The 60,948-nt window shown below is 34.1% G+C and overlaps 1 protein-coding gene across 1 annotated transcript; it reads right to left on the reverse strand.

The window, feature by feature from the left end:
• Positions 1-34,031: 34,031 nt before the first annotated feature.
• Positions 34,032-56,094, reverse strand: LOC150093436 (uncharacterized). Its single transcript, XM_090414094.1, has 3 exons — positions 55,959-56,094; positions 37,571-37,886; positions 34,032-37,485 (listed from the first exon to the last, which is right to left on the reverse strand). The coding sequence occupies exons 1-3, from the start codon at positions 56,092-56,094 to the stop codon at positions 36,252-36,254; spliced, it is 1,686 nt and encodes a 561-aa protein (XP_090270220.1). The 3' UTR covers positions 34,032-36,251.
• Positions 56,095-60,948: the final 4,854 nt, after the last annotated feature.

Raw genomic sequence — 60,948 nt, forward strand, 5'->3', positions numbered from 1 at the left:
AAAATAATAATAATTTCACTTGTCTGAATTCCATACTCTAACAGCAATCGGAATTCGAAACCGGAAATAACACTTACCCTAAACAAAACGGCACATAGACTTTCCACCAAGGTGGGCACCTGTGGGAAAGATTAATACAGAGAACCAAACGGATACTAAAGTAAATTAAGTAGTCTACTAGCTTTTCTGGTTATTTACAGAAATATCTATCAACTCCTATGTTTTGTGTGTTTTGTGGTGTGAATATATGTTAGGCACAGTAACCTATAATGAAAAGTCTTTTCAGATTTGTGTTTGTGTTCTGTGAATATATGTTAATCAACAATTTGGAATATTCAGAAAACCTAGATAGTACCATGATGTTCCCATTCTGGAAAGAAATGTAAGTTTTTTTTTTTTCAAAGAAATGTTACGCCAAGAAAAACACCATTTGCATTGGTGATATATGTAAATTCAATTCCTATTTCTTGCATATTGCAATGTAAATAATATCTGTGAAATAAATATGTAAACTTAAAAGAACAAACAGTGTCTTTGATATGTTATGTATGTTTAAGAAAGAACACTTTTGAAACAACCGTGAATACACACACGATTTGTTTATTTATTTATTGAATTTTAAGATCTTACTTTTAGACAAATCAAAATATCCGGATGAATTATCAATAAAATATGAACTTGATTAGAATATGAATATAGAAGAAAATACATATGAGGTATGGAAAAAAAAAAACTATGTTTGAGTGACATAGTATATAATTAATTATTCAGAAAACCTCGAATAGCTTATTACACTGCCGCCATCGCGACTTACTCTAAGAATCCCACCGTTTAACAGGAAAGAAATACCTCAAAATGTATTGGAAAATTAGTACAACCATATATAGAAAAAAAAATAATAATAAAATAAAAAAAAAATAAATAAAATAAAACTGTATGTTTGAGTGACATAGCATATAATTAAATTATTCAGAAAACCTCGAAACTGTGAATTTCCAAACACATAACGTCACGATTCTTATCTCTAAATATCACCCACAAGGCAAAAAACGAACCAAAAACATCACGTGATATTTCTGACAGACAAGGGCCACAGCGAAATTCCAAAATCAATAACAACAAACTTTCACGTCACGATTCCTTATCTTATCTTGATCTTGATCTTGTCAGAAGTGTCCACCAATGACAACACCATTACTTATACACTAATATATCTCCCTTTCCATTCAAAACAATAACGTCACTTATTTACAACTAACAAATGACGTCACTTATCTACATCTCATAACAACAAACATTCACGTCACGATTCCTTATCTTATCTTGATCTTCATCTTGTCACTAGTGCACCACCAATAACAACACGAATCATCATCTCTAATATATCTCCCTTTTCCATTCAAAACAACAACGTCACTTATTTACAAATAACAAATGACGACATTTATTTACAAATAACAAATGACGTCACTTATTTACACCTGATAACAACACCCACCCACCACACGATCCTTTATCTTATCTTGATCTTCATCTTGTCACTAGTGCACCACCAATCACAACCCGAATCCTTATCTCTACCATCACCCATAATCCCATACGCGAACCAAAACACAAGAACTGAAGCCAGTGACACAGTTGCCCACAGGGAAATTCCAAACATTCCACACCCTTGAAGCCATGCACACAATGACGTCATCAACCAATCACGTCACGATTCCTTATCTTATCTTGATCTTGATCTTGTCACTACCGTCACCCATACTACTACTTATGCAGATTGAAACTTTTTTCAATTCAATGGGCATAACTCTACCTTTTGATACATTAAAAAAACACTTGCCCACAATGTCAGCTTATTCAAGTAATCAAGAACAATTTTTATGCCTGTTTTATTCGTCAGCATTACTATAACTGAGTATCTCTGACTGTGGTATCTCCGCTATTATTGGACACACCACTGGTGCAGCTTAATATTTGATGTACACTATTCTTTGATTTCAAACAAAAATTGATCACCATTTTCTTCAGTTTACTTAACATATTAACATTCGATACCCTACCAAATGCTTGGGCAAAGTCCCCCAGTACTGTAGTTTATGATTTCTCTTTTATCTAACTTGCCCGTCACTTCTGAACAAGCCATGCTCGTCATACATAAAGTATCACATCCTTATGAGCCCATTTCGAATTCTGATTTAACCAACTTATTCTAAAACCATAATCACTACAACAGTATTAGCACTCCGTTACTTTCACTTTTTTAGGCTGAAGTTAAACAGAGTGAACGAAATTAAGAATATCTTTCTTGCATATTCATACAATATACGCCCCCAAATCCATGAAATTTCCTATTGTGATTTTCAACACTACAAGCAACTTAATTTTATCTACCTCATAGTGACGTCCATGCCTGCCACATGAGGTTCTGATTTACCTGCAGCTTCATGAAGAACATTGGAAAAATAATCACTCACTAATTTAATTCTTTCTTTAAGTTTTTTATACCAACTTACCAGCACAATTTTTAACATCTATTTTTCATTAGAGACTTTCTTCTTACTCTGGCTTTATGGCGATAGAATGGTTTGGGGTTTTCATTCATCCGTGCAGCTGATTTCATCTCATAGTTCGTATTTACTTTCCTTAACACGTATTAAGAAATTTGTTTTCTTCAAATGCCAACTGATTATTTTCTTTTCATTGCCAGCATCTTTCTTTAGTAGGGAAATGAAGTAATTGCATACTAAGAACTGATTGTGCTACAGATCCAACAAGATAAAATTCCTTTTCAAGAAGAATTTTATTTAACATATTAAATGAAAGACAAATAAAAATAATATTCTAAAAGCTATCATAAGTATATATGAAAATAATCCAATACAAATAAGATTAAATCATGAGCTATAATATACAAGAGAGATAAACCAAGAGGTCCAACAGGGATATCCCTCTCAGCAACTCTTTTTAATAATTACCTAAATCAAATAATAATAAAATGGAATAAAAATTTCCATCAAGGTTTTGAAATTTCTCCTACTGTGAACTAAAACACTCTCCTCTTTGCCAACGATCAAATAATAATACAAATTCTGAAGATAACTTACAGAAAGCTATTTTAGATCTAAATGAGATAGCCAAAAGATTATGATATGATAATATCAATAGAAAAAACGATAACTATGGCCTTTAAAGGACAAGATCCAGCAAGAATTACGTTATTAATAGACATCTTAGAACAGGTGAATTCATTTAACTACCTAGGATGTATGATCACATATGAAAATGAAAAAGATATAAATGTAAAAATTGCAAAAGATTTAAAAATAACTGGGGTAATTGACTCTATATTTAAACCAAACCTAGTTCAAAAAGAAACCAGACTAAAAGTATACAATACATTAGCCTTACCGGTCTTAATGTATGGAAGCGAAATCTGGACAATAAAACAAAAAGACAAACAAAGATTAACAACAGCAGAAATGAAGTTTATGAGAAAAAACTGCAAAGTATACTCACTCCATTTGATCACAAAAGAAACGAAGAAATTATGAAAGAATTAAACCAAGAATCAGTAACAGAAAACATTAAAAAATATAAACATAAATGAATGGAACTTATTCAAGGAATGAAAAGAGAAAGATTAGCAAAACAAGCCTTCAAGTACAAGGCATTAAGTAAAAGAAAACCAGGACGTCTTCTTAAAAGATTCAACGATGACTTCGAAGGCTGGAACAGTCCACGCTAGGCCTAAATCCTTGATATGCATGATGATGAAGTATCAGCGTATTAAAGCCGTGTCCTTTTCATTTCAGAATCGCATGTCGTCTTTTAGAGAGCTGAAGGAGGAATCATCTGTTATTGTTAAAATTACAATAATACGAATAAATTTTCTCACCTAGTGAAGAATGAATTTAATAGAATGAACTTGACTCATTTTTTGTAGATCAAACTTTATTTGCATAACAGTTTTCTTTCTTTTTTTTACGCTGTGTTTGACTTTGCATATTTTACTTCTTAAAAAAAAAGAGAAAAAAAAGAAAAAAAGAAATTGCACACCCCGTAACAGTTCAGTACAATGGAAAATAAAAATTCCCTGCGACTAACGTCTTCTTAAAAATATAATTTGTTAAGTCCGATGGAAAATTCTTTCTCCAAAGATGTTCATCCAGAAATGAGAATGTAACTGCTTCTGATTTATTTTCATCCACCAAACCTTTTTGTCTATCGATCGCTTCTCCAGACATCGGAACAAAAATGTTTATTATTGCAGTAGTAGCCTTCTAATGTTAAAGAAGATTTTCTCTTAAAATTTTATTCTTACACGTCTTAGTTATCCAATATTAAAAAGATATTTTTAGTTTCTCAGAGCAAATCGGATTCCCAGTATCATCAGAGGAGTAATTGTGGGCATTCGATGAAATGTTGACTTCTCTCCACATTCCTTCTTGTGGACAAATAGAACATTCCCAAATTTCAACTGAATCAAGTTCTTTCTCTTATTGACTGAAACACAACACAAAAATTGAGCCCCAATTCTTTCACGAAAGAAAGCGCATATTTAAATATTATTAATACTTGTATCCCAGGAAAAAATAATATTATCGAAGAGAATAATTTACTTTAGAACAGTATGCATTCAAATTTCATTATTCAGGGAGTTGAATAAAAGGGGGGGGGGGCAAAGTATGCAGGTTCTATTGAAGATGTCGAACACGTGCTTGGATTCGAAAGGCACTGATTGGGAGCCCCATAATTCGATCTTTAGCATGATATTTAGTAAATAAAAATAATAGACATCGGATCTGCATACCACTTTCTAATATATTTTCTCAATTCGGTTCATTCATAAATAGTATCGCACTTTTTTGAGGGAATTCTAACTTTCCGTGTGGGATTGAAGATAAACAGTGTATAAATAATCAAGGTTGTCGTTATTTATTAACAAGGTATCTTTTGGAATCTTCCAGATGAATTATTTTCTATTTTTTTAACAAAATTTCGCACCAATATTTTGAAAATTATTATTATTATTATAATATAATAATAATAATATAGTAATAAAAATAAATATTCATCTAATTCCTGTTTTTAATTTAAAAGTTGCAGAGAGATTCTACTTGTCACGCTGGATAATTGATATATAAATCATCGAAAGCTGTTAAGCAGAATCCAAATTTCGAATGCTGTAAATTAAACACAATGTGGGCCGTGTTCATCAACGAGCGAAGAACAAAGTTCTGCCATCTCTACAATTGCCTGAGGGAAGAAAGCTGGGCCATGTGCAACAAGTGAAGTCTGACGGAAGTCATATAACCTGTAGGAAATGCCTTAGGAATCTTCACTTTACAAGTTCGTCTCTTTCCGAAACAACCTGGCAAAGTAAATTTAATAGAAGACGCGAGGAATGGAAGTGCCTATACTGTTGGGAGAACAAATCAATGCTGCCAAACACGCTTCAGCCGATTATATCACAGGAAGAAACAAACCATAAAGTGAACAGTCAAAAAAATATGAGTCCTTTAATTTGAATTCTTTAAATATACTAATAGAAAACGGTCTAGAGACTATAAAAGCCAGCTTTAGATCTTGTCCAAGAACTCTTTGATAATCAGAAGGAACAAATACCAAAAAAAAATTAGCGAATATGAGGATTTAGGTAAATAAAATAATTTAGCAGTTAAAGTGTCCTACAAATGGTAAAATACATCGAAATTAGTGTTAACCTAATGATAGGCAACGTAATTTGATGAGAGACATCCGAACTCTGTCAAGAACTGAATTCCCTAAAACAACAATACGAACTTTTAAATCAGCAACAATAAAGATCTTGTTATACAAGTGTTCCTGAAACTGCACCTACAGAAAACTTCAGAGACGTAGTTATCAAATTAGGTCATGCAATTGACATCCCTCTCCAGCATCATTCTTTAACCTTTTACATCTGCGGACCGGGGAAAATAGGAGAAATATTTCGCGGACAGGCTGGCGGCTAAGACAGAAACATAAACCAATGTAGATAGTATTTTATTTATTAAATCCAATGTTATAAAATTACAATTTTTATCTTCCAAGAAGGGATTATTAATAATGTGGATCCTCATAGAGGTTACCTCTATGAGGATCCACTTTTTCAGGGAAATAATCATTAAAGTTTTCATCTAACACCCTTAAATGTTGATTTATTATGTTGATTATGACTTTCTTGTTGACATCAACAGCAATCAAAAATTCTTCCAAAAGAATTTTTGATTGCCAAAAGTGAAAACATTTCTATATCTTATTCTTGTACGCGATTATCCCAAAGAGCCAGCTTCTTTTTAAACGCATCCATTTTATTTCTCAGTGTAAAAATATTTGTACAAGACCCCTGAAGAGAAATATTAAGTTTGGTAAGAAGGCTAAATATGTCTACCATTTAGGCAAGCTTAGCCACTCATTCAACAAAGGCTCTACTAGATCACATTTTCACTCTCGCAGAAACTGCTTTACTTCTTCCCTCAGTTCGAAAAGGCGTGCAGAACCCTTCCTCTCGGTAATCACCTCACTTCTGCATTCAGAAGGACATATTGAGAGGTGTGAGTCCATACCCTCACACCGTGTCGTGAACAGCCTGGAGTTCATATCTCGACTACAAATTTCATTAATGATCTTCACCGCGTCATTCATCACAGTGTTTAGTTCAGTAGAAATCTACTTTGCAACTAGGTGCGCCTGGTGAATCATGCAGTGAGTAGACAAAACTTCTGGTGCGCAATTTCTTTTATTTTCGCAACTACTCCTGAGCGACGTCCAGTTATGCTCGCAGCAGCATCCGTGCACACTCCAATGCATTTGCTCGCTTCTAAGCCCTGCACTTGAAAATACCCGTCAAGAGCATTAAATATCTCTAGTGGTCCGTCCAGGTAGGTCAAGGCAAGAAAGAAGTTCCTCCCTTAATTCTTGCAAGAACTCAGTTGCTGGCTTTCACGCCAAAAATTATGCCGAACTGAATACCAAATTTACATAAACATTGTAAATGACAACAATAACAACACTGTACAATACCTAGATATGCTATCCAGTACAAGAGAAGTAATAGTGGAAATTATTCACTGCTTCTTGCTTAGATCCTATAAACACATTCAGGTATGGAAAAATAGTGCAGTAATCATAAAGTGCAAAGTAGCAGGCTATTATTTCACTATACCTCACAAAGCAAAGCAGGATAGAATGGGTTACTCATGTCAGTTGATTCATGAAGTTGAATTGTGAAACATCTCGATTTCTTTATCCCCTCTACAACTTGCTTTTCAATATTGGTGGCCATATCAATAATTCTGCTCTGAATGGTGGTGTTTGAAAGCGATATAGTTTTCAGTTCTTTAGTGGCTTGAGGACCCAAACTTTCTCATACGACATCTAAGATGCAAGGTGTTAGTAACTCCTCACGAATAGCAAATGGTTTTTTCGTTTTAGCTATTCGAAGAGCAACTAAATAAGACGCTCGAAGCAGAGCCTTCTCGCTAGTCGTCATCATTTTCATTTCACTTTTCTGACTTTTCATCTGGTCACGTAATCTTTGAAAAAAGTCCAGTGGCTTATCAACAAAATCTCAATGCTTCGAATGCAAATGACGAGCAAGTTTGGAAGGTTTCATAGTGTCATTTGACAGAATTTCGGAACACACCACACCCAAATGCCATGGCGATAGTTCACTGCCAGGGGCTACAATGAAACCAAGCTATAAATAGTCCTTGTCGAAACACCTAAGAAAGTTTGCTTTTCTTTTTTGGTTTTTATTGCACATTCCGAAGTATCAACATATTTCTTTTTCTTTGATTCTTCTAAACTTGAAGCACTAGTACACGGCATACTTTTTCAGTATCATCACTACTTTTCTCCTGAATATCGTCCTTGCCTCTATTAAACAATGTTAAAAGGTTATGCTGTTTGACTTTTTTTGTCTCCATTTTCTAGGGTTTCAAATTTTACTTAAGAAATAACTTGTTTTCCAAAATACCACAACAGAACATTAAAAAACAATACGGACGTGTGCAATAAAATAAGAATTTTTGAGACATGTCGTCGACAGGCAAGCTGGCGCAATACTGGCATTCAATGATCGTGCACTTCGCCTATATTTCGGGTACTACATTGACGCAAAATAAATATCCCACATATATTAATAGCAAAAGAAACTTCTTATTAGTTTCAGCATGCTGAAACGTTTGGCATCGAAATCATTAACGGCACCAACCGACAGCATCTCATAATACTAAATTCTCTTTACAGGCCACGAAACTTAAACGTGATAATATTCTTGCTCGAACTCAGTTGCTGGCTTTCATGCCAAGAATTATGCTGAACTGAATACCAAATGATAATAGATGATAAAACAAATATTGTAAACGTAAATAACAGCACTGTACAATACCTAGATAGAAACAGCGCTAGGGTCTTTGCCGCCAGCATGCAATTTCTATCTAAGCACCCCTGTAATTATCCGAGCATGTGTGGTTCTTTTACAATAATAAAAAATTTAAACTATTGAAATTTCTTAAATAAATTTTGACAGAACAGTCACACGTTAGTAGCTAAATCTAACAAACCGGGGGTGTTGACTAAGCAGTATAATCGTTAAAAATCTGAATATTCAAAAAATTCTCAAAAGTTAAAGCAAATTTTGATAAAGCCACTTCTCTTTAATCGTTGAGTATAATGATACTGTACAAGGATTATAGCCTTCTCGCCGACCCGAATCGTTAACAAAATCAATAAATTTTAATTCAAGTTAAAATTTATTTGAACTAAAGTTTAAATATTTCTTGCATTTTTAAAAATTTTTTAATAATTTTTATAAGTGAAACTATCTTTTAGGAAAATAAAAGAAACTCAAGATAGATGAAAAAATAAAAGAATTCAGAAATAATTAGAACATTTAATATAAGTAATTAAAAAATAACGTCATTACAGAAAATAAATTAAATTACATAAATATACTTGAAATTTTTTAAATTAAAATTTTAGGGTTTTTGATTTCATATTCACAAAATTAGAAATAATGGTCTTAACATCTAATTCCGCACATATATCATTTTCAATAGCCATTACCGCCAAACTAACAAGACTTTTTTTGTGACATACTTGTTCTTAAGTAGGTTTTAATCAATTTCAACTTGAAAAAGGAATGTTCACTGCTCGCTACACCAACAGTATTCGTAAAGCAATTGAAAAAATACAATAGTATTCTTAAAGCAATTGAAAAGTTAAGGAAAGATAAATTATTGGACACAATAAAATTAAGAATACCAAAGGGCTTTGAATATTTAAATTATCCTTCCGAAAAATATCCCAGAAAGCACATAATTCATCATATAGTTCTATTGCATTTACGTCTTTATTGTCGCCATCCTACAAGAGAATCTCTAAATCGTCACAATTTTTTCGTAAATCTTCGTTATTAATTTGTAGTAATCTATACAAGAAATTGAAATTATCATATGTTTTTATTTGTTCAAAACGTTCTATTAACGAACACATTGCCGCGTCTAGAAGTGTATAAAACACATTCACTCTAAATTTATCTTCTGGCGATTGTGGCGTTTCGTCATGATGCTCGTAGTCAAATTGACGGTCTTCTTTTATCGTCGAACTTCCGTACCAGTTCTAAATTCTTGTTCTCCATCCACCTCTTCACTCGGTTATTGCCTTTTTAGAACATCTTTAAAATTTGTATCTGATCTGATAGTCTTGTAAGAATATTTTTAAGTTTTCGATAGATTCTAAAGCAAGTGTAATGTTCATATTTTTGTCTTGACGCTTACTCACAGGATTTATTGTTAAGTAAATCACGCCAAGTTATAAGAGAGCAAATAAATTTGTAGTCTTTATTTTAGCACATAATGTTTGTGCTTCATGCTGAGTTTCTTTATTAAAATTTTCATTATTTAAAATTTCAAAAAGTGCATCGTAAATTTCTCCTAACTAATATCGTAGAGGGCGGATTGTATTAATTTTACTTTCCCATCGCGTTTCTGATAGCTGTTTCAAAGTTAAATTTTTTACGAACTTTAAAAGGATTGCCCAACGTTTTGAAAGGGAATGAAAAGAAATTGTGTATTTCTTGAATAATTGCAAAGAAACTAATTGTATCTGCATTCACTTTGGCTGAATCGTTAATGATTAAATTTAGAGTATGAGCAGCACATGGCACGTAAAACGCTCGAGGATTTTTGTTCCAAAGGACCCATATTTTTTCACTTTCATATTGGTTCCATTGTCATACCCTTGACCTCGCATGTCTTGAATGGGAATGTTCCATTTTTCCAGTTGTTCCATTATTGTTGCACATAAACCACGTCCCGTGGAAATCTGATATATCTGCAAAACCTAAAAAGTTTTCCCTGATCTTGACAATTCCATTGTCACAGGAAACAAAGCGAATAATAATGGTCATGTGTTCTGTTTTACTTGCATCAGGTGTGCAGTCTAAAATTATGGAATAATATTTATATTTTCCAATTGATAATAAAATTGTATCCCTGATTGCGTTACTTAAAGTTTCCAATATTTCATTTTGACTGTCTTTACTCAAATAGTGTACTCTATTGTTTCGTTGTAGGGCCCTTACAACATGATTTTCCATTACGGGATCAAACTTCGCAAACAGTTCGACTAATTTTAAAAAAATTGCAGTTATTTCTTTCATATAATTTATCAGATGATCCACGAAAAGCTAAATTTTGGCTAACAAAAAATTTTATAATTTCAATCAAGCGTTCTAAAACAATGTTTCTCGTCCAATGTTTCTTTTCCATTTCATACATGCTTTGAATCTGGCAATCAATAGCAGTTTTTTTTTTTTTTTAATTTTTATCAAGTTCCTTCCATTATAAGAAATTTTTCATGTGAGTTAAACTAGTCTCATATCTATGCAAAGTTGTACTTACATTTCTCCAATCGTTATAACCTTCTACAAGACTACTTGATTCAGTAAGTGCGAAAAGTTTGCAACAAAAGCAAAAAGAGAATTCAAAGATTTAGAATAAATTAGCCATGTTCTTGGCACGAGCTCCCAGTTTTTCATTTTACTATTATAATATGTGTCGCCAAATTTACGACCATATGTATCTCTGGGATATATTATATATTTCTTTTGAACAGGCCCCATTTCAATTAAAACAACTCTTAATTTTTCATCAATATTTCCCCATTCACCTCGATCTTCTAAATTTACAGAGACTAACAATGTGTTAGTTTAATGGTCAACTGCAACTAAATCTTCTCCTAACTGTTTTTCACTTAAATCCTGCGTCTTGTTATCTTGTTCAACAGTTGTAATGGTACTTTCATTCAAACTGGACGAAGTGCACGGTTCTTCAACTCTGATTTCGGATGTATCGAGTTGGTTTTACAATCTGCATCAGAATATTTTAAATTTATTAAGAGCCCTAGTTTGTTTCTTGATATCTGCTTCTTTCGCAGCATGAGGTTTACGATTTTGTGCACTGGATAACTTTTTTAATTTTTGATTCCATTTCTGTTTTATACCCACAAGGAATTATTACACAACACAACACGACACAGAGAGGAAATAATAGTCCACACTGCGCTACTGTCAGTAACTTACTGAGATGCATACCATATGACTGGTTAATTAGCAACAAATGCTTTGTATGAAAATTCGTTTCTGCAAATAAAAACCGTTCACCGTTTCACTTTAGATAGACTTCAGTAGACACAACATTCTGCAGGCAATCATTTAGCCTGCTCTAGCTGCAAAATTGTAATCAGCTGAGGAAATAATAGTCCACACTGCGCTACTGTCAGTAACTTACTGAGATGCATACCATATGACTGGTTAATTAGCAACAAATGCTTTGTATGAAAATTCGTTTCTGCAAATAAAAACCGTTCACCGTTTCACTTTAGATAGACTTCAGTAGACACAACATTCTGCAGGCAATCATTTAGCCTGCTCTAGCTGCAAAATTGTAATCAGCTGGCTGATCAAAGAAAAGGCAATATACATTTTTTTTTTAAATTTTTATTTGGTGTATCCAGCCTTATTTATTTTAATATTGATCATTCTAAGAATTTTTTGTTTTTATGATAAAAATTTTGTTTCTTAAAAATGAACTTATGAACCGTGCCCAGGCACCCAATTCATAGTGGCGCCCGCATGCTCTGTATACCCGCTTTAACTGACCGTGTACCTAGATACACTATCTAGTACAATGGAAGAAATAGTGGGAAATCAATCACTGCTTCTTGCTTAAATCATATAAACATTCGGGGACTGAAAAATAGTGCAGCAGCCATAAAGTGCAAACTAGCAGACCTTTATTCCCCTGCTCTAAACCTACACAATAAGACAAGATCCATGCAATGCTGCACACATGAAATGCAACACAAAACAGTAATAGACAAAGAAATAGTCAACGACGAAATAAGAAAAATCTACCCGGAACACACTGCATCACCAGATACTATATAAAACTCACACTGGAGAAAATATATAAGAAAACGGTAAAGAAAGCCAGAATTCGATCAAAAACAAGCCAAAATCCTTGGTTAATACAAAACATAATCCTAGATATGGAGGTAGCAGGGTTTTTTCTCCCGGAAACTCGGGTTTTTCATCCCGCATACATACAAATCGGCCCTTCAGAACACACGCAATTTACAGACAAAAATTACTAGTTGTGGTGGTGTTGGAGGTGGGCGATAGATGGCGTTGATTCGTAGTAGAGGTAAGGTGTAGTGACAGTTGAAGATGTCCTCCCGCGATGAGTCTTCGGACTCCTTGGAGGTATCAGGAATAATAATAATAATATACACAGAACAGATGTTCTACGGAAACAATTAAAGCAGTATCCAAATAACGCAGTTTTAAAAACCGAATACAGGATAAGAAGGAATCTCCTTACAACGCAAATCAGAAATGCAAAAAGAAGCTGCTGCTATAGAGAAGACAAGTTAACCTCTGCAGAAAATAACATGAAACAAACATGACATCTGATCAACGAGATACAAGATCATGCTCCTAATTCTACCACCTCTGAAACCATAAAAAAAAAAAAAAATAGATAATGAACCTATGGCATGCCCGAGAATTTTGCTGGGACATCATCGATTTACAGATGACATCATTTTGCATGCTTATAAATTATTCTACTTTTTTTTTTAATTGTTAAAATATGTACAAGTTAAATTTTGTTTTACACCAGAGAGCAGCTATGAAGATGTGCGTATGATTGGTGTGGTATTAACAAAAGGTCGCATGACCCAAAGACAAAGGCAAACTACAATTGTTGAGTTGAAATGCTAATTCTCTTGAACCGAATTCCATAACATGCGAAACTGTCATAATAACATTCACTATATATATATTTCTTAGTTTTAACACATTCACGCCAAGGGGGTGGTCGTTTATCATTCTGATGGAACGTCTTTTTATTGGTGGGCTCAACTCACACAACCTTTGATTGAATTTTATTGCAGCTTTGTTGGGTTTGAGCTGGCACAGGAACTCACATGCATTATATGGCATATTTCAATTCGTGGTAGAATTTTATTTGCAGTTAGCCTTTGTGATCTGTCATAATGACATCGAGAATTTCAAATGCAATAAAACAAACGCTTATTTTGTGTTATTGAAAAATTGGACAAGAGTTTTTAGTTAGATATTGTGTTTCTGGTGCAAACATATGGTTTGCTTGAGTCTATAGAGTGTAGTTTCTGTCAGAGAGGACATGTGATTCTTTAGTTAGCAGCGTTTTTAATCCAGCTGTCTTTAATTGCACTATTTGTTGAGAATTTTATTACACAGACTGCAAAAGCCTCTGTACCTTAATCAGTGATAGAATAAAACTACATGTTTTTCTTGCATCTCCAGTATAATGACTGTTAGGGAGGGTGTGCTGTTAACAGCAGGTAGCGAGTTACTATTGCCTCGACGGGAAAATGTTTAAACATTTTTCGTGTGGGAGGCCTATGCAACACTCTTTAATGTCATTTTTCATAAAGTAAACTCAGGGACACCAGTTATACGTGATGGTGAGTTATTTTTGAGCAAAGCTGGTAAGCCTTTCACCAAAAAGTTCATATCCTTCTGCTGCTTCCCTTGCTCAGCTAACTTCGATAGTGAGTTATTATGCATAAATATTTTTAACACTAGTGTTTTTTTTTCTTTTTCAAACCAACATAATGAAAATCGATTTAATAATAATACAGTAATCAATTTACACTGAATAACAAATTTATATATAAATAAATAAATTTATATCTAAATAAATATTGATATTTTATTTTATTAATAATATATATATATATATATATATATATATATATATATATATATAAATTTATATATTATATAATTATATAAATATATACAAATCTGAAAACAAACCCCAACTCAACATCACCAGAGTTAAAGATCGGTACTATCAACGTAAGAAGCCTGAATGGCAAAGAAATGGAGCTAGCTGAGGAATTAGATAAGTACCAGATCGACATAATAGGGGTGACTGAAACAAAAAAGACCAAAACTGGTGAGATCTTTCTGAGCAATAAATACAAAATGTTATAATCAGGCAATGACAATCAAGGAAAAGAAGGGGTAGCCATAGTATTCAACACAAAATACGAGGCTAATCTTCTTGAATGGCAGTCAGTCTCAAGTAGAGTATTGTGGGCAAATATGAGAATGGGAAACTGGACAATGAGACTTATTTGTGCCTATGGTCCCACAGAAGGTTCTACTAAGGTAGAAGTGGAGGAATTTTTTGAGGCTTTAGAAAATGCAACTGACGCAATGAAAAAGGAAAAGTTGGTCCTTGTTGGGGATCTAAATAGCAGAGTAGGAAATGATTGTGATACATACAAAAATATTTCGGGAAAATTTGGAGAAAAGAGCAAAGCTAATAATAATGGCAAATATCTGTTGGATTTCTGCTCAGGACATGGACTGGTTATTACGAACACCATGTTCCAACATAAAAATGTGCACAAATTCACATGGAGAGAAGAGGCTAGGAATAAGAAAAGTCTCATTGACTATGTTATTGTTGATAGTGATGTTTTCTCCCTGGTGCAGGATACCAGAGTGTACAGAGGATTTGAAATTAGAAGTGATCACTATTTAGTCTTGAGCAGGATAAAATTGAATTTCATATTGAAAAGAATAACATGTAAGAAAGTTTTAAAGCGAATAAAAGTTGAGCAGCTCTCAGATGTGAACTGTAGACTAAAATACACAAAGATTATTGAAAAGAAAATGAAAGAGTTTGAGAACAGGAATCAAGAATCATCAGGAATCAAGCCTTGGAGATTCAGTGGCAAACTCTGAAGAAAACATTGTTTGATTCTGCCAGAGAAGCATGTGGTGAGGTTGTGTGCAAGGATAAAAAAATCAGAACTCCCTAGTGGACACAGGACGTTAAAGAGGCAGTGAAGGAAAAGAAGAAAGCATATCAAAAGTTCCTGGCAAATAAGTCAGCTTTTACTCTTACAGAATACAGAGACAAATGTAAGAAAGCTAAACAGTGTGTAAAACTAGCTAAACAAAAGTCATGGGAGGACTTTGGCAAGAATATAGAAAATAAATATCAAGAAGGTGGCAAAATATTCTGGAAGTTGTTGAAGTAGCTTAGAAATGGGGGAAAGAGTGCTGTAAAAGGAGTTAGAGATGATAAAGGTGACATGAAAACAGGAGAACAAGATATCCTTGAAGTATGGAGTAATTACTTTGAAAAACTGCTAAATGAAACAAGCAGTGATGACAGCACAGTGGTAAAAAACACTGACCAGGCATGCAGTCAGGAATACATATCCATACTTGAAGTAGAAAAAGCCATCAAAGGCTTGAAATGTGGACAGGCAGTAGGAGTAGATGATATTCGACCAGAAATGCTGAAGTATGATGGTATAAAAGTCTTACAGTGGCTGCACTGCATAGTTCAGAAAGCCTGGACAGAGGGACGAATTCCCGATGATTGGAGTAGAGCTCTCATAGTACCCATATATAAAAAGGGAAATAAAACTGAATGTGAGAATTACAGAGGTATTTCCCTACTGAGTGTTCCTGGCAAGATCTATGCAAGTATACTTGAGAAACGGTTGAGAAGAATTGTGGAAGAAAAGCTTGGTGAAGAACAAGCTGGATTCAGGCCAAATAGAGGCTGTCAGGATCAGATCTTCACTTTACGACAAATAGTCGAGAAAGCATGGGAATATAACAAAGATCTGTATTTAAGTTTAGTCGATTTGGAAAAGGCATATGACAAGGTGCCAAGAGAGAAACTATTCAATACGCTGCAGTTATATGGTGTCAATGGGGCATTATATCAAGCAATACTTAGTCTTTATTTGAGTTGTAAGTCAGCAGTAAGAATTGAAGGAAGTACAGGAAGATGGTTTAATGTTAAATCTGGTGTGAGATAAGGATGTACATTATCTATATGGATCACATTATGAAGGAATGTGGTATTAAACCTGATATCAAAATTGGAGATGTTAATGTCAGCTCTTTGCTTTATGCGGATGATGTTATACTTCTAAATAAATCCGCTACAAGTCTGCAAGATTCTCTGACTAAATTGAATAGCTGTTGTAATAGATATGGTATGAAGGTCAGCAATAAAAAGACAAAAACAATGAAAATAGGCAGAATCATTGAAAATGTCAACTGTGTTGTGAATGGAGAACCTGTGGAACAAGTAAAACATTTCAGCTACTTAGGCACGATTTTTACTGAAGATGGTAAATTAAATATAGAAATAGACAACAGAATCAGCAAAGCTGGTATGGTGGGAAGTCAATTGAATAAATTCATATGGAATAAGAGAGAAATTAGTAGGAACACTAAATTAGCTGTATACAAGACAGTGTTCAAACCAGTTTTAACTTATGGATCTGAGAGCTGGGTCAGAAGTAAAACACTTGACCAAAGAGTAGAGACCGCAGATATGAGAGTCCTGAGAAAGATTAGAGGCGTGAACGTAGAAGATGGCATCAATGGCAATATCATATTAAAAATGAGGATATTTGGAAAGAACTTGACATTGTCAGCATCCAGGAATGCGTTAACAGAGCTAATCTCAGGTGGTATGGTTATTTAAACAGAATGGGCGAGGAAAGATTGGCAAAACAAGTGTTCTCTGCCAGGTTGGCAGGAAAACGACCCAGAGGAAGACCAAGATATAGGTGGATTGGTACGGTACAAAGTGCCTTAGACGATAGAAATATAAGATCTGATAATGTTGGAGTCTTGAAAAGTAACAGACTGATTTGGAGGAAAATTGTAGATAGGAAGTTAGTAATGATGTAATTTTTTTCATGTAGTACTATCATATCCTGTACATCCCTTGAGGGTACATGGCAGGAATTTGATGATGATGATATAAATTTATACGTAAATAAATATTGATATTTTATTTTAATAATACTGATTATTAATAAAATATAAATAAATATATATATTATAAATAAATTAAGTTAGATTAATTTTCTATTAATTTTTCCCCTATTATAAACTGCCTGGCACGTCTGTAACTCGATTTGTAAATTTTGGCACGCGCACATAAAATGGTTCGCCACCACTGCCATAAAACACAGCTTCATGACGACACTACTGTATACTCACAGATGAGAGACCCTACAACACATGGCAGAAAAATGAGAATCCATTCTGATAATAGGATAATCAATCCGTCTTGTGGGATCAGTTGTTTATTATTACACATCAGAAAATTACTTTCTTTTATGAACATTGCAGTTTTTAAAGTGGTAACTATTTTGCTGGTATAATAGTTGGAAAATGTTACGTATAAAGCACATGACTTTGCGTGTTGGTAACCAATTTGTACATCCTTTATTTCTTTCTTTCTTCCCTTCAGCATGAATCGATTCTTCTTGGCACCTTGCCACTAGGGTTCAGTATGTGATTAGAGAGTAAATCTATCCAATAAGTAGCAAATGGCTTTAACCAATACTTTGTAGACTCGATCCAAGTACTTGAAAGAAATATCCCACCAATTAGAAAATGCAATCCCCAGTTGTACTACAATCAAAACAGACATGGTTCCTAACAATAATAGAAGCAGAACTTCTCTCTAATACAACAAATCAATCCAAACAAAGGCGTGGAATTGATGGTATAAGACCTAACGATATCAAGCATCACGAAACTAGCTTAGGCCCCATCCTACTAAAATTAATAAATAAATAATTTAAAACAGGACAAATACCAAGTATGTGAAACACTGCCATAATTGTGCCCATATACAATATGGAAAAAGAAATATAATCAACAATTACAGATCCATAGCAACTATCAATTATCAATCACATTTTGGAGCAGAACGCATTTATGAAATTCCCAACATGTATAAGAGAACTTTCATATTATTCCAAAAGCCCAATACGGTTTTCAGAAAATTAAGGGAACACCATCTCGCTTGGAAGATATTATGAGTGTAATTAATACCTCCTTAGATAAAAACAAAATGGTCATGGAAGTCTTTAGCGATTCGACTAAAGCAAAATAGAAAACATATCACACTCATCGGGCAAACTGCAGTTGAGAGCTATTAGTAACCTCTGTTGCACCACAGGGAGCTGTTCACTCCCCAAATCTATTCATACCTCGCAAAGGCAAAATGTTCCTTTAGGCAGTAGATACAACTATAATATCCATCCATAATAATGCAAGCATATCACAAACAAGTATGCAGCATGACATAAATCTGCTCATTTATTAGCTCACCACAAATTGCATACATGCAAACTCTGACAAGAAAAATATTAATAATATTCAAAAATCCGCTGACTCAATTAGTTCATAATCCAACATCCACTCTCCAACATTTAAAAAAAAAAAAAAAAAAAAAAAAAACACTATAGTTCGCCCACCGATTAGAGATCCTTCGACACTTCTGCGCATCTCAGAAAAATGAGAATCCATTCCGATAATAGGGTAATCAGTCCATATAGTGGGATGAGTTGTTTATTATTACCGGTCGGAAAATTAACTTCTCTTTTATGATTATTGTAGTTAACTATGTTGCTTGTATAACAGTTGGAAAATTTTACCTATAAAGCACGTGATTTCGCGTGTTGGCGACCAATTCGGACGTCCTTCATTTCTTTCTCCCCTTCAGCATGAATTGACTATTCTTGGAAAGACTCGAAGCAGGGACCTACAAACGGTGGGTGAACTATACCATCACTCAGGTTGAAACAATAAGATACCTTCGAATTTACTTTGATGCGGATGTGAATGGACATTAACCGTCTACAACGCAAACTCCAAAAGAGTTTCCAAACACCTGACAACACTAATATACAAACCACTATGCCAAAATATACGAAGATACGCTATAACAACATATTCGTTCTGTGCACACTACAAACTAAAGAGATTAATATCATTTACAGCACAAAAGAATAAAACTGTTTTATGTACACTGCAATGTCACAACACAAAATACTAACAGCAAAACACTTATGTCACTATGCAGCTATGCAAAACATTATTTCGATGCCAACTACAACAGCCAGAAATATACACCATTTAAGAAGACTTCAGACGATTAATTATATCACCTATAAATATAATAATCACCAGAAAGGCAATGTGAAGCTTCTACTTCCCAGACATACGAATGTCTGGGAAGTAGAAGCATCGCATTGCCTTTCTGTAGTGATTATTATTATTATTATACTAAATAAACTACCTTTTGAATACACGAAGCTTGCAAACTGCAATAGTCTGAAAGAGCCTTGCGGACATACTATTGACAAGAAATACATACCTCACACACCTTACAAACTAAATGAAACACAGTACCGTATATTCCGGCGTACAAGTCGAATTTTTTGAGTTTTTATAGTATACTCGTCGTATAAGTCGACTCGAAAAAAAAAAATAAAATGCAATGGCTCCTTTGAAAATAATTAAATATGACGCGAATTTTAAGTGCAAAGTGATTAAATTTGCAAAAGAAAATACCAACTGTGTTGCTGTATGTCAGTTCGGAGTAAATGAAAAACTAGTTCGCGATTGGAGAAAAAATGAAACCTTAATAATAATGAAAATGTCAAAAAATAAGTGCGCATTACGGAAAGGAATTTGTAAGTGGCCTATTCTGGAAAATAATGTTGCGGATTGGGTTCGAGAAAATCGCCAAAATAGACTCATTATAACAAGAAATAATATTCGTTTATTTGCTTTGAAGTGGGGCAAAGCAAATAAAAGGACAGCGAAAACTTCAAAGCTATGATGAGTTGGTGTAGACGGTTCATGGAAAGGAAAAATTTTGTGCTTCGACTAAAAACGAAAATCGCACAGAAGCTGCCATAGGATTTGGATGATAAGTTATTAAGTTTTCAAACATTTATAATTGCTAAAAGAAAGCAAAGAAATTATTTATTGTCTCAAATCGGAAATATGGATGAAACTCCAGTTATGTCTGACATGATCGGGAATAGAACAGTAGAATTGAAAGGAAGTAAAACTATTTCATTAAAAACAACTGGACATGAAAAAAGCCTTTTCACAGTTGTACTCACTCAATTTCTTGCTTCCATCAGCCATACAAGCAAGTACAACCGTTTCACAGTTGTACTTGCTTGTATGGCTCATGGCACTAAATTAAAACCTATAATTTTTAAAAGAAAAACAATGCCAAAGGTCAAAATTCCAAGAAACGTTTTTGTCCATGTTCATGAGAATGGTTGGATGGACTAAGCAGGAGTTAAGCTGTGGATAAAAAATATTTGTAAACACACGACAAGGTACATTAAAAAATCTAAACAGTCTTTTGTGTGGGACATGTTCAAATCCCATTTAACGGAGAGCACAAAAACTTTATTAAGAGAGAATAATACCAATATGGCAGCGATTCCAAATTTGTAAACTTCACTAGTGCAACTGTTGGATGTTTGTATAAACAAGCCATTTAAAGACAGTTTACGAAAACAGTGGAATGCGTGGATGCAAGAAGGAGAGAAAAGTTACACAAAAGGAGGACAAATGTGACATGCATCTTTGGTGACTATGTGTGAATGGGTAGCGAAAGCATGGGATGAAATAAAACCAGATACAGTAATAAAATCTTTTAAAAAATGTGCTAGATCTAACAAATTAGATGGCTCGGAAGATAATTTTGTTTACAATGATGACGAAATTGATGCTAAAATCTGATGGAGAAAACGAATACAATTTATATGATGACATACCGGAAGAAATAACAGAACCAGAGTACAATGAACTTTTCAAACATTAAGACAGTGAAAATTAATTTTGAAAGTTTATTTTTCACTTGGTTAGACTATAATAAATTTAGTTTAATCCTTTATCCAAGTGTGAGCAAACAAAGTTTGCACCTGAAAGTATCTTCAGGACTGGGGTAAGGTGGTACAACACCGGACAACTCATGGCAAAGGTGGAGCAAGCTAACATCACTCCTATCTCAGTATCTCCCATAATGCAAAACACATCTCCTTGCGGATATGTATAATGTTATGCATTAAGAGAAGGGCCACTACCCAGACTAGTTTCGACCTTTATTGAGGTCTCTTCAGTGGGAGCCAGACCCAAGTGCAGATACCAAGGTAGAAGTATTAGCAAGGTGATCTCCTCCTATAGGAGCTGCCAAACGCTGTGCTAACTTTTTATTAAATTACTCTGGATTTAGAGAAAGATGTTGAAAGTTTATTTTTCACTTGGTTGGACTATAATAAATTTAGTTTAATTTTTTATCCAAGTGTGTTATTTATTATAGTCTAACCAAGTGAAAAATAAACTTTCAACATCTTTCTCTAAATCCAGAGTAATTTAATAAAAAGGTGGTACACCGTTTGGCAACTTCTATAGGTAGAGATGACCTTTGCTAATGCTTGGGCCTGGCTCCCACTGAAGAGACCACAATAAAGGTCGAAACTAGTCTGGTAGTGAAAATTTAATTTTCACTATAAATTTATAGTGAAAATTTAATTTTAATTATGTAGTAACCTACCTATTTTCTTTTGTAAATAAATAATTATATAACATGTAAATAATTTCTGTAAATAAATTTGATATAAGTTGAAATATTTTTTACTTATTTACCCTTTTTGTATATTGCTAATAAATTTAACACAGTATGATACGTACTAGTTTTTTCTTGGAAAGCAATCAATTTTTGACCCATGCGTATAAGTCGACCTAAAAAATTTAGCACTTTTTTTTTTTCAATGCTGAAAAGTCGACTTATACGCCGAAAATACGGTATATGAACTCAGGCTTCCCATCCTGACGAATGTCCTGACGCATCACTGTTCAGTGATGCGTCAGGACATTCCAAATTATTAGGTGTGTGTGTGCTTGCATACTTGAGTATGAATGAATTTCTCACCCTATGGATCAGACCTTTCAATCATCAGCCTGCGTCCATCACAACAGTCAAAGCAATAAATATTAACTCGATGTTGTCATCCTCAGATAAGTTTATTGAAAAGCTTCGAGGATGCAAATAGAGGCATCACATCACAAACAAGATCAACACAAAGAAAAAATCCACTTCTTACATTGTAGTGGTTTTTTTGCTTAAATACATTTAAGCAAAAATTTTAAAAAATATATATATAATTTATTGTTAATCTACAAATACTACAAAATGTAATGATTTCCAACTGCAACTATAAATTATGAACCACAGTAACTATTATTCATATATTATATAAAAAACGAAAAATTTGTATGAATGTCATTGAGAAAAAAAGAAAAAATCAAAAAATTTAGTAATAAAAATTATTGATTTTTTTTTATAGAAATGTAATGTGGAAAATGAACCATAATCTAAAACGCTTAGTTGCATTACTTTCTAAAATATCGCAATATCTATTATAACAATTCTTGAACTCATTGAAAGACAAAGCGCTCAAAACTAAGTCTGGGAAAACACTCCATTCATTCAGCAGTCTCTAAGAGAGGATACAGACCTCATATTATTGTGATCCACACTCTTACTTAATTTCCAGGGATGACCTCTGGTTCTCCAGCCACAATCCCACTTGTGAAATACTTCCCTCCATCACTCTTATAAAAACCTTTTGCAAGATCGATTTAGCAAAATATGTCAAAGAAATACTTTCTACCAGATCACTTCTTCTCCACTTATCAACTAATGTCAGTAATCCACAAACTCTTAATCTATCAATGTAGAGAGCATTCCTTACACCACACACCAAATTGCTCACTCCGCTCTGAAACTTTTCTTCCTCTTCCTCATCTGCAAGTAATTCAGGCTACCACATTTGAGTAGAGTAATCCATATGTGAACTTATCAATTCCTTATAAGGAGGAATAATAACCTCTCCATCTCTGCATGGTCATCAATAACCAAGTAATGCCATGAACTAGCTTGGACCCCTTAGCAATATGCCCTCTGATATACTAACACCCCAAAAGTCCATGTCAATCTCTTGGTGTACACTTCGATCAATTTTCTGCACAGCTTGTAATATTTTTTAAATACTTCTGCAACATCTGCACATCAGCTTGATTATTTAATGCCTTCCCCAACTTGTAATCATAATCAAACAACCGAGTATCTATCTTCAAATGATTTCTTATATCATTTATGTACAAATGGAACAATAATAGTCAAGCACAGAGATACGAAGCCTACAGCTTGTTACTTGCTTCATCGTGGACTGTGCATCTCCACAGACTACTTTTTGGTGTCAGTAGATGAGACATTCTCGTATCACCATCACTAGTTTAATATACATTTCAAGTTCCATGGGGTGTCCTATCAAAAACATTACCAAAATCCAGCAGGATCTCGTGTCATTTTCCTTCACCAACTTACCTGCTACTCCATAAAACAAAGTTAATAAATGTCAATCAGTCGAGTCTTTATTTTTAAGTGATTCATTTTAAACATATTCTTACATGTAGAGTTTGGAAAGAAAATCATAGAAACGGTTCTTCTCCCCACTAAAAGCCTGATTTCTTTATTCTGTGAGATGTCTCTCGTTGCTGTTGTAGAAAGGTATTCGGAGAACCTTCTCAGAAACCTTCATACTTATAGTGAAACTAGTTCTGTGGGGATGTTTAAGGTATGATATCAATAAAGATTAAAGCGATTGGTAGTCATGAAGACCAGTACATCTTTCTTATTTTATGTCTCTGGTTTCAAGCTTTTCAACACTTGTTATTCGTATCAAGCATTTATTTCTGTTGACTTTAAATTTTCGTCTCTTATCACGCAGAGTGTGTCCAACCGCCAAAACGTTTTCTGCTCATGCAAACAGTCAAGCATATCCCAACTGATTCTTCTTGAAATTCCATTTCCCTTTCTGTTTATACTCAACTCGAAATCTTTCCAATCAAATTATCAAGACATCTAAAACTTGATTTCAAAGAGCCAAAATGTGGGAGACTTTCAGTATGTCCAAATGGCAGTTTTCCTTTGCAGTCCAAGATGAACGTGCCTGAAACATTGATCAACATTCCTTACTTTTGTTTTGCACTCGAATGATCTATTGTATTATTACTCCAAAGGGCAAATTTATGCCTTTTTACTTTTCGACCTGTTTTCGTGAGAATGTTTTTATCTTATTGCAGTAAACCTACAGTACGAGTCTCTAAATAAGTGAAACGCATTTCATTTCTCTTAACATATAAAGGTTTCTAATGAGACTCGTTTTTACAGATTCACTTTTCCATCATGGTGCGATGTTCTATTCATGGATTCGAATTAGATCTTCAAATCTATCATAGAATACTTAACTATTTTAGAGATTGTAAGTGGTCTTTTCTACATACTTATTTATATCTGAGTACAATGGCTTTAATGCAGTAATTGGAGAGGAAAATGAATGAAAAATAATTGTGGGATTTGTAAGCATGGCCAGGAAGAATGCAAGAGGAGAATGACTGCTGAATTGCTGTAAAAAATATCACCTTGTATTTTGCAATATGCTTTTAGATGAAATAAAAAAGACTCTCTACATCGAAATCGCCAAGCGATGTTTCACGACACCAGGTTAATTGCATAATAGTCAAGAAGAGATACAAAAACCAACTGAAGCCATGCTACAGCGACCCCGGAGCTGAAATAGGGTATCAGCTGCAGCTTAACACAACGATCATATTAATTTGGGTTGCTTAAGACTGCATTGTGCACCAATTTCTTTCTATCCTCTACTTAGATTACCGTAAAATAGTGCTATATTTTCTGGCCTGCACTTTACATATCAGCTAGTTTTAATACTTATAATTTATAACACCTGCATCCATATCACAATTATGGTTGGTGGTACACAAGGAAGCTGAACTTATGCACACAATCTTAACTTTATCCCAAAATGATCTAATCTTCACGACTCTGTGCACTAAGTCTGAATTCAAGAAGTAATTTATTCATAATAATAACTAATTATCTATAAAGATTGTATCTAATGAATAACTGTAAAGAATTCTTGTGATCACATTATTTCATTATTATAATAGTAAGTGAAATAAATTATGTCATTCTCTCTGTACATTCAAATATAATAAAAGCGTTTTTGTTTTATGAATTATAAATTTCATGTTTGTTACGGAGTAATTCAAAGTTGAATGAAAACTGATTCTCGTGATAGTCAGCTAGTCGCTGACTCGAAACGCTGTCTTAACAGCATCATCATACATACTGTTCACCTTCGTCCACCTGGTTGGTGAGCCACAGGCAACGCTCTGCTTTCATTAGTTATTTATTGTTGTTCGTGATGTGTGCACGTTCTTTTTGTAGTAAATAAAAAAGTTTTCTGTCTTAGAAGCTGTGCTGCTTGTGTTCGTTACATTTTGATGCGCGTTTGATTTGAACATTCCATTGTACGGAAACCGACGACTAATACACTACCCACGACACCCATAACAATAAGACGTTGTTGTCTATGTCGGGAAGATGCAGCCGACCACACCCCAAAACATACGGGAGGTTGAATTGCAGTCTTTATTTGTGCTGACAACACGAAACTAACAGCCAGGACTGGCTCATTGTAAGCAACCAATACGTCGCATCGGGGCACCTGCTTCAATGGACGCTGAAGTGAGTAGAAAAACTTAAATCTGTTAAAAAAAAATTGGTTAACACCTTTTTATTCCCGTATAAGGATGAAGTGAAGCCGTCTTCGCCCTATCTAACTTTAAAAAAATTTAATATTAACGTTTCTTAAATAGGGATATGCACTAAATGTATTGTAATAAATGGGGTGTCTTTTAATAACATTCAGCAAACATACAAGTTGTTTTTCGCTAAGAATAGTAGAGTTGGCGGAAGCACTAGACGAGCATGATGGTCATCTGGGGCGATCGATTCAGGGGACGCCCTTACACCACTGACTTTATTTTACATACAGGAAGCATTCAATAGACATGGTTCGACAGAGCACTAGCTCTTTTTCTGCAATATGTGACGTATCTTATGTTCTTCAATATGTAATTCGATTGGTTTTTCGCTTAGGCCAAAGTTAGGTTAAATGCAGTTGCACCAAATTTGGTAAACGCCAGGATATTTCAGGTTGCACCCACTATAATATTCCACCCACTCTATTTGTTTGGCGATAGAATCTATGTTGTTGAAAGTCTGGAATTTTAAAAGTTGTTGCTTCATCATTAGTAACGAATACTTCTGTTAGGCCCGATATATCAATAACATAGTTGCATTCTTCAGATAAGCCTGAAGCATTAACCGTTTTCCGATGCGACTACTGTTAATATGAGGATGGAGACACCTCCCTTTTGTATTGTGTGTTGTTTCCATGCATCGAGGAAGTCAAAGGTACAATTGCTGATATATTCTGGTGTATTTACATCTACCTGATGTTCATAATCATTGTTGTTGTGCTGAATTCTTCTTTTTGATCTAATTAGAAATTCATTGTTTTACTGTGGCAGCCTGTCTATGTCTTCCGAGAATTTGATTTGTATCGACTTTGAAGGTTGCGATTCTCCAAGAATATTTTAGCATTTCTGTATCAGAATAGTTTACAGTTTTCGCTTTTCTGGCTTTAATAGAACAGATTTTGTTAAATACTCAAGTAGGAAGACTGGTGTATTGTTTTGCAATTCGTTGACGCCCTTGACAACAAGTTTTTCAGTCTGCTGGCTTTTATGAGATTGTCTCTTATGGATTTGCTTTTAAGACGAACTATGACTGATGCGTGTCGTGGCAAGTCTTGTTTTTTTTCCCTTTCTGGGAATCCGATTCATAGTCTTAGTGTCATTATGTTGTCGAGGTAAGGCAATTGAAAGGCCTAATGTTATAACTTCGTCTGTAAAGTTTTGTGTAGGTGTAGTTTCAGTAATATCGTGTCACCATCGTAGATAGCAGCGTTTCTTAGTTGTCTGTGGAGTATAGGCACTTCCATTCCATGCGTTTTGCATTGGGGTTATGTTGTCAGGTTGTTTCTGAAAGGGTGGAACATTTAAAGTGGAGATTCCAAACGCATTTCTATAGGTTATATGATTTCCATCGGACGATAGATCCTTCAGATACTGGTTGCACTTCATGACTCACCTTTCTTCACTTCAGAAATTGTAGCTTTGTCCTTCGCACCTGAGTGCCCAGGGTCCATACTGTGTTCAATTTTCAGCACTCAAAATTCGGATTCTACAAAGGCGATTTCGATGATTTATATATCACTATCTTTAGCGTGACAAGTAGAATTACTGTGCAGCACTTTTAAATTAAAAACAGGAATTAGAACCACATTAAAGCTATAAAAGCTGGGGAGCAGCGATATAAAGGGGTATCACTGTGTTTGCATACTAAGAGGTATCACCATATACGTTTGTATGACAACACAGCACCCTCTCTGATTAATATTTATTTTGTAATAATAATAATAATAATTTTCAAAATATCGGTACTCAATTTTGTTTAATAGTAGAAAATAATTCATCTGGATGATTTCAAAAGACACCTTGTTTATAAACAAGGATTAACTTGCTTATTTAATATACACAGTTTTTCTTTAATCCAACAGCGAATATCAGAATTTCGGCAAAAAGTGCGAAAACATTTATGAATGACCCGACTTGTGATAATAGATTAGAAAGTGGAATTTAGATGCAATGTCCATTTTTCTATTTATTAATATCACACTAAAGATGAAAATATCGGGTTCTCAATCGGTGCCTTTCGAATCCAAGAACGTGTTAGACATGTTCAATAAAAGGAACAAACTTTGTCCCTCCCCTTTGTTCAACTCCCTAAATAATGGAATTCAGTAAGACAATAAAATTTGAATGCAGACTCTCGAAAATATATGATCTTTCTTTGATAATATTATTTTTCTTCTGGAACACAACAAGTGTTAGTCATTTAAATATGCACTTTCTTTCGTGAAAGAATTAGGGCTCATTTTCTGTGTTGTGCTTCAGTTAATAAAAGAACGAACTTGATTCAGCTAGTTGAAATGTGGGAATATTATCTTATACGAAAAGGAATGTGAATAAGAGTTAACATTTCATTGCATGTCGCAAATTACTCCTGCAATGGTAATGTGAATTCAATAGCTCTGAAACACTAAAATTATCTTATTAACTTTGAATAACTGCCATGTATAGCAATAAAATAAGAGAAAACCTTGTTTGACATTAGAAGACTACTCCTGTTAGTAACAAGAATAAACTTTTTTGTTCATATATCTGCAGAAACGAGCGAGAGAGAGAGAGAGAGAGAGAAGATTTGTTGGATAAAAGTAAGGCAGATCCGATCTCCATATCCTCATCCAATTATATGGAGATCATTGTCGACATGGCTCCGAATTCCACAGATCCTCTTACAAAAACCATCATTTTTGTAAGAGGATCTGTGGAATTCGGAATTTATAAAAAACCATCGTTTTTAATAAATACAAAAACTATAAGATTTTGTATTTATAAATTTTTGATTCATCCAAATCTAGAATTATGTGTGGTCGGATTTGGTCAGTGGGTTTCCTCAGGCTGTAGAAGTGGTTGAAAGTCTTCAATGGCAGTTCGTCTCAAGGTGCTTTCAGGTTTGTGGAAGAAATTCCAACGAGAGGGGAGCAAGTATCACCATTGGAAATGTAGTTAGCAAGGATCGATTGTTATATATGGTTAGCATAGATTCAAATTGTTTGAGACGAGAGTGGCGAATGAGTGAAAGAGGATGCTTGAAGTGGTTGGTTGCCAATGAGAACCGCCAAATGAATTTAAATCCGATAGAATTTTTCATATCTGATCCAGAAACGAACGGTCAGAAGACATACAGCACATTAATGCCATGTGTGGGCAAGAGGAATACAAGAAAGGAGGCATCTGTTCACATGTTGCTTGAACAGCTGAGGTTTTAATCTTTGGGGAAATCATAGTGGCGAGATTTCTCCAAAGGACAGAAGCAGATGGAATAAAAGAGGAGGCAGTGAAGTTGGTTCGCTGAATGTCAAGATGGTCTTTAATATTTGTTAGCAGTTGCCGTTGTTCTAATGATTTTAAAGTAGGATGGAAGAATATTAAAGTCAATTCAGCATTACACCGTGCATGAAAGTATTTGTAGAAGCGGCACAAGACAGAAAGTGAGGATCTATTAGAGAGGGATTGATGTGGGTATTCGAGAAATGATCACTAATTAGTTAGATTTCTTTCTTCTGGATAGATTCGAGCAATCTTAGTGGAATTGGTGTACCACTCCAAATATAAACGCAATATTCCATGGCTGACTAGATTTGGGATTTGTATAGAGTGAGGGTCTGTGGAGGTCTAAAGTAGTGTCTTTTGCGAAAAAATACAAGTATTTGGGAGGATGCAGAAGCCATTGTTGAAATTTGGTTGTACCAGGAAATACAGGTCAGTGAAAGAAGAAAAATCTGATCAGGTTTGGTTATCTCAATATTACCGAAGGCAAGAGCCAGCTGCCAGTCTACGTTGAATATACCGGTTCTCGTCTGATCACCGAAGTTAAGCAGTTAAGTACTTGGTAGGGTGCCACTTGGGAACACCGGGTGCTGCTGGCTTTCTCTTTTAAGAGCCTGTGTAGTTCAGTGGATGTGGCGTTTACACACCACGGCGCTTGGCCGCACGAAGAAAGACTTGGTTTCGAGTCTAGTCGGCGACTAGAGGAAATTTTTCTAAGCCTTTTTTCGACCAGTCCCCGAGTTAGTCGATCTCTGGCATGGGCAAGCGGGTTTTTCCTCCCGGAAACTCGGGTTTTTAGTCCCGTAAACACAAGAAAATCGACCGTAGAACCCACATTATTTCAGACATTAAATATATTGTGTTAGGGACCACGAGATGGCGCCACATTTGAGCCGTCTCTCTTCACTGTGTACCGCTTAATTAGTCATAGCCTTGGGCCATCTATCTCTGATTGGCACCAGTGGAGATTGAACTGCCCACTCAGTCTCCAAAAGTGAGATAGGGCTAAATGGCCTCGCCTACTCCCCGTATATGGGAATAAAAAGGCGTTAGATGATTTTTTTTTTTTTACTGAAGGCAAGAGGGAAGGAAGCACTTTCGGCGAAGATTATCGGCTTGTGGAATGCTTGCATGTGAGTTGGATCAATGGAGCAATTTATTCCCTCTGACAACAGCTCCCGGCAAAGACTCGTCAATTCGTCATAGACTATCACTTTTGCCTGGTGGATTAGCTCATCATCTTTCTTTCAGACCACTGGCATAATTTTTCGAACCGATGTTGCGTCCTCAATGGCTTACATCTGATGGACAACCGTTGGCGACTTCTTGCTCCTGACCTCTGGATCTCTGACGAAAATTTCTCGAACCGATGAAGCGATCTTTTCGCCTACGCCTTTTCTTCGGTCACTTCCGAATCCTTGTGTGGAGATATGTGAACCCCGAACATTTCGGCGAAATCCTTGATCCTTTTCTCATACTGACCCTTCTTTTGTTTATCTCCTACACTCCCTAAATCCTATTCGTTCTGGCAGCGGACATTGGTTTGAAGCTTTTGTTGGTCCACCTAGCACTGACCATTAGCTTCCCCATGTAGAACATGCACAAAGTTTGACTTCTTTACAAAGCTCTTAAAATATACTGCGTTACTATTGGCCAGGTATTGCCTTAATACTACACTTTCTAGAATATTCCCTTATTTGGCATAGAGCAATATACAAAATTCCCATTGCGATTATTTACATATAACATACATTTATTTACAAGTCACTATTCTTACTGGGCTTGACCTTGGTAAATTTTATGTAAAAATTTTAGACTTCTTTTAGCTACATAAATATTTTTACACAACTTCGCTATTTCATTATCAACTTTGGCAGCATCCGCGATCACCTAATTGAGTGTACTCTGCATATGTGTCTCTTAACGCTCGCGTGTTCACCACGTTATCGTATTCTTGTATCCAGGAATTTTTAATACCTAAATTAAACTATTTTATTCTACGAGGTACGAGGGTAAATCTTCAAATTTTGAGAAATTTGGTTAGCTGTTTTTTCTGTCTCTTTTTCAAGTTTTTTTTTCTTTAAATTTTATTTTAAACTCTGTGTAATTTTTTGTCTACATTATGCCCAAAAATATATTTTAAAATAAAAAAACCTATTGAACAAAAATTTTTTTGATATAAAAATAAATATAAATAAAAATACTTACAGAAATGCATACATTCTCCTTTGATTTGAAAAGCCATACATTAAATGTTGAATCTACTTATCTGAGTGTGAATTAACTACACATTCACTGTATTTAGCAATCAAACGTTCCACGATTTATAAAACCTCGTGAAGTCCATTCCTCAATGAATGCCTAAATATCACTGTGTAATAGAGATTAAGACGGATACAGGTATGCACCACAGAGCCCAACTGCGAATGCATGCTACATGTAAGAAAGAAAGTCGATAGTGTAAGGATCCCCCTGCACATGATGTCCTGGAGAGCTCCGGACTCATCCATTGCTTCTGCCAACTCTATATTAAACACAACGAAAAAACTTACGGTGTTTGTTAAATGTTATTAAAATTTGCAGTATTCAATACGATCTATTTAGTGCATATCCACATAAAATAAATGCTAATTTTAAAACATGTTCATATTTTATTTTTTTCACTCATTTCAGAGGCCCCGCGATGCGATGCATCGCATGCTTACTGGGTTATGCCTACCCTGCACACAAAACATAATTTCGTCGCATAAAATATTTTTTCCCAGTCCTCTTACCCCTAGTCTTTGTTTACATCATCGCACTCTTCTAGCCGCCTTTTGCTTGGAAGTCATAAAGGGATTCGTCTTAGGCACACGTGATTTTAAACCTAATTTCTTAATTTGTCCCAACATCATAGATTCACATCTAGTTCTTTCCATCTCCTATGAAAATACTTCACACTTCAGAAACGGTTTTTCCTGGACATTCTTCAATCTCTTCTCATCTATTGATGTACTTATTACCTTTCGATCGCTTCAACAGCAGTCGAAAGTTAATAACGAATCAGCTTAATAATGTTATTAGCTTTAATAACGTTAAGTTAATAACGAAAAAAATCAGCTAACGCCTTTTTATTCCCGTATACGGGAGTAGGCGAGGCCATTTAGCCCTATCTAACTTTTGGACTTAGTGGAGAGTTCTATCCCCACTGGTACAAATCAGAGATAGATGGCCCAAGACTATCACTAATTAAGCGGTATACAGTGAAGAGAGAGGGCACAAATGTGCTGTCATCTCGTGGTCCCTAACACAATATATTTAATGTCTGAAATATTGTGGGTTCTACGGTCGATTTTCTTGAGTTTATGGGACAAAAAACCCGCTTGCCCATGCCAGAGATCAACTAACTCGGGAACCGGTCGAAAAAAGGCTTAGAAAAATTTCCTCTAGTCCCGGACTAGACTCGAAACCAAGTCTTCCTTCGTGCAGCCTAGCACCGTGGTATGCAAACCCCACATCCACTGAGCTACACAGGCACTAAGTTAATAACTAAAGGTTTGAAATTTTGTTATTACTTTTAGTAATAACGAAAGGTTTGAAAACTCGGTGATTACAATATGGTTTCAATTCTTTACTAACACTTGCAATTCCTTAGCTAAAATCTGTGGAGTTTGGCGTTCCTTGTTAAGATATCATACAAAACTTCTTATCTTCCGATATGTCACTTGTTCAAATCATGCTTAGCAAATGATTAATTGAAATCCAGCCGCAAACCATTCCTCAGATACGAATCAGTCCAGCTACTACTGAAATACATGCTACTTCTATGCTCTCCTGAAAACCGATCGAAGAAATTTGGAATATTCTAATATTTTGAATCACATTAAAAATTATTATAGTTTTTCGAATGTTTTCAAATAACTCTTTGAATGTTATAATGTAAGTTATAATAATGGCCAAAACTTGTTCGAATTGTTCTCCTGCACTTCTGTAAATAGGGCGGATCAGGTACAAAATATTGTGGGTATGGTGTTGTCTCAAATGAAACTACAACATTCTGGGAAGGAAAATTTGCAGGGAAAGAGCATCATGAGATATAAATTAAAAAAAATCAAATTTAAAGTGATTATGAATGGGATGAGAAATTAGATGAATCTCTGTTATCAGTATTAGAGAATCTCATCAATATTAAGGTGTAGTTCCCTCAACAAAACTTCACCTTAATATTTTCAATTATTATTTGAAAATATTAAGGTGTGAGCAGATACTATTTTAAAGCTGATATTAATATTATTTTAAAGTAATATTTTCATGAGCAAAACGTCGAGGAGAGAAGTACAAGTTTTATTTTTAAGTAGAAAATGGACTGTGTGTAATTACTTGATTTAATTCCCTTTTTTTAGAATAGAATTTCAGTTATATCCCCGGACACAGTCATATCCAAAACCTTTTTATTATAATTTTTAAAAAGTTTATACATTAAAACGAGTATTTGTTAAAAGCAATTAGGTTATTAAAATATTCTCACAACATAACAAAAAGAACTGCATTTTATTAAATTTAAGAAAGTGAAGCTCCTCAGCTGAAATTGTTTAGAAATTACAATTTTAATTGCTAAGGAATTTCTGTTACACAACTTTTCTGCAAAGTAAATGAAGACAATTCTCATTTCACACCAAACGAAAAAAAAAAACGTGCAACATATGAAATGGTAGTGTAAACAAAAATAAAAAAATACATAAACCAATAATGAACACAGTAAAACATATCAACTAAAATTTTTTATCTCCAAAAAGTCACTAAAATAGATCTCTTTGAAATTTAGAATGAAAAAATCCAAACGCATAGTGAATTTGTGCATTACCGTATACTAGCTGCTGCTGTTTCCCACTTTCATTACTTTCATGTTCTTGTCTACTCTGACGGTCTTGAAACACACGAACTTCAAAGAAAGAAGGGGTATGTGGCTTCACATTAAAAAGGTTCGGTGGAAACATTTTATTGTTACTAGATATTAACATGTACAAAATTCACCCGAGAGTTCCCACAGAAAATAATCAGAGTGATCTGAAATAATTTTCATGTCTAGTGCCTCGTACGAGAAAAACCAAGCTCTTCAAACACTTCTCTGAAACAGATTTTTCTTCTCTTTTCTTTGTCAAGTGCGAAGCCATCTATTTAATTTAAACAATATGCAAAGAACTGACCGAATACCATAAAAAAAGAAGAAAATAACAGGTAATCGGTTAAGGAAACAAGTGTATCCATTCCTTCAAGAGGATTTTATTTCTAAATTAGAAGCAAAAAAATAGTGAACCCTTGAAGTGACTTCCTAAAAGACCTGCTTGGTGGTAGCAAGTTCCCAATACCGCATAGTACTAAAGAATGTCTACAGGAGTTCAATGTTTTTGATATTCAAATCCATTTCGTTCGCACTGTTAAGATAAATTTGGGATAACTTTTCTTTAATTCATTAACGATGATATTTTTAAAACTCAGGTGACACTTGGAAAAGCAGTGCTTCTCACTAATATATTATTTATTTTGGAAAAACAAATAATAATAAACCCATTCACAAGGATTACTTTATGTTGTGCTTAAAAGGGTGACTTGAAGAAATGCAAATATAATTTACATATGTGACAAGGCCACATTCCATCCACCACTCATTAGCTGTGTTGAATTCTTAAGTGGGTCACCAGATGTTCCTTTTGCGAGAATGTTTTCCCGCACGTTGGAAAAGGGAAGTTTCTCATCAGTATACACTCTTAGATGTGTTTTCAAATGCTAACTCCATGAAAGCCTCTTGATGAAATTGTTTAAAAATTAAGGGGATATTAATTCCCACATTATTTCAAGGCCGAATAAGAAACTCAAAGATAGAAATCTAAGAGTTTCAAAACCGAATATAGCAAACTATAAAAATTTCAGAGAATTTTTGCGTAAGCTGAACACATGGTTCACATGAACCATGAACACCTTAGTGAAGACTTTTGGCTCTATATTTCAGTAACGGATTGGTGCACCTCTTTTGGCATCTCGTGTAGTAAAGTATATAAGTTCCACTCACAACCTTGGTATTATCTAGGTTTACCTACTCACTGATGGGAATTCAGCAAACGTCGAAACTGGTCTGGGTAGTGACCTTCCCCAATAATGTGAAACATCATACATCTCCTAGGAGATGTGTTTTTACATTAGGGGAAATAATAAGAATAGTGATCAGAACTTTACCCAGCTTTGCTACGTGTTGCCCTTGTATTAAACTATGTCTTTAGCTTATGCTAGGATTCGACGAAATTATTAGTTTCCTATATTCAGCAAGAATCACTTTTATTTTTCTCTCTTGAGTTTCTTATTCGGCTTTGAAATAATGTAGGATTTAACATCCCCTTAATTTAAATAATTTTACATCGCCGAAGTGAAGCCTTCAGACTTTATTTCATTAACTCGATGAAAATTTCACATGGAAAAATTTCTCCTGTGAACACTTTGTCTTTTAAGGACACTAGTTGAAAATTTTCTTGTGACAGATTTTACATGTAAAGGAGTAATCTGCGCTATGCCATTTCATGTGAATTTTAAGATGACTTATTCAGAAAATTGTTTCCCACATATTTTACACAAAAAAAGCTTTTCTTTAATCAGACGGTGCCATTTCCAGTGATTTTCAAGGTTTCTTAGAGTTGAAAACATAGAGCTGAACATGAGACAAGTGAAAGTTTTCTCATCAGTATGTGTTCTTAGATGTCTTTTCAGGTTTGACTGATTGAAACCGTTTGTTGCAAATTTCACATCGAAAATTTTTCTCACCAGTATGAATTCTGCGATGTTTTGCAGACTCGAATGTCTGAATACTTCTTGTTGAAATTTAGCATAGAACATGTTTCTCACCTGTATGAACTCTTAGATGACTTTTCAGATGTGAACTGTTCAAAAATTTCTTGTTGCAAATTATGCATAGAAAAGGTTTCTCACCAGTGTGAACTCTTAGATGACTTTTCAGACTCGAACTACAGGAAAATTTCTTCTTGCAAATTTCGCATAGAAAAGGTTTCTCACCAGCATGAACTCTTACATGTCTTTTCAGATGCCAACTGTCTGAAAACTTCTTGTTGCAAATTTCGCATAGAAACCGTTTCTCACCAGAATGAGTTCTTCGATGTTTTTCCAGACTTGAACTGTCTGAAAATTTCGCGTTGCAAATTTTGCAGACAAAATATTTCTCACCAGTATGAATTCTAATATGTGTTGTTAGATATGAACTCTGTGAAAACCTCTTGTTGCAAATTTCGCATAGAAAAGGTTTCTCACCAGTATGAATTCTTAGATGTTTTACTAGACTTGAACTCTCTGAAAACAACTTGGCGCAAATTTTGCATAGAAAAGGTTTCTCACCAGTATGAACTCTCAGATGACTTTTCAGATGTGAACTGTAGGAAAACTTCTTGTTGCAAATTTCGCATTGAAAAGGTTTCTCACCAGTATGAATTCTTAGATGACTTTTCAGATTCGAACTACAGGAAAACCTCTTGCTGCAAATTTTGCATAGAAAAGGTTTCTCACCAGTATGAACTCTTAGATGTCCTTTCAGATCCGAACTTTGTGAAAATTTCTTGTTGCAAATTTGGCATAGAAAAGGTTTCTCGCAAGTGTGAACTCTTAAATGTGTTTTCAGATATGAACTGTACGAAAAACTCTTGTTGCAAATTTCGCATAGAAAAGGTTTCTCACCAGTATGAACTTTTCGATGTCGTTTCAGATCCGAAGTGTTTGAAAATTTCTTGTTGCAAATTTGGCATAGAAAAGGTTTTTCACAAGTGTGAACTCTTGTATGTGCTGCCAGATTTGACCTCTGTGGAAACTTCTTGTTGCAAATTTCGCAGAGAAAAGGCTTCTCACCAGTATGAATTCTTCGATGTATTACCAGATTCGAATTTTTTGAAAACATCTTGTTGCAAATTTCGCACAGAAAAGGTTTCTCACCAGTATGAATTCTTTGATGATTTACCAGACTCGAACTCTCTGAAAACATCTTGTTGCAAATTTTGCAGAGAAAAGGTTTCTCACCTGTATGAATTCTCTGATGTTTTTCCAGATTCGAACTGTCTGAAAACATCTTGTTGCAAATTTTGCATAGAAAAGGTTTCTCATCAGTATGTGTTCTTAGATGTTTTTTCATCTGCAAACTGTGTGTAAATCTCTTTTTTGCAAATTTCGCATAGAAAAGGTTTCTCACCTGTATGAACTCTTAAATGTCTTTTCAGATCCGAACTGTTTGAAAACCTCTTGTTGCAAATTTTGCATATAAAACGTTTCTCACCAGTATGAATTCTTCGATGTTTTTCCAGACTCGAACTCTGAAAACATCTTGCAAATTTTGCTATAAAAAGTTTCTCACCTGTATGAACACTTAGATGTCTATTCAGATTTGAACTAGAGGAAAACTTGTAGCAAATTTCGCATAGAAAAGGATTCCCACCAGTATGTAATTCATAGATGATTTGTCATTTGCGAACTCTCTGTAAATGTCTTGTTGCAAATATCGCACAGAAGAGGTTTGTCACCTGTATGAACTCTTAGATGTCCTTTCAGATCCGAACTCTTTGAAAAATTCTTCTTGCCTATTTCACACAGAAAAGGTTTCTCACCAGTGTGAACTCTTCGATGTTTTTCCAGACTCTAACTGTCTGAAAACCTCTTGTTGCAAATTTCGCAAATTAAAGGTGTTTCACCTGTATGAACTCAGATGGATTTTCAGTTTGTAAGCATCTTGTTGCAAATTTCACATGGAAAATGTATCTCTCTATTGTGTAATTTTTCGTGACCTCTCATGTGAGACAGATGGAAGAATTTCTTGCACCAGATTTTGAATGTAAAAGAGTTATCCACTTTAGTTTGCCCTTTGTAGTTTTATGATTGAGAATATTGTTTCCATGTATTTTACACGAAAATTGTTTCTTCAATGAATGCATGAAGATCATGGTGCCCCTTAAGGGACCATAGAATTGAAAACCTAGAGCTTCATAAGAAATTAAAATGTTTTCCTTCAATGTGAGATGCTTTTTAAGGATTTGCATAGTCTTATGACTTGCTACAAATTTCACTCATATGGCTTCTCTTTACTGTGAACCTCTCTGATGTGAAAAAAAGCTTTGTTTTCATAAAATGCTGTTTCACAGGTGAAGGGTTTCTCCTTCAAGTGCACACTACCTGTGTTGCATCTGTTTTCTGAGAGAAAGTAAATGTCTTGTAGAATATTTGGATTGAAAAGGCTACTCAACTTATGTGAAGAATGGAATGTCTTTAAAGAAAATCATTGAGGAAAATGATTTGGCACTCGCTTCAGAGGAAACATACCATTCTCCAATAGGAACTTTGCAGACAGGTTTGCAGTCAGCTGTAATTTATTCGGGAAGTGTTTGTAGTGTTCACAATATCTCAAATGAAGCTCAAAAGAGTTAAAATAGGAAACTCCTTTTTGCATTTGAAAAAAGGAAAACTTTTCCCAGTGTGAGCCAGTTTTAATCGCTTACCACCCCAAATGTGTGCAATAGGTGTTCTTGAATTTTTCACAATTAATGTTCCGATGCATGAACCACAAGTCTGAGTATATTCAAATAATATAAACTGGAAAACTGCCTGTCATAAGAAGACATATTACACGTCAACATATGTTGATTGCAGTTCAGTGTATCCTTGAACCATTCAGTGTGTAAGTGAGTAAAAGGTCTTGCTGTAATTTTCACATGGAAATTGCTTCTCGTGAGTGCATTTTCAAATGCTATCGAAGATTTGCTGAATCAAGGAAATTCTTCTGACATGCCGTACAGAAGGAATGTTTTTCTTCGTTTTTCATGTGATTTTCTGGTGCCTGTTTAGACTGTCATGTCGATTAAAGTTTTTCTCATATTTTTGGCATGAATCTTTACTACTGGAGTCTGTTATTGTTCAGTTGCTATGAATTGTCTCATGCATTTTAAGTTGATCTGATCACTTAAAGGCTTTGTGACATACATAAAGATTTTTTTTATTATTTGACTGATTATTGTGAGTTTTCCGATGTTGGTTTAGGCGGCTCTGATATACAAAATGCTTCTTGCATAACCACTTGCAAAATACTTTTCACTATTTTCATCGAAGTTAAGATATTTCAATAGGAAATGTGATTGAGCCATCTTTACTGTTGCAAGAGAATTAATTTTTTTTTGAATTTGGGTCGATTCCATTTGCATTTTGACCATTTTCCCTTATGCCACTAGAAGTGCAACCTCCTCGGATTTATTTGATTTTTATTTCGAAAATTCAGCAGGAAATGTTTCCAACAACTTAACAATCTTTATAAATTGCTGGTTATCAGCTTGGATTTAATGCATTAGCATGCAAAATATCTCATGTCAGTAAACCTATTAACAATCTGTAATGAAAAACAAGGTAATTAATGCTAAATTAAAACTCGATTTATAAATAAAATATTCTCAACATATTATCTAATATTTAATAGCAATTTATATATGCGTTTCAATCTAGACATTATTTTTAACGAATAGTGGACAAAGCAATAACGTAAAACTCAATGGACAATAACAGAGATAATCGCTCTTTAAAATGATGGAGTAAAGAAAATCTGATTTTGATTGCCAAAGGCATCATGACAAATTAATAATTTAAGCAGAGAGCCATGGGGTCGGATTATAATCAGAGGTTGAGCATGTCTTCAGGAATAACACTAAGGATGACCTTTGATATGAACGTATTCCTTGTACACATGGAAACCGCAAAATAATGGTCAAAGTTTAAAGACGGCTTTACAATCTGGAAGTGAATTTCATAAGAAATCTCACTTTATTCAGTTAGTTGGATGTCAGTTATTACCAGACGAGCAATTGTGATTTACAATTGTAGGAAACATGAACAGCTATTCTTTTGTTAATAGCTGTTCATGTTTCCTTATCATGTAAGGCAGGTGTTCTCAAGCTTTTCCAGTGGAGGACCACTATATTTAATTCAGGATATTAGATGTACCAGTAAGCAAATTTATTCTGGAAAATTGGGATTTGTTGATCCTAGGGGCTTAATAAGCATTTTTCTATAATACTATTCCTTTTAATTATTTTGTATTTTATTCAGATATTTATTAGAGAAATATTCATTCTTTAAATCTCTTCAATGGATGGATTGTTCTGTAAAATGATTCTGTAAAATTTTTAAAAATTAAAATAATAATGACTGAATACATAAACAAATTTTCTCAAATACATATTCCTCATAATGGTGCTCCATTTCTCAAATAAACTGGCTATCAGTACAAACTATAAATGTAACATTTTTATTTACATAACTCACATTCTTGTTTCAGTCTGAAGGTTGTCCTTGTTTAGCTAAACACAGCTTCTTAATGTCTGGTTTCACTTGACTTAATTTAAGTCTTAAATTGGGTTAAAAATTCAACTTATTCCAGTACTTGTTTTTGATATAAATGAGAGAACAAAACTCACATTCACAATGGTAAGAAGTTGCAAACACCATCAGATATTTTACAGCTCTTTCTAAGATCATTGGATATTCATTTCTTCTTGCCAACCAGAAGTCTGTTAAATCCATATTCTTGATCGTTTGGCTGAGACTTCCGTCACAGGAGAGTTCAATCATTTCTTCTTTCTCGGAAGGAGTTAACGTTTCTGGTAAGGTGTCATCAATGGAAAACGGCTCTCTGATCCAAAATTCTGAAGCCAGGGTTCAGAAGTATTCCTTGAAATCTGTGATTAGACTAACAAGATGCTTCTTGATATTCACTGCCAGTTTAATATGATGAAGAATTTCATTCTTTTTTAAAGCATCCAGCAATGGAAAGGAACACGTTTCCAGTAACAATTTCTTTAACGCTGAAGCCAAGTTTTTTCCTGTACCAAGAATAAGGAAGTATGGACACCCTGAAATCTTGTGTTCAACTGGTTGAGGTGGCAAAATAAATCTGCCAGGTAAGTCAACCGGGCAAGCCACAGTTCATCAGTGAAATAATTCAAGCCTGAGTCTGAGGATTTGTCAGAGAGAAAAATCTGCACTTCTGAACGAAGTTCAAGCAGGTGGCTTAATACATTTCCCCTCGACAGCCGATCGACTATCTTCGGCGTGAAGTAAAAGAGAATCATGTTCAGCACCCATTTCATTGCACAAAAAAAAAAAAAAAAAATAGTCGTGAATTCATAGCTCTGGACTTAATGAAGTTAACAATTTTCACACTTTCATTCGAAACTGTCTTCAGGGCAACAGGCATATTTCTTGCTGCTAAAGCCTCGCGATGAATGCTACAATGCACAAATTTTGCTTCTGGAGCTACTTCTTAATTTTTGAAACGCTACTGTGTTTCCCAACCATTGCACGTGCTCCATCAGAACAAACACCAACACATTAATTCTATTCTATTTCATTTTCATAAATGGGCCTTAGTTTGAAAATATTTCTTTTGAGGTTCTTCAAGCAGGCAGTGGTTCACAAAATGAGAACTCTTCTTTCACTGTTTACCTATCAATAAACTTATATACATAAGATGGGCCATGCTGGTAAAGTCAGTAGTTTCATCCAATTGTATGGAAAAATATTTACTAGCCTGAACTTTTTCTATTAACTGCTTCTTAACATTTGAAGACAAATCTGAAATTCTTCGTGAAATAATGGAATCATTTCAAATTGTTTTGCTGCCTTTTCCCAAAAAATTATTCTAACCATATCTATAGCTGCTGGTAATATTAATGACTCTCAGATCGTGAGGTTTTTCTGCCTCAGCTATTCTTAAACTGACTTCATAAGATGCCTCCAGAGCCTTCGTGTTAAATCCTGAAAATGAGGATATTTGTTTTTTCCTTGCTGACAAATCGGACAGTTTTCTCTGGAAATATTCCAAAGGTTTGTGTTTTAAATCATCATGCTTGGTTTTAAAATGACATTTAAGAAGGAAAGGCTTCATCGAATGTTTTGAGAGCGTTTCATAACAAACCGCATTGGGGAACAGGTGCGGTTTCTTCCCCAATATACATGAAACCATATGATAAATAACTGAGATTATATTTATGTTGTGCTGTATGGAGATTTTTGTTGTATTCTTGTACAACGATGTCCTCCGCAGGTTGGTTAGGATTTGAAGTGGTGGCTTCTGGCAGAGAAGAATTGTTTCCCCCTCTTACACTCATTTCTCCTTTCAATCTTTTTGAGGACCCCGCTCGTTAACCACTTATTCATGTTCAGGTTTATACACTCTGGCACAAACTGCATATAAATATGACAATTTCACAAATAAAATCTCACATTCAAAGACAATAATCTAATGCCACTACTTTCTTAACAGTAATTGCTGCTGGTGGCTGAACAAACGACAACGGACAAACTGTTTCCCATTGTTGTCCGATCAAATATATTTGAATTACTTTCTGTCATTGTCATATTTGGTTAATACTTATTAAATTCATAAAAAATTATACAAAAGTTTTTAATGATGCTATAAAATCTAATTGTCTTCCTTTAGTTGCATGAAATATTTTAATTAGAACAGTTAAATATTTTTCCATATATTTTTAATTCTTAACTCATGTTGCGAGTAAAAAAGTGTTAATTTACCCTTTTATTTTATGTTTTCCTACCACTGTTACACCTGATATCTTGAGAATATAGATTTCTCGGCTATCATGGTGTAACATGAAGAATAAATAAAATAAATTAAAAACCCTGCATAAAAGATAAGTTAAATTAATTAAAAGAAAAAGAAAGATTCTTGCTTCCAATAAAATATATAAATATAAAGGTTTTGTTAAACTAACTAACAAAAGAAAGAATATATTAATATTGTGATATGATTTAAATGAGAAAAGTTGAATAAGACAGAAAAGGATTAGTCATAAAAGATGGTATGTGAGAGGCTAGAGATTAAGTTAAGTAAGTAAGTTAATAGAAAATTTTGGAAAGGGGATTAAATTAGTGGCTAGCAAAGGAAAACAGACTATCGCTCAAGGCCGATTCCCGGATTGAGACATCGTTACGGGCTCGCCGATCAAAGGACGTTTGGCAGAAAAACGCCACCCTAATTGGTCGATGAAGAAAAACAAGTATGGGGTGGAGAAAAGAAGTTAGAAAAAGTGCCGTTAGGAGAACAGGTATAAAAGGGTTGGGAAACTCCCCCCACAGGGCTTTTTTGGTTTTGGTTTGATTCGATTCTGTTCCAGGAATCCTTCGCGAGCTCTTTCGTAGGGATTTCACGGTGTTTTCCTGAGTGGCGAGAGAGGGGTTATATCTCCTCGTCACAACACGGAAACGAATGTGAGCGGAATTTTGGTTCCATATTTCCAATGTGAGAAGTGAAGAATGCCATATAGTCGAGGAAAAGAAAGCATATTCTTTGTGTTCCAACTTCAGTAACAACTACGAAAAATGGAGAGCTGTAGAGAAATAGATGTCCACGTGGCGAGTTGCACAGCCGATATATAGATGATTCAAAGTGTGTTCGGAGTTACGAAAAGTTAAGCCAGCTTAAGCCTAGTTCAATTCCAAAAAGAAAGTAGGAGAAGCAGATTATCAGTGAGGTTATATCAAGATAGTTCAATCAGAAGGTAAAGGCCCATATGAAACACCCAAGAAAGAAAGGTACTGTAAAATATATCTAATGTTAACTAAAATTTGTCTGTGATAAGTATCATTATTCTAATACGGAATTTTGCATGTCTATTGTAATGTATAGGAAAGTTAAAATGTCATAGTTGTGTGTTAGTGCAGTAAAGGGTTTAGTTAATCTACTTAAGTTTGAATAGTTAAATAGTGTGACTTAATCTTATTTGTCCATGTCAAGTGAATTTATGCGTTGAATTGTTATGGCGGCATGATCGTAATACTCATTATAGGATCATAGCCTAATTACTTGTAATAAGCTAATGTTAGTTTGTAAGTATTTAGTTTAGCATTAAATTGAGTAATCACAAAAATTGAATTGTACCATGTTAAAGGAATTAATAAACCTTTGTTCAATGATAAAAGAACTGTCTGAAATTGCTGTCCAATGTACCACTTGAAAAATTACGAACCTAATCACGCGGGAAATTAATGTTAAGAAACGAGATAAAGTGTCACGACTGCAACATTGTTTCACTTTCAGACATATTCGAGTTCTTTCTCCTTATTTTTGTATATAATATCTCAAACTAAATATCCCAAAAGGTGCAGTATAAATACAAATATTAGGGGTACAATGGGGAGAAATAACTTAAGCATTAGTAAAAATTTTGGTGATATCTCGTGCGTAGATAATAGTAGAACATAAATAAGAGAAAATTATAAAATAGGATAAAAATCATAGAATGGGACACACCACCCGGCAGTGGCTCACGTACCACCTGTGGTATGCATACCATTGGTTGAAAATCCCTGATCATAGGGATAATCCCTGTGGATATGCAGAGTTCCCTTCTCCAGATCACCCTATTTCTGGCTTTCCTCTTTAACAGCTTCATAACCTCTTCCGAATAATGAAATTCCTCTAAGAAATTATATTTCGGCTGTCCCCTTCTCCTTTTCTCTGGTTTCTCCTCTTCTTACACATCTATAATACATTCATTGTGTCCTCATGTTTGCCAAGAGATGACTTCAGTACGCAACACTTTTATTTCTTGCAAGTTATTCGTTAGTTTTCTTTTCTCCATTTATTACTTAATCTTATTTGTATTAAAGGATCTTTTTTTCTTTAATACTTCTTTTGCCATAGAAATTCTCGATCGTATTTTCACCGCACATCTTCAATTCATCTTGGATAATTCCTTTATGATATGCGACTTATTTTACTTCATCATTTTCACCTCTAATTACAATTTTATCTTTTTTTTTTCACACAGTCACCACTATTTTAGTTTGTGTTATTGATTTAAAGCCAATGATCAGATACAACCTCATCCATTCTTTTTATTAACTGTATTTAATCCTGTTGAATTTCTGCTAATCCAGTTATAACTTTCCTAGAAATGAAATATTTTCTAATCCTAATCTATCCAGACAGAATCTGGGAAGACGAAATCAGACAGACACAACACAAGCATTCTTACAATTTCAGCAAGTGTTTCATCTGTTGCAGATCGGTTTTCCTGAGAGCAAATTCATTCTTCTCTTTAAATTTCTTCATGCGGTTTCTCTGGCCCAAGGTTTTTTGTTCGGTAATTTCACAATTCACGTTTTCTTCACTGTTTAAGTCTTTAAGATATTTCATCTTTCTACTATCTTTGTGTTACCAGTAACTTTCCTGTTTTTTTTTTTTTATCTCGTCCTTTACTTTTTTGTTTTGGTAGGACTGGAAGTTACAGGACAAATTATTCGATATTACTTACCACACTTTTTCCACCTTTAATTTCTTTATGTTAATTTATCCAATTCTTTGATTTTTTCTTCAAGTCTTCTTTATCCTTGTTTCGTAGTCTTTGATAGTGTTCCTTGCATTTTAAAATTTTCTTTTAATTTCTGTTTTTTCCTTCTTCTATTAACTGATGTAAGTTATTTGTAGACTACAAGGTTTCGCTTTGGTAATTTTGTAAATCTTAACATTTTGTGTGCTGATCTTTTATTTATTTCTATAGGTTTTGAATAACATGCAAGAGAGAACTAAATATAATTTATTATCTATTCAGGGAGAAGAGAGAAAGCTAGCAACATTTAAATTCTGAGTACAAGAATGATTCATGCAGCAAATAATATCTCATATGTGGGTCGCAGTTATCCAATAGAAGGAAACATTTAGATTCAGAGATGTAGGAATAAATGTATAATTAATTACGAAATAATAAATAAGTTCATTTAGAAATAATTACATCAAATATGAAAAATTACAACTAATTAACAGAAATCACTTCTCGCAACTTAGATACAGCCATAAAGTCTTTGCAATTAAGATTAGGAACGTGGCATAGAGCTTCACTTGATTAAAAAAAAAATACTGTAGTGTAACAACTTTTTACAGTTCCAGTGAACTCTATATCTAGTGTCGACCACATCAGGCCTGAACCCTCAAAATCCAAACATTTTATATAATCACGATGTTCTTCGACTCAAATAGTATCAAAACGACCAATCTGTCCATAGCAGCAAATATGAGAACAGGGTATTTCACAGAACACCAAGCAAGGATAAAGAATATTTGGTAGGTTTGCAAAAAGACAACTTCGTGGCTAGCAGGAAGAGGGGCCATAACTCTCAAATGATTTCTCTATCAAGGACTCGTTGAAGCTATTAAGTAAGTGGTTCCTCCTACTGGACAGAAGCGATTGACACTGGTGATATTATACACATGCTGCACGACTCATATACTTGTATTCAGAATTTAAACGTTACCAGCATTTCTGCCTTATCCAGGAAAGAAGTGCATGATATTACTCCTATATAGTGTGCTCAATATAAATAAAAATTAGTTTTATCTTATATGTGAGCTGCCGGTATTAATATATATATATATATATATATATATATATATATATACACACACACACACACACACACACACAGTTAATCTAACACTGTATGTCTCTATTAAACAAATCGCAAGTTGGTTTAATTATTTCCTTCATAATCCAGTCTTCTCCACTGTTATTTGCATGCATGCAATGTTTTTTAAATTCAATGTTTATATGAGAGTTTCAGTATTTCAATATTGTTTTTATTCTCTGCTTATTCAATGTATTTTCTCGTTTTTTTTATATATTTTGTAATAACGAATATTTAGTCATTCTCTATTTCAGTTATGGGATGACTACCATGATTTGAGATTTTTTTTATTATTGTCTATCTTTTCTTGACTACTATGTAATGTACCTGTTGTCGCGCAACATCTCTTGGTGATTTCCACGTATAGCGTCTTTGTTTGGTACATCAAAATGCGTGCTGCCAACTATAAGGTCATGCTATTTATAGAAATGTAGAAGTCGTTCTCCTTTTAAATTCTTAGAAATCCTTCATTTATTTCACTTTCAGTGTCCAACAATTGCATTGTATTGAAACATAAATAAGCAGGTAGCGAGGTGACCATTTCCAATCTCTAAAATGGTGAAGTAATCTGAGGTAGATTCGAAGTGCTGATAATAATCCATACATGAATCATCGCACTATGACCGAAAAGTGAAGCTGCAATAAAGAGTTTTTAGAAACCTTTATGTTAAGAGGAATGAAATGCTTTTGGCCAGTACCATCAACAGGGTGTAAGATAAAGGCAGCCTCCCTGACGGCACGACTTAATAAGGGCGCTCGAACAGCCATAATTGTGGTAGGCATCTTTTCACGACAACCAGATATTTTAAAAATATTCTTATTTAGTTTAAAAAAAAAAAAAAAAACACCCGGTGCCATTTCCCATTGCATATGTGCTTATGATATTTCATTAATAAAAAATATAGTCATACATACTAAAACTGAACATTTTAGAACCGACTTATTAGATACTAAAGGAAACAATCCATAAAGCAGCATTTCTCAAATTTTCCTACGACAAAATGCTTCACTAATCCTGAAATTTTAACGAAACACCTTGATTATTTAGTTGGGTAGCTCATAAATAAAAAATAAAATACATGAGTAAATCTAAAAGTTGATAAAAAAAAAACATTTATTCTCAAAATAGTAAAATAAACTAGAGTACACACACACACACACATTATATATATATATATATATATATATATATTAGGATATTAGGATAACCAAGCAATTTTATATGCTTGGTTATTTTAGCTCCTAATCCCAAGTGTGCAAACAATTAAGTTTTTATTCCCATATATATATATATATATATATATATTTATTGTAAAATTATGTTCTTAATGACCTCTATGTTTTCAGATCTTTGAATTACAAGTTTTTTGATATCGGACCCAATATCAGAAAGTTGAATTCTCACATCTGGTGTAGCAGTGAATTCTCACATTCTGTTCCTGGACTTTGATTTGGTTGCAGCATCCTGCAACGCATAAATAAATCGCTGTAAAAGTACTCTCCTGTTAAATTTGCCTAGAAATAATTTAATATCAGTTCCTTGCATTTTCGTTTTAAATCAGTCACTAATTACGTCAATTAGATTTTCATAATCATTTGCACTGAAATCCGCTGGCTTAGCTGTCACTGTAAATGGATTCAGAACACAGGAATTGTCCTCACTGGATTTTGGAAAATATTGCAAAAGGACTGATTGCAAGTCATGCAAGTGTTCTAAAATGTTCGCACACATGACCAGATACCTCTGTATTTCACTCGCGCTCGGAGTTGTAGGCAACCGCAGGTGGCTGCCAGCCAGCCGCTGAGTGAACGCCAGCACACGCTGGCCTTAATAGCACAATCCACATGCAAAGTGAGGATGGCTTCATTTTCAAACATGTTTGAATTTGTTGCAGCATTTAAAACCATATAAGACTCATGTTAATTTTGATAATTTTCCACGGAACATAGTGTAAAAACTATGTAGCTTAACAAATTCCAAAACACATTACATCGATTTTTTACATAGCTCAAGTCTCATGAGAACTATAAATACCCGCGTCTGTTTCTATGTATATTTTGCAAAATTTTAATGTAGCTAACCCTATGAGAAGTGAACGTATTTACTGTTTCGACGTCAAAAACAAAGGCAATGCTCTGGCCATCGGAACTTTGTTTGTATATAATTGTGTAAGAGCACAGAATGTTGTTTACTAATTTTGTGCATGAGCTCTGAGATAACACCTTTAAAGCATCGAAGAGTACCGCTAGGTTTAGAGAAGATTCCACAGCCCGAAAGGACAAGCAAAGTATCAAAGAGATCTGCAAGTTTTTGACAAGTGTCTGCGCCCAGAAAAATAAGATCAAAAGATTGCACGAAGAACAAAGAACGGGTTAAACTTAAAAGATGAAAGAGTCATGCCAAAATCTTTGGGGTTTACTACTCTTAGTGCAAAGTTCCGAGGTCTCAGAATAAAAGGAGACTGAGACAAGCATAAGTGGGTTCTTGGTTCCAGTTGTCGCTCGAAAGAGGAGCTTCCAGGCCAGAGAGAGGACTTCCAGATGTTGCCGGAGAAGGAAAGTCTTCCAGATGCCAAAGAGAGGGATCTGGGTTGAGAGTTGGCAGCAGTTTCAGTCTTTGAGGTGGTAGTTCGAGCTATTGGAGATGGCAGTCATCCAGGCATTTTCAGCAAGCCAAAGCAGAGGAGAAAAGGCGATGTAAATTACCCGAGACAACTTTGCTCTGAAGTATTTTTTTTCGTCATGGGATTACAACCTTTTACATGAGCTGTATGAGTACTGCAGACAGCAGCCCACTATTTTCCCTATGAGATATTGCTGGAGCCAGACATTCCTGAGGAAGCTCAAGATATGAGATGAAAGAATCTCCCTAGAACTATTTGTGCAAGACTTCTGACTGAATGTGCGATACAGAGCCTTTGTAAGTTCCATACTTTTGTATAATCCTCTTGTAGTATGTTTTAGAAAGACTTAAGAATATGGTTAATAGCAGTAAGAAGTGTCATTAAGAGAATCAGGCATGTTGGAAGTTGATAAAAAAAAATTGTAAAAATAACTTAACAGAGAGATAGCTAACCTCTTTGCGAGTAAAATAGGAGTTTAATAAATGGAAACTGTAAACAGAGTAAATAAGTTTTTGAGTTAAAGAGATTATTTAGTATTGAAGTAAAAGGGTTGTAATCTTATGCTAAAGATTTTTTTTTTAAATGGATAGAGAAAGCAATCTCCCTTGTTTAATTCATGCATAAATTTTAAGTAAATTTGTTTTAATTATTTGTTAAAAGTGCTGTCTAGTCTTTTATTTTACAACTGCGCTGTTCTTGAATATATCGGACTTGTGAGTGGGAAATAATTTAAGGTAATAAAAACGCAGTTCTGTTAACGAACCATGACTGTTAAAGTAAATATTGATGAAAGAAACTTCGCTCTTGAGAGAAGGAAATCTACTGGAAGTTTTATTTAGTCTTACGCAAATTAAAATATATATTGGTCTGACAAATAAATTTCCAGTATTCATAGGCATTCGACTAGTAAATACGGAAGATAGATAATCATAGTATGTAGTAGAATAAGTGAGAAAGGATAAGGAAGATTCAGAGAGAGAGAGAGAGAAAGGACAAAATAAATAATAGCAACAAAAAGCATAATATTGCAATGACGCAGCAATATTTTTGAATAGTTTATGAAATTTACATTGCACGATACTTTATGGCAGTGTTTCACAAACTTTTAGTGTATCCAAATATTTCGTTAAACATTATTATATTATGTTTAGCATTAATGTTTCTCTTGTAACATTGGCGCTATTGCCTCTACCACTCATCTGCAAATTTTACTGCTTCTCTCTTCATCAGTCGGCATCTAAGCATTGCTGCTTAAAAACTTCGATTGTACGAAAAATATTTTCAAATTGTTTCTGTGAAATCTCTTTTTGCTGACTATCAGTGGTTACATTTTCGTCGTATTCTTCGAGATCTTCCCGCTGTGCATCTAAATTTAGCAGGTCGGAATCACTCAATTCTTCAGAATGAGATTTAATTAACTACCGGATGTTATCATTGAAGGGGAGAAAGAAATGAAGCACGTACGAATTGGTCGCCAACACGCGAAATCACGTGCTTTAACTATAAAATTTCCTAACAGTTATACAAGCAGAATAGTAACTGCTTTAAAAACTACAATGATCCTTAAAGAGAATTTAATTTTCCAATGGGTAATAATAAACAACTTATCCAAGAAGCTGGACTGATTACCCTATTATTGGAATGGATTCTCCAATCTGTGGGCATACTATAGCGGATGACATAGTATACATAGAAGTAGTGTAGTATGCCAATAAAAATACATTTGTAAAATGTTTTATATCGGTAACTAAACTATTTGTCAGGTGAGTGATTTTTTAAAATAGTTAGCCATAAAAATATATAGATAGAAAATTATTAAAATCTGTAACATTTATTTTTAAGATGTGTACAGGAGCACCAATTGAATTTGGGTATCGATAAAAAATGACGCACTAATCGGGAGCGCAATCGAGGGATTATTATGATTCCCTCAAAGATTAAAACCTCACGTGTCCAAGCAACATGCGAACATATTCCTCCTTTCTTGTATTCCACTCGCCCAGACATGGCAATAATGTGCTGTATGTCTTGTGGTCATTTGTTTCTGGATCAGATATAAAAAAAATTCTGGAAATTCAACGGGAAGAAATTCCTCTCAGGAATTTCTTCCAGAAATCTGAAAGCATCTCAAAAGGAATTGCCCTTGAATACTCTCAACCACTTCTACATCCTGAAGAACCCACTGACCAAATCTAAACAAAAAATTCAATTTTTGTATGCATCAAAGCTTTATAAAGGGATAACAATTACTTATTTGCTACTAGTCAGAATACTTTTAAATACCCAATTGATTTGATGTGCATAACTATACCTTTTGATGCATTAAAAAAACACTCTCCTTTGCCCAAAATGTCAGCTTATTCAAGTAATCATGAATAATTTTTATGCCTATTTTATTCGCCAGCATTATTATAACTGAGTATCTCTGCTATTATTGATTGAGTAAATAAACAGCAATGGACTAATCAAGAAAAGCACTGGACACACCACAATTGATTACCATTTTCGTCAGTTTACTTAACATATTAACATTCGGTATCCCACCAAATGCTTGGGCAAAGTCCCCCAGTACTGTAGTTTACGATTTCTCTTTTATCTGACTTCCCCGTTACTTCTGAACAAGCCATGCTCGTCATACATAAAGTATCACATCCTTGTCAGCCCATTTCAAATTCTGATTTAACAAACTTATTCTAAAACCGTAATCACTACAACAATATTAGCACTCCCTTACTTTCACTTTTTTAGGCTGAAGTTAAACAGAGTGAACGAAAGTAAGAATATTTTTCTTGCATATTCATGCAATATACGCCCCCAAATCAAATCTAATTCCATGAAATTTCCTATTGAGATTTTCAACACTACAAGCACCTCAATTTTATCTACCTCATAGTGACGTCCATGCTTGCTACATGAGGTTCTGATTTACCTGCAGCTTCATGAAGAACATTAGAAAAATAATCAATCATTTAATTCTTTCTTTAGGTTTTTAATACCAGCACAATTTTTAACATGTATTTTTCATTACCGACTTTTTTCCTTACTTTGGCTTTATGGCGATAGAATGCTTTGGAGTTCTCATTCATCCGTGCAGCTGATTTCATAGTTCGTATTTACTTTCCTTAACACGTATTAAGATATTTGTTTTCTTCAAATGCCAACTGATTATTTTCTTTTCATTGCCAGCATCTTTCTTTAGTAGGGAAATGAAGTAATTGCATACTGAGAACTGATTGTGCTACAGATCCAACAAGATAAAATTCCTTTTCAAGAAGCATTTTATTTTAACATATTAAATGAAAGACAAATAAAAATAATATTCTAAAAGCTATCATAAGTATATAAGAAAATAATCAAATACAAATAAGATTAAATCATGAGCTATCATATACAAGAGAGATAAACGAAGAGATCCAACAGGGATGTCCCTCTCAGCAACTCTTTTATTATTTACCTAAATGAAATAATAATAAAATGGAATAAAAATTTCCGTCAAGGTTTTGAACTTTCTCCTACTGTGAACTAAAACACTCCTTTTTGCCGACGATCAAATAATAATACAAATTCTGAAGATAACTTACAGAACGCTATTTTAGATTTAAATGAGATAGCCAATAGATTATGGTATGATAATATCAACAGAAGAATCAAAAACTATGGCCTTTAAAGGACAAGATCCAAAAAAAACTAAGTTAGTAATAGACAAAATCTTAGAACAGGGGAATTCATTTAACTACATAGGATGTATGATCACGTATGAAAATGAAAAAGATATAAATGCAAAAATTGGAAAATATTTAAAAATAACTAGGATAATTGACTCTATATTTAAACCGAACCTAGTTCAAAAAGAAACCAGACTAAAAGTATACAATACATTAGCCATACCGGTCTTGTTATATGGACGTGAAATATGGACAATATAACAAAAAGACAAACAAAAGATTAATAACAGCAGAAATGAAGTTTATGAGAAAAAACTGCAAAGTATACTCACTCCATTTGATCACAAAAGAAACGAAGAAATTATGAAAGAATTAAACCAAGAATTAGTAACAGAAAAAATTAAAAAATATAAACATAAATGAATGGAACTTATTCAAGGAATGAAAAGAGAAAGATTAGCAAAACAAGCCTTGAAGTACAAGGCATTAGGTAAAAGAAAACCAGGACGTCTTCTTAAAAGATTCAACGATGACTTCTAAGGCTGGAACAGGCCACGCTAGGCCTAAATCCTTGATGTGCATGATGAAGTATCAGCATTGTAAAGCCATGCCCTTTTCATTTCAGAATCGCATGTCATCTTTTAGAGAGCTGAAGGAGAAATCATTTGTCATTGTTAAAATTACAATAATACGAATCAATTTTCTCACCTAGTGAAGAATGAATTTTACTCATTTTTTGTAGATCAAAACTTATTTTCCTAACAATTTTCTTTCTTTCTTTTTTTTTCTTTACGCTGTGCTTGACTTTGCATATTTTACTTCTTTAAAATGCATTAAAAAAAGAAATTGCACAACCTGCAGTACAATGGAAATTAAAAAATTTTCTGCGATTAACGTCATAAAAATATCATTTGTTAAGTCCGTTGGAAAATTCTTTCTCCAAAGATGTTTATCCAGAAGTTAGAATGTAACTGCCTTTGATTTATTTCCATCCCCCAAACCTCTTTGTCTATCGATCGTTTCTCCAGACATCGGAACAAAAATGTTTATTATTGCAGTAGTAGTCTTCTAATATTAAAGAAGATTTTCTCTTATAATTTTATTCTTAGACTTCTTGGTTATCCAATATTAAAGAGATATTTTAGTTTTTCAGAGAAATCAGATTCACAGTACCATCAGAGGAGTAATTGTGGGCATTCAATGAAATGTTAACTTCTCTTCACATTCCTTTTTGTGGACGAAGAGAACATTCGCGAATTTCAACTGAATCAAGCTCAAAAAATTTGAGCCCCAATTCTTTCACGAAAGAAAGTGCATATTTAAATTATTAATAGTTTTGTATCCCAGGAAAAAATAATATTATTGAAGAGAATAATTTACTTCAGAACAGTATGCATTCAAATTTCATTATTCAGGGAGTTGAATAAAAGGAGGGCAAAGTATGCACTTTCTATTGAAGATGTCTAACACATGCTTGGATTCAAAAGGCACTGCTTGGAAGCCCCATAATTCGATCTTTAGCATGATATTTAGTAAATAAAAATAATAGGCATCGGATCTGCATGCCACTTTCTAATATATTTTCTCAATTCGATTCATTCATAAATAGTATCGCACTTTTTTTCCGGAATTCTAACTTTCTGTGTGGGATTGAAAAGAAAATGTATAGATAAATAATCAAGGTAATCCTTATTTACTAACAAGGTATCTTTTGAAATCTTCCAGATGAATTACTTTCTATTTTTTTAACAAGATTACGTACCAATATTTTGAAAATTATTATTATATAATAATATAATAAAAATAAATATTAATCAGAGAGGGTGCTGGGCAGACATACGAACAAACACATGGTGGTATCGCTGCTCTCGTTTCTTCAGTTTTAAAGCAGTTCTAATTCCTGTTTTTAATTTAAAAGTTTTTTAAATTAAAAACAGGAATTCTACATGTCAGGCTGAAGACATTGATATATAAATCATCAAAATCTGTTAAGCAGAATCCAAATTTCGAATGCTGTAAATTGAACACGTGGACCGTGTTCATCAACGAGCAAAGAACAAAGGACGACGCCATCTCTACAATTGCTCAAGGGAAGAAAGATGATCCATTTGCAATCTGACGGAAGTCATAACCTGTAGGAAAGGCCTTAGGAATCTTCACTTTACAAGTTCCTCACTTTTCGAAACAACCTGGCAAAACAAATCTAATACAAGACGTGGGGAATGGAAGTGCCTATATTGTAGGGAGAACAACTCAATCTTTAGATCTTTTCCAACAATTCTTTGATAATCAGAAGGAACAAATACCAAAAAAAAAAAAAAAAGCGAATATCAGGATTTAGTTAAATTAAATAATTGAGCAGTTAAAGTGTCTTACAAATGGTAAAATACATTGAAATTAGTGTTAATCTAATGATAGGCAACGTAATTTGATGAGAGACATCTGAACTCTGTCAAGAACTGAATTCCCTAAAACAACAATAAAAACTTTTAAATCAGCAACAATTAAAGATCTTGTCATACAAGTGTTCCTGAAAGTGCACCTACAGAAAACTTCAGAGACGTGGTTATCAAATTAGGCCATGCAATTGACATCCCTCTACAGCAGCATTCTTTAACCTTTTACACCTGCGGACTGGGGAAAACAGGAGAAATATTTCCCAGACAGGCTGGTGGCTAAGACAGAAACATAAACCAATGTAGATAAGTATTTTATTTATTAAATCCAATGTTATAAAATTACAATTTTTATCTTCCAAGAAGGGATTATTAATCCAGAGGTTACCTCTATGAGGATCCACATTTTCAGGGAAATAATCATTAAAGTTTTCAGCTAACACCTTTAAATGTTGATTTATGTTGATTATGACTTTCTTGTTGACATCAGCAGCAATCAAAAATTCTTCCAAAAGTGGAAACATTTCTATATCTTATTCTTGCACACGATTATCCCAAAGAGCCAGCTTCTTTTTGAATGCATCCATTTTATTTCTCAGTGTAAAAATATTTGTACAAGACCCCTGAAGAGAAATATTAAGTTTCGTAAGAAGGCTAAATATGTCTACCATTTAGGCAAGCTTAGCCAACCATTCCTCACTCAAAGGCTCTAATACATCACATTTTAACTCTCACAGAAACTGCTTTACTTCTTCCCTCAGTTCGAAAAGGCATGCAGAACCCTTCCTCTCGATAACCACCTCACTTCTACATTGAGAAGGACATACTGAGGGGTGTGAGTCCAGGCTGTTCACTCTCACACCGTGTCGTGAACAGCCTGGAGTTCATAGCTAGACTACAAATTTCATTAATGATCTTCACCACGTCATTCATCACAGTGTTTAGTTCAGTAGAAATCTACTTTGCAGCTAGGTGCTCCTGGTGAATAATGCAGTGAGTAGACAAAACTTCTGGTGCGCAATTTCTTTTATTTTTGCAACTATTCCTGAGCGAGGTCCAGTTATGCTCGAAGCAGCATCTGTGCACACTCCTATGCATTTGCTCCCTTCTCAGCCCTGCACTTGAAAATACCCGTCAAGAGCATTAAATATCTGTAGTTGTCCGTCCAGGCAAGAAAGAAGTTCTTCCCTCAATTCTTGCAAGAACTCAGTTGCTGGCTTTCATGCCAAGAATTAGGCTGAACTAAATACCGAATGGTAATAGATGATAAAACAAATATTGTAAACGTAAATAACACTGTACAATACCTAGATATATACTATCCAGTATATGTCTATACAAGAGAAGTAATAGTGGGAAATTATTCACTGCTTCTTGCTTAGATCATATAAACACATTCAGGTATGGAAAAATAGTGCAGCAGTCATAAAGTGCAAAGTAGCAGACTATTGTTTCACTATACCTCACAAAGCAAAGCAGGATAGCACGGTTACTCGTGTCAGTTGATTGATGAAGTTGAATTGTGAAACATCTTGATTTCTTTATCCCTCTACAACTTGCTTTTCAGTATCGGTGGCCATATCAATAATTCTGCTCTGAATGGTGGTGCTTGAAAGTGATATAGTTTTCAGTTCTTTAGTGGCTTGAGGACCCAAACTTTCTCATACGACATCTAAGATGCAAGGCTCTACTAGCTCCTCACCAATGGCAAATGGTTTTTTCGTTTTAGCTATTCGAAGAGCAACTAAATAAGACGCTCTAAGCAGAGCCTTCTCGCTAGTCATCGTTTTCATTTCACTTTTCTGACTTTTCATCTGGTAACGTAATCTTTGAAAAAAAGTCCAGTGGCTTATCAACAAAATCTTTATGCTTCGAATGCAAATGACGAGCAAGTTTGGAAGGTTTCATAGTCATTTGACAGAATTTCGGAACACACCACACACAAATGCAATTGCGATAGGGGCTACAATGAAACCAAGCTATAAATAGTCCTTGTCGAAACACCTAAGAAAGTTTGCTTTTCTTTTTTGGTTTTTATTGCACATTCCGAAGTATCAACATATTTCTTTTTCTTTGATTCTTCTAAACTTGACGCACTAGTACACGGCATACTTTTTCAGTACCATCACTACTTTTCTCCTGAATATTGTCCTTGCCTCTATTAAACAAGGTTAAAAGGTTATGCTGTTTGACTTTTTTTGTCTCCATTTTCTAGGGTTTCAAATTTTACTTAAGAAATAACTTGTTTTCCCGAAATGCCCACAACACAACATTAAAAAACAATACAGACGAGTGCAATAAAATAAGAATTTTTGAGACATGTCATCGACAGGCTAGCTGATGCAATACTGGCATTCAATGATCGTGCACTTCACCTATACTTCGAGTACTACACTGACGCAAAATAAATATCCCACATAAATTAATAGCAAAAGAAACTGCTTATTAGTTTCAGCATGCTGAAACGTTTGGCATCGAAATCATTAACGGCACCAACCGACAGCATCTCATAATACTAAATGCGCTTTACAGGCCACGAAACTTAAATGTGATAATATTCTTGCTCGAACTCGGTTACTGGCTTTCATGCCAAGAATTATGCTGAACTGAATACCAAATGATAATAGATGATAAAACAAATATTTAAATGTAAATAACAGCACTGTACAATACTAGATAGAAACAGCACTAGAGTCTTTGCCGCCAGCATGCAATTTCTATCTATGCACCCCTGTAACTCTCCGAGCATGTGTGGTTCTTTAACAATAATAAAAATTTAAATTATTGAAATTTCCTAAATAAATTTTGACAGAACAGTCGCACGTTAGTTACCTAAATGTATGAAACCGGGGTGTTGACTAGGCAGTATAATCGTTAAAAACCCGAATATTCAAAAAATTCTCAAAAGTTAAAGCAAATTTTACTTTAATCGTTGAATATAATGATACTGTACAGGGATTATAGCCTTCTCGCCGACCCGCATCGCTAACAAAATTCAAATGAATTTTAATTGAAGTTAAAATTTATTTGAACTAAAGTTTAAAAAATTATCGCATTTTTAAAAATTTTTTAATAACTTTTATAAGTGGAACTATCTTTTAGGAAAATAAAAGAAACTCAAGAGAGATGAAAAAATAAAAGAATTCAGAAATAATTAGAACATTTAATATAAGTAAAAAAATAACGTCATTACAGAAAATAAATTAAATTACATAATATACTTGAAATGTTTTTAATTAAAATTTTAGGGTTTTTGATTTCATATTAACAAAATTAGAAATAATGGTCTTAACATCTAATTCCGCACATATATCATTTTCAATAGCTATTACCGCCAAACTAACAAGCCTTTTTTGTGACATACTTGTTCTTAAGTAGGTTTTAATCAATTTCAACTTGGAAAAGGAACATTCACCGCTCGCTACACTAACAGTTAAGGTTAATAGTATTGTTAAAGCAATTGAAAAGTTAGGGAAAGATAAATTATTGGACACAATAAAATTAAGAATATCGAAAGGGTTTTGAATATTTAAATTATCCTTCCGAAAAATATTGCAGAAAGCACAAGCACATAACTCATCATATAGTTCTATTGCATTTACATCTTTATTGTCGCCATCCTACAAGAGAATCTCTAAATCAGTGTTTCTCAAAGTGTGGTACGCGGAACCCCGGGGATCCGCGAAAGGTCTTCAGGGGGTCCGTGGCAATTTTCGGCTATGCATCATTAACGCATGGAATAAAATTTAAGTTTGAGATCGTAAAACGTTCCTATTGTATCACTGAATAAGGTACAGAGACATCTGCAGGCTGTGTAATATGTTTCTCAACAAACAGTGCAATTAGAGACAACTGGGATACCTACTAATTAATGAATCGCATGAATGAAGTGTGCAAGGATCTCTTTTTTTTTTTGCCTGGCATTAAAAATTGTGCAATAAAAGGAGAAAAAATAATTTCTATTTTTTTTGTCTATCCCATATAAGTAAAAGTCCAGTTACCCAGCATGGAACAAGGAACTGCGTTTCTTATTAGCAAATAAGATGCAGTGATAATCGCGACTTCAGCATTAAGGTGTATTGCACATTCAAATGAACATGATGCCCAAACTGCACTTCTTATCCATGTTCTTTCAACGGAGCATGCATAGCACCAGATTTTGCTGGACATACACAAATAGACGTTCTGGCTTGTTGGGAGGTTAATGTATGTATATTCTAATACACACTTTTTCGTTTAAAAAAAAATAAAGAACATAGTTCTCACTTAATGAATTTTAAGTGGAATTATTAAAAGAAGAAAGGATAAAAATATTATACTACAACAGATTAAAACAAATTTTAAAGATAACTCACTAAGCAGTGAACAACACGTAGAAGATAATTGAAATATTTTTAAAACAAATTTAACTGAAATAGGAACAGATGTTTTAGGGGTAAAAAAAAAAAAGAATCACAAAATTAAAAACAGAATCCATGGTTTAACAAAGAAATAAAAATATTAACGAAAAAAAAAAAACTATCCACAAACGAAAACAACAGATAACTAGAACGAATATAAACAAAGGTGGTGTGTCGTGTTAGTTAATGTTGGATAATTTTCAGTTATCGTGTTTACATTATTAGTTGTGCAGAAGTTGTTATATTGATGGTATGTGTGATCGGGCATTCCTTGGATAAATGAAGTTATTAATGTGGTAAGTAAAGTCAGTAACGCAGTGTCATTTTTCACTGATTGGAGTTTCGTGTATTCGTCGAGTTAAGCAAAATTTACACGTGTGTGACAACCATTAAGTGCTGGTTTCATTTTTCCAACTTGTTATTGTTTAACTTAAAAAAAATTTTTTTTACTAGATTATGAAAATGGAGGCTCAGCAGATCTGTTTAAGAAGGAATAATCACCATGTCAATGTACTAACTACTTTTAATGAATACTTTTTACTGAAACTTGTAGATGTGACTTTAGTATGTGAAGGTAAGAGACTTAAAGCACACAAAAGTGTTTTCTGCATGCAGTTTTCTTTTATGGCATATATCCTGATAACCCTTGTAAACATCCAGTTGTTATTCTCAAATATATAAAATATACTGATTTAAAAATGATAATAGATTTTATGTACAAGGGTGAAGTGATCATTTCGCAGGACAAACTTGCTCCACTGCTACTAAAAGTCTGAATGTCGAGATCTGTACAGAACTTGCACAGCAGGATACTTCCAGTATTGATATTCAGGAGAAGAGTGAACATGACTCAAGTAACCAGGCCTTGTTACTTGCTGAGTTGCAACCGAAAAAACGCAGTACAGAATTGTCACCGGTAATTAAGAAGAGGAAGACCAAGGAGTAGATATCTTCAGGGTTCTTACAGTAAACGCATGA

The sequence above is a fragment of the Typopeltis vanoorti genome, chromosome 24 (genome assembly GCF_054136105.1).
Source record: "Typopeltis vanoorti isolate ZY-2024b chromosome 24, IOZ_Tvanoo_1.0, whole genome shotgun sequence".
Lineage (NCBI taxonomy): Eukaryota > Metazoa > Arthropoda > Arachnida > Uropygi > Thelyphonidae > Typopeltis > Typopeltis vanoorti.

Bases quoted from the DNA above. Each gene is read 5' to 3' on its own strand.
- LOC150093436 (XM_090414094.1), bottom strand. From the start codon at position 56,094: ATGTTTCCACTTTTGGAAGAATTTTTGATTGCTGCTGATGTCAACAAG. The intron at 37,887-55,958 runs GTAACCTCTGGA...TTCGCAAATGAC, and splicing joins AAATGTGGATCCTCATAGAG to AAATCATCTATGAATTACAT. The intron at 37,486-37,570 runs GTTTGCAGATGA...GTTTTCAGACAG, and splicing joins AAAAAAGAGATTTACACACA to TTCGAATCTGGAAAAACATC.